The sequence below is a fragment of the Leptonychotes weddellii genome, chromosome 1 (genome assembly GCF_054177405.1).
Source record: "Leptonychotes weddellii isolate Sample4059 chromosome 1, ASM5417740v2, whole genome shotgun sequence".
In the NCBI taxonomy this organism is placed as follows: Eukaryota; Metazoa; Chordata; class Mammalia; order Carnivora; family Phocidae; genus Leptonychotes; species Leptonychotes weddellii.
Window position 1 is genome coordinate 88,009,834 of NC_138369.1, and position 72,089 is coordinate 88,081,922.

The 72,089-nt window shown below is 35.8% G+C and overlaps 1 protein-coding gene across 1 annotated transcript; it reads right to left on the reverse strand.

Moving 5' to 3' along the window:
- Window positions 1-32,210: 32,210 nt before the first annotated feature.
- PLSCR5 (phospholipid scramblase family member 5) lies at window positions 32,211-58,517 on the reverse strand. Its single transcript, XM_006728268.3, has 9 exons — window positions 58,428-58,517; window positions 52,917-52,983; window positions 47,596-47,759; window positions 42,918-42,960; window positions 41,642-41,862; window positions 39,280-39,441; window positions 37,110-37,271; window positions 34,801-34,884; window positions 32,211-34,714 (listed from the first exon to the last, which is right to left on the reverse strand). Exons 2-8 carry the CDS (start codon window positions 52,927-52,929, stop codon window positions 34,846-34,848), a joined length of 804 nt encoding a protein of 267 aa, XP_006728331.1. The 5' UTR covers window positions 52,930-52,983; window positions 58,428-58,517; the 3' UTR covers window positions 32,211-34,714; window positions 34,801-34,845.
- Window positions 58,518-72,089: the final 13,572 nt, after the last annotated feature.

Below are 72,089 nucleotides of genomic sequence, written 5' to 3' on the forward strand. Positions count from 1 at the left end.
TTTAATGATATAAAATAGTTTTGATAGGGGCACCTGGGTAGCTCAGTTGGTTAAGCATCTGACCCTTGATTTCTGCTCAGGTCATGATCTCGGCTCAGATCATGATATCAGGGTCCTGGGATCCAACCCCACGTTGGGTTCTCTACTCAGCAGTCTGCTTATCCCTCTGCCCCTCCCTCAGTTCATGCCGTCTCTCTCTCAAATAAATAAAATCTTTAAAAAAATAAAGAAAAAAATAGTTTTGATAAATGTAGCCTCTCTATATAATCATTAAAATAATGATTTCCATTTATTTTGGAAAATGAGGAAACCAAAGTGCTAAAAGTTTAATTTGGCAAGTAATATATAGAATTAGTGGCATAGCAAACCAATTCTACAGACTGCTTTAAAAAAATCAAATTATAAATAATATAGACATTGTATTTATTTTATTTATTTATCTGACAGAGAGAGAGAGAGAGATCACTAGTAGGCAGACAGGCAGCCAGGCAGCGGGAGAGGGAGAAGCAGGCTCCCTGCTGAGCACAGAGCCCGATGCGGGGCTCGATCCCAGGACGCTGGGATCACGACCTGAGCCGAAGGCAGACGCTTAACCGACTGAGCCACCCAGGCGCCCCAATATAGACATTTTATAAAATATAAAAAACATGTAAAAATTACTAATAACAACCATCTATTAATGACCGCTATCATACAATGTATTTGTTTCCAGTCTTCTTTGTATGTGCAAGTATTTTGTACTTATAATAAAATTAGACTGAGTTGATACAATTTAGTATCCTTCTTTCGTTTAATATATAGTAATCCTTTCCTTCAAAAATTTATGGAAGGGTTGCATAATATTTCATGTAACAATTGTGCCATAATTTATTATTTATATACATAATACTGTGAACAATCTCCTACATCAAACATGTGAGCCTCTAGAATGCTTTGAGTGGGTTACAATCCTAACTATTAAATTATTAGGTATCAGTGCTATTTGTCCTTGGTAATAAATGTGTGTACAAAATGGGAATGGTCTGCATAGAGAAAAAATATTCAGGCATTTAGTTTTACATTATTTAATTGTAGATACAGTGTAGGAGGAAATATGCACCACCCAACTTTCTGTATTTCAGCAGTTAGTTGGGCGGTAACGCTAGTTTCAGGTAAAACACTACATGGCATAGCCAGGGCTGATAGTTGGCGGTTGATTGCATGCAAGTTGTACTGATAGGTTGGGCATTTGTATTAGATTTTTATTGCTGCTGTAACAAATAGCCACAAATTTATCAGCTTAAAATAACTTTGTCATCTCACGGTTGTGCAGGTCAGCAGTGGGTTGGCTTGTCTGAGTTCTCTGATCTGGGTCTCACAAGGTTGAATCAAAGTCTTTGCCAACTGGGTTCATAACTGGAAGCTCTGGAAATAATCCACTTTCTTTTTTTTTTTTTTTAAAGATTTTATTTATTTATTTGAGAGAGAGAGAGCATGAGAGGGGGGAGGGTCGGGAGGGTCAGAGGGAGAAGCAGACTCCCTGCCGAGCAGGGAGCCCGATGCGGGACTCAATCCCGGGACTCCAGGATCATGACCTGAGCCGAAGGCAGTCGCTTAACCAACTGAGCCACCCAGGCGCCCTCCACTTTCAAATCCATTCAGATTGTTGGAAGAATCCATTGTGGTTGTAGACAGATTTTAGTTTTCTTGTTGGCTGTCAGCTGGGGGCCTGCCCACAAGGATCCCATACCTCAGAGCTAGTGACTGTCGGTTGAATTCTCCATATGCTTGGAATCTGTCTGACCTCCATCTCTGCTGCACCTTCTTACTGCCTCTTCTGTCTTCCTCTTGTGCTTTTTAGGCCTCATGTGATTACATTGAACCCACCCAGATAATCGAGGACTATCCCCATTTTAAGGTCAGCTGATCAGTAGCCTTAATAAATTTCACAGCAATACCAGACTACTGTTTGATCAAATAACCGGAAGATGAAAGAGAAAAGTGAATTTGGATGTCGCGTTAGGAGAGAACCACAGGTTTACCTTGTTCAAGATGGAAAGATGGAAAAATCTTTATAATTCTATCCACCCCAGGACCTATTCTGATTGCCTGGGTCCCACGCCATTCCAGTTATACCTTCGATTTTAATTCCTGAATATAATGCTGATAGCAGTGAGCTATGTCAGAACCTTGGCTGTCAGCCTTATTCCTCTACTCACTATTACTGGTTAAGGGAGCACCAGTTATTCCCCTGCATGACTGTGTATTGGGGTCCAAACCCTGCAGTTACAGTTGTTTTATCATGTGGACCAGTCCTGATTTCCCCTTGGCACTCTACCAGGGGTTCTGCAAAGCAGACTCCCTTTCCAAGGGGACAGCCTCTCAGGGATAAATCAAGTTAAACTTTACCATCTGTTGTGCCTATAAAAATAGTTTAAGCTTTGAGGTTTGGAAAAGCTGCTTGTTTATTTGGTACTTATCCTTGGGCTCATAGATAATAAAAAAACATAGGTCTCTTTAGCTCCAAATGAGACAGCAATAGATCTCAGTATGATGTGCTATGAAAAGACCTATTTTTGATTAGAGTGAAAATTCAGAATCCATTCTTCAGAGAAGTTTGAGTCTTCAGCAATTGTAGAATTGGCTCAGTGGATCTGGGATACAGAGAGCTCTCTGAAAATAAGAGGATTCTCCTTTTTCTTCTCCTTCTCCTAATTCTAATTTAATTCTAATTTTTGTTTGTTTGTTTGTTTGTTTTTAGAGAGGGAGAGAAAGAGAGAGAAGGGCAGGGAGAAGGCACAGAGAGAATCTTAAGCAGACTCCTCGCTGAGCGCAGAGCCCAACTCTGGCTCCATCTCACAACCCTGAGATCATGACCTGAGCTGAAATCAAGAGTTGGATGCTTAACCCACTTAGACCCCCAGGCACTCCTCTCCATTTATAATTAGAGCTGAACCATTCTTTACAAGTAATACTTCAAGAACTCTCTCACAAATTGTCTCGAATTACCCTTCGCAGAAGAGATGGATCATCTTATTCAAAAAAGAGTACTCATGAGATGTGAAACGGAACACATAGGTTCAGGAAACAGGCTTCAGTTATTTCTGCCCTCTACCCTTCTTCCATTTTTGCAAAAAACAACTACCCAGATTACTTTCCTCTGGACAAGAGTAGCCTGGTTTTTTCTGTGAGTCCAAAACCAGTTACAAATGTTACTTCTCTTTTTAATGGCCAAGGTACACCCATGTTCCTTTCCTAATAGGATATTCGAATTCACCTTTTTCTCATTTGCATTCTCTCTTTCTTTCTCTTCATCTTCTCTGCCTCTACTTCCCTATTTTCCTTCTTATTTTTTGTTTGTTAAAATTTCTGAGATTTTTCTCAATTGATCTTTTATATCCTAAGTTAAAATTTTGTTATTGTGTTTTCAACTGCTAACATTCCCCACCCCCCCCAAATGTCCTTCCTTATAGTTTTCTATTCTTGTTTTGTAGATTGTTTTTTATGTCTGAGAGGATATTAATTATGGGGTTTGGAGTGAGGGGTTTTTTGGCTATTTTCTTCAGCAATGTATCTGTTTTTTCCAAGTTTTGCTTTTCCTTTTGTTTGTTTTTATCTCTCTTGTTGAGGCCTTCCTCAAGTATCTGGTGATATTTAGATAACCCACTTATAAAGATGCCAGAGGGAGTAAATTAATAAATTTCAGCAGCAGGCCTTGTTGACTGCTTTGCTTCACTGTATGGTAAATGAGTAGAAAGCTGCAATTTTTTTTTTTTCTTTCAGGTGCCCCCCCCAATCTAATTTCTTTTTCTTTGACCCTTCAATTACTTTGACCCTTTGACAATTTTGTGACCACCTGCATATTGTGAAACTATTATAGCTTTCTTGCATCCTGGATGAGAAAGAGTAATTAGAAGGTTCAATTTATGTACCATACAAGGGAGAGAGAGTCTGAGAGAGGAAGAAAGAAGGGAAATGAAAGAGAAAAGTGAATTTGGATATCGCGTTAGGAGAGGACCACAGGTTTACCTTGTTCATTAAAAGAAGAAGTAACCATTGCAGCCAGTGAGTTTGGACTCACCGACAGACTAGGCTACCTAATTCGGAGGGTACTAACCTCTTTCTGTAGGCAACAGTTAAGTGTGGCTAAAAAGTAACTTCTCTGTAGGTTCTGATCATTGAAATCATGGCCAAACAAAGCCACCAAGGAACACACCCTCAGTCACACAGCGCTTCATCCTGAACGGGCAGCCACCACTGAATGAAATTCTCCCAGTTTCTAAGACAGGTAAGTATCTCCAGTACGAGCCTTTATCAGCCATTTACCAGGTCCAGGGTTATCTAAACATGGAAACAGCCATAGACCCTCTCTCCAACATCTGGCTGGCACAGTAGGATTTTGAGAGAGCTGTCACTCCACAAATACCTTCACTCTGTCCTGCATATTCCCAACAAACTTTACTCTGAGCATAAGCAAAACATATGCTTCTCTTCTCCCTTTAAAAGAACTGCCTCAGACACCAATGCTTAACACAGCTAACTGGAGAGTGAAAGAGATAATGATCCAAATTTGTAGATTTGTGGAAGGGCAACAATTAAACTACTATTTCTATTAAGACTCCTGTTTCTGCTGCTGCTATTTTTATTATGACTACTTCCACTACTGCTAACTGGTTTTAATAGGAATCCAGAGGTTCCTTTTTTTTTTTTTTAAAGATTTTATTTATTTGACAGAGAGAGACATAGCGAGAGAGGGAACACAAGCAGGGGGAGGGGGAGAGAGAGAAACAGCCTTCCCGCTGAGCAGGGAGCACGATGTGGGGCTCGATCCCAGGGCCCTGGGATCATGACCTGAGCTGAAGGCAGACGCTTAAAGACTGAGCCACCCAGGCACCCCTTTTTTTTTTTTTACGATTTTATTTATTTATTTGACAGAGAGAGAGTATAAGCAGGGAGAGCAGCAGAGGGAGAGGGAGAAGCAGGCTCCCCCCTGAGCAGGGAGCCCAATGTGGGGCTCAAACAGGACCCTGGGATCATGACCTGAGCTGAAAGCAGACACTTAACTGACTGAACCATCCAGGTGCCCAGGAGTCCACAGGCTCTATCTTAATTACATACAATGAAATTAGAAATGTCATCATTTTATCATATTACTGAGAATAAAAAATTACAGACCAAAGAGCTTCTCATGACAGTCTTGGTCCCTATTCAAATTAAAATCATTTATCTCAAAATAGATTATGTTGGGGTTATCTGCATTTGGCTTTTTGGCTTTATGGCAATTGTTAGTAACAAATTGGAGAAAAGTTACCAAAAGTGATGTGACTCACTTTACTGAGGACAGTGAAGATAACAAAGATAAGAAAAGTAGGTGAGCTTCCGTTCTTTTCTTTCCTTCTATTATTTACTTGTCAGAATAGGACCCTAGTCATATTATCAGATTTTTTTTGTTGTCGTTTGGAAATATCATCAAATTAGTGAGTATATATTGATGTGGAAAGACATTAGGGTTTGAAGCCAATGGCCAAGAAAGAATTCTTGAGATTCTTTGGTGCAAAAAGGTGGCTTTATTAAAGCACAGGGATAGGACCGATGGACAGAAAGAGCAGCACTGGGGTCATGAGGAGTGGCCCATTTTATACTTTCAAGTTGGGAGGGGGCTGGGGGATAGAGTAAGCCTCCCATGTATTTTGGAAACAAGGTTTCCAGGATCCTGAGGGGGTTAGCTATTGTGAGGAAAAGGTCATTTATTACTGTTTAGTAAAAACTCAGTCATGAAGCTCTTCAGATGTATATTGGTGGGTCATATGCTTGGATGATGATTGCCAACATGTATTTTGGGGGTAGAGATAAAGAAAGTTTCCGAATGAATTGTTCTATGTTAAAGTAGACTTACAGGATCCTAGGGGTCAGGCTAAGATTGCCTTTTGCCCTTAACAAAGTATTAACATCGAGGCAGCTGAGCTCCTAGAGGAATGTCACTCTGCCTGTTTCAAGGACTTGTCAATAGGCTGTAGGTAGTAAGGGAATTTAATCATTTTTCTTCTACCTTTGTTTCTCACATCACATATCATTTAGTTCTTTCATATGACAGTGTACCAAAAACATATCTGCTAGAGTAGAAACAACATTGAGTAGTTAAAATAGATTTTTTAAAGAAGTGATATATTGAGGTATAATTGAAATACAAAAAGCTGTACATATTTAATGTTTATTTAGCTGGATGAGTTTGGGCATAAGTGTACATCCATGAAACCATCACCACAATCAATGCCATAAACAAGTCTATCTCCTTCAAAAGTTTCCTCCTGCTTTTATTTATCATTATTGTTTATAATAACACATAATGTAAGTTCTACTCCTTTAGCAATTTTTTAGTATACAATATAGTATTGTTAACTATAGGTACTATATCGTACAGTAGATCTTTATTCATCTTGCATAACTGAAACTTGTACCCTTTGACTAATAACTCCCCATTTTCCCCTTTTCAGCCTCTGGCAACCATCATTCTACTTTCTGCTTCTATGAGTTGTACCACTTTAGATTTCTCATATAAGTGGTATTACATAGTATTTATCCATCTGTGTCTGGCCTTTTTCACTTACCATAATGCCCTGTAGGTTCATCCACAGTCACTAATAACAGGAATTCCTTCTCTTTAAGGCTGAATAATTTTCCATTGCATGCCTAAGCCACATTTTCTTTATCAATTTCATCCATCAGTGGACATTTAGGTTGCTTCCATGTCTTATCTATTGTGGTAAATGCTGCATTGAACATGGGAGTACGGATACATCTTTGAGATCCTGATTTCAACTCCTTCAGGTATATTTCAGAAATGGGATTGCTGGGTCACATGATTTTTTTTTTTTTTTTCCTGAGGATACTATATACTGTTTTCCAGAGTGGCTGCGCCAATTTACATTCCCACCAACAATGTAAAAGGGTTCTATTGTCTCCACATCCTGGCCAACATTTGCTGTTTTTTGTTTTGTTTTGTTTTTCCTTTTTGATAGTAGCCATCTTGACTGGTATGAGGTGATATCTCATTGTGGTTTTGATTTGCATCTCCCTGATGATGAGTGACTTTGAATATCTTTTCATGTATATGTTGGCCATTTGTATGTCTTCTTTGGAGAAATGTCTATTTAGTTTCTCTACTCATTTTTAAATTGGATTTTTTTTCCTTCTGATTGTATGTGTTCTTTATATATTTTGGATATCAACCTCTTATCAGATATATGTTTTGCAAATATTTTCTTCTATTCTATAGGCTGCCTTTTCATTTTGTTGATAGTTTCCTTTGCTGTACAGAAGCATTGTCCCACTTATATATTTTTGCTTTTGTTTCCTCTGATTTTGATGCCATATCTAAGAAATCATTCCTAAGACTAACCTCAGGAAGATTTTCCACTATGTTTTCCTCTAGGAGGTTTGTGGTTTCAGGTCTTATGTTTAACTCGTTAATCAATTTTGACTTGATTTTTGTGTATGGTATAAGAAAAAGGTCCAACTTCATTGTTTTGCATATAGTTGTTTAGTTTTCCCAACTTTACTTACTAAAAATAATTTAAGGCTGAATAATTTTCCATTGCATGCATAAGTCACATTTTCTTTATCAATGTCATCCATCAATGGACATTTAGGTTGCTTCCTATCTTATCCCTTGGTGCCAGCGTCCACGGCTAGGCCTAAAATATCTTAAGATATTTTTAAGTCACACTTAAAACTCACATTTAATATTGTCCAATCTCATTTTATGTTTATCATGTGTTATATTAGTTTATATGTTCTAAAATTCTAAAACCAGAGTTTAAATATTTTTCTATTGAAATAAAAATTTTTTTGAAAAAATAAAGCTTGTTCCTAGCCCCTGACATTCTTAAAGCCAAGTAAGGAAAATTATTTTTACTGAAAGTCTCTTAAATATCAGAAATTTGTGCTACCTTATAAAATCAAAAGTAATCTACATAATATTTTTTCCTACAGATTTCAAAAATATTTAGATAGGTCATCCTAAGTTTAACATTTCTAATAGGCATAATATCTGATAGCTTCTCATAGATGTTCTTTGGTGACTGCTGAGCCATTTACCTTATTCATAGTATTTCTTAGATAATAAGAGATTTAATGGTGAGGCTTTCTCTCTGGAACACTGGAAGAATTGAGACTGTTCAAGGATATTTGAGTACTGATATTGGTCAACTCCACCACCCCAGATATGGCCTTGCTAGTATTGAATTTGGTCCAAAAATTAGGAGAGCTTGATGTAGAGGGTCTCTTAAATATAAAAACCTAACATATTAAAATGAGTTCTTTCTCAATGGCAATGTAAGCCTAAGTGTAAAAAGTAGTGGTAGAGCATGAATTTGCTATCCTTCTTAACTCTGCCATGATTCTATGTGAATGGAGAACCTTAAGCAAGTAAATGCTGGGAACCAGGACTGGGGAAGAGACATTAAAAATCATGTGTCTCTATTACCTAGAAACGTCTTTTTCAATTCTAAACATTTTTTCTAACTTTTTGTTAGAGTATTCTAATCCCCCACCCCCCGTTTTTATGTTATGTTCAGTATGAAATTAGTTTTTAAAATATTTGTCCAAAGATTCATTCTCTTTGTTATAATTTGGTGAATATTTCATGTGTGCTTCAAAACAATATTTATTCTTTATTTGTTGCACATAGGCAGCAGTTCTCAAAATGTGATCAAAACTATTTCCTCGGGCGCCTGGGTGGCTCAGATGGTTAAGCGTCTGCCTTCGGCTCAGGTCATGATCCCAAGGTCCTGGGATCGAGTCCCACATCGGGCTCCCGGCTCGGCGGGGAGCCTGCTTCTCCCTCTGACCCTCTCCCCTCTCATGCTGTTTCTCTCTCGCTCGCTTGCTAAAAAATAAATAAATAAATAAATAAATAAATAAAACTATTTCCTCTATCACAAAGATGTTATTTGCCTCTTCCACTCTCATATGATTATACAGTGGAAATTTCTAGAGGTTTATGATATGTGGTGATAACATCAACACTCTTTACAGCTAATGGAATGTGAACTTGTATTTTTTTTTTTTAACAGTTTCTGTTTTAAGTTCTAATTCTGGTAAATGTCACTAGATAAAACCCATGTAATCAAGAGCTCTTTGAGATCTTCAATGAATCTGGCTTCTATTGTTACATTTTTCAGAGGCCTTAAATAGCTGCTCTATGTCCAATCCAGGTTTTATAGCGATATTAAATGGGAAAGACAGGATGTATTGTACTTAATCCATATTACCTGGATCTGGAATCTTTGTAGTTTTTTTTAAATTCTATTCTTTTTATGATATACTGCATATTGTATATGTTCATATATATGAACATTATGAATCATGCATCATGTAATGTATTTAATCAGGATTAATTACAGGTACAGATATGTTAAATATTTAACATTTGTGAGCAATTATACTTTGATAATCTTTTTTTTAAAACATTTTGCCATATTTACTTCAGACCCTTCAAAAAACAATTATAAACTATTTCAAACATAGGAAAAGTACAGAGAATAATATAACAGATACCTACATATTGAGGTGCCTAAGAGCCTCCATTCCGGATCCAGGCTACCTGGCTCTGTCATGTGACATTAAGGAGGTTACTCAACCTCTCTGTTTCTCTGTGATTTGTCTTTCTATATCTGACTTATTTCACTTACCATAATCCCTTTGAGGTCTGTCCATGTTGCTGTACATGTCAGGGTTTCATTCTTTTTATGGCTGAATAATATTGCCTTGTACATATATATATATATAGCACAATTTCTTTATCCATTGATTGATTGATTGATTGATTGATTGATGTTTCGTAGAATTTACCAGAGAAGCCATCCTATCCTGGGCTTTTGTTTTTTGGGAGGTTTTGCGTACTGATTCAATCTCCTTACTAGTAATTGGTCCATTTAGATTTTCTATTTCATCATGATTCAATATTGGTAGGTTGTATCTTTCTAGGTATTTATCCATTTCTTCTAGGTTGTTTAACTTGTTGGCATATAATTGTTCACAGTAGTCTCTTATGACCCTTTGTATTTCTGTGCTATCAGTTGTAATGTCTCATCTTTCATTTCCAATTTTATTTAAGTCCTCTCTCTTTTTTTCTTGGTGAGTTTAGCTAAAGACTTGTCAATTTTGTTTATATTTTCAAAGAACCAGCTCTTAGTTTCATTGATCTTTTCTATTGTTTTTGTAGTTCCTGTTTCATTTATTTCCACACTGATCTTTGTTATTTCTTTCCTTATACTAACAACATTGGGATGAATTTATTCTTCTTTTTCCAGTTCCTTGAGATGTAAACTTAGGTTGTTTGAGTTCTTTCTTATTTCTGAGTGTAGGCATTTGTTGCTATGACATTTCCTCTTTGAACTGTTTTGCTGCATCCAATAAGTTTTGGTATGTTTTTTCTTTCACGATGTATAAGATCTGTTGTATTTCTATTTTCATTTGTTTCAAGGTTTTTTTTTTAATTTCTCTTTTGATTTCTTCTTTAATCCATTGGTTGTTCAGTAGCATATTGTTTAATGTTTACATATTTGTGAATTTTCCAATTTTCCTCTTGTAATTGATTTCTATTTCATGCCACTGTGGTCTGAAAAGATGCTTGGTATGATTTCTGCTTTCTTAAATTCATTAATGGTTGTTTTGTGGTCTAATGTATACTCTGTCCTGGAGAATATTCCACTTGCCCTTGAGAAGAATGTTTATTCTGCTGCTTTTGGATGGAATATTCTGTAAAGGTCTATTAATCTTGTTTAATGTAAAATTTCAGTCCAACATTTCCTCATTGATTTTCTGTCTTGATGGTCTATCCATTGATGAAAGTGGGGTATTGAAGTCCCCCACTATTATTATGTTGTTGTTTTTCCCTTTATGTCTATTAACATTGCTTTCTATATTTAGTTGCTTCTTTGTTGGATGCATAAATATTTCCAAATTTTTTATTTTGTTGGATTGACTCCTTTGTCATTTTATAATAACTTTTTTTTGTCTCTTATTGCAGTCTTTGTCTTAGAGTCTATTTTGTCTGATGTGGGCATTGGCAAAAACTGGGGTGCCAGACATGTATACAAACTCCTTTCTGCGATGCTGGTGACTTGGAGTGAGGCAGAGGGAGAGCCTAAAGAGGTGCCTGCTGCCTGTCTCTGGAAAGTATTGCAGTTTGCCTCTTGATGTGTGTTAAAATAGAAGCCTACTCCTCAGGTCCCAGCTATTATGTTAAACTAATAGTCCTCTTTCATGGAAAGACTGGGCAAGTTTCAGTCTGTTTTTTCTTCATTGTACCCTGGGAGTTAGCCACGGTGAGTCACATGAGCCCTTTAACAACTGTCTCTGAGTTCAGTATAGCCTTGTGTGTCTCATGGCTACAAGCCCTACTGGCTTTTATTTTTATTTTTTTAAAGATTATTTCAGAGAGAAAGAGAAGCAGAGGGAGAGGGAGAGGGAGTCTTAAGCAGACTCTGTGCTGAGCACAGAGCCAGACGCTGGGCTTGACCTCACAACCCTGAGATCATGACCTCAGCTAAAACCAAGAGTTGGATGCTTAACTCACTACACCACCTGGAGCCCCTCCTACTGGCTGTTAAAGCTGGATGTTTTGGGAGTCCATCTCTCAGGTAGAAGTATTAAAAGTTTTGGTGCTAGATGTAGGGTCCAAACTCTTCACTCCTCAGGGAGAAGCTGGGAGTTGTGAGTTCTCTCTTGGTTTTTTGTCCCTGCACTAGGAATGGGATTTACGGTAAGATTGTGTCTCAGCCTCTCTTACCTGTTTCAGTGTGTGTGTGTGTGTGTGTGTGTTTCTCATTCACCTCATGTGTAGGAGTCACTCAGTGATCTTCTGGATTTCTTATATAGTTGTAGATTTGGCGTTTGTAGGCAGAAGTGAATTTAGGAGCCTCCTATGTGGTCATCTTGAACCATAACCCCTCAATCTTAATCTTTATAATCATTCTTCTCCAGATGTCCTCCAAATTGCCAGTGTTCTTAAAGTTTGGAAACTGTTAGTATAATGTTTATAGAACCCAGGATAGAGGATTATGACCCACATAATGCCATAGCTACCACTTTTGTTATGGACATTATATTTCTATCAATTCATCTTAATAAAACTTTGGTTTTTTGATAGTTACTCGAGCTTATATTTAAATAAGATCCTTATTATTCTATTATATGAAATGTTAATACAACCTCCACTTTGAATTCTTGAAGATAATTTTTAGTCAATCTGACACGTTACATGTATCTGTTCAAAATTTTCACTTATCCCACAATAAGAAAATATTTATTGAAATTAATTATATACAAGGCACAGTGTTTTTTGTGTCATTGAAGATAGATACAAAAAATGGTTCAAAGGCAGAGCCTGCCATGAAGGAGCTTATAGTCTAGTAAATAATATGAATCATAAATGGAAGACAAATACCTAATATGTATAGTACAATGTGCTAATTTGCATAATAATATTACCATTATATCTTGACATGAAGAGAATGGAGAAAGTAAATCAGACTGAACAAAAATTAGACAGCTATTTTGAGACAGAAATGATTTTGGTATTCAAAAATGAAGAGCAACTGGACAGACAGAGAAATACAAAAATGCGCCATGGTGAGGGAAAAGTATAAATAAATGTAGGGAAATAGAAGTGCCTCAAGCATAGCTAAATTTGAATAAAGGACATCAGCCTAAGATTATGTAAAATCTAGATATTTTCATTCTTTCTGCTTTAAAATTAAATTTGAAAAATTTCATAATGGTATTTTAACTTCTTAACAGTGAGATTTCACTGCCTTCCTCCCTTGTGAAGCTAATAGATGTGTAAGTTTGTTTTTGTTTTTGTAATTGTCCACAATCATATGAAGTGCAGGAATCAAAGTCTGCCACCAGTGTGGTGACTCTTGATGCCTTCCCTGCCTTCACTACTGTCCCATTTGCTGTTTGAGAAATTGAAATAAAATATTCCATTCTGCAAAAGGATCAACATTTTGGCATCCCCTGGAAGCTACAACTAGGCATAAACCAGTGAGTGATGCATGCATGCAGATGGTTTCTGCATTCATAAATGCACATAGTAAACCTATTTTATTAGAATAAGGGGATAGAACTATAACATATATATTAAGAATAAAAATATGTTTTACTTCCCACAATAGAGTCATAAGACTTTGTAGTATTACTTTGAGAGTCAATCACCATATCCCTTTTTTATAATTATTTAATGCACAATTTTTATCCATTATACTTTATTCCTGGTATTCATTGTTGTAAAAATGTATGTTAATTATAATAAAAGGCAATATAATAATGTTTTTACACATTTGACTTACGTAATAGTTGCATAGTTAGTTCATTCATAATGGTTATTAAAAGTAGGTAAAGAGAGAAATTATTATTTTTCTGTAGGCTAAAAAAATTTATAATATATTTGTTAGAATTTTTCATTTTTTCAGAAATAGAAATACTAAAATCTAAGAAAAGAACTAGCAGTTTGTTAATTACTTATATGGATAATTCATATTATATTTATAATTTTCTTCTTTTCTAATACTATGAAATAATACAGAAAAAGAATTAAGCCTTTCTTTCTTTTGTAAATACACAAATGTGGCTCCTAAGTCTTGTGCCAAAGTGCACAGTGAATGGTACATTTATTAAGTATATGTAAACCAAAAATTCAACAAGTTATTATATGGTTTTGCTTACCTTTTCTCCTTTTGGCTAATGATATATTTATTGCTGTTATTTACCTTTATCTGAGAGTTAAGAGTTAATATTTAAAATTTGCTAATTATGCTCCTAATTAAAACTTATAGCAAATATTTTCTGGAAAAGGAGCTAAAACTCTTAGTTCAAATAGAAAAATTCAGATTTTCTTTAGATTATGATACTAAATCACAGGGGTCCCAGGAATATAGTAATGTTACTTTCCAATAATTCTAAACATTCATTTGTTTTCACAGCCTGCTATTCTTTAGTGGATATATTATTTTTTCCAATTTCTCAATATACACTGGTGTTTTGTTTTAGAATTCTCTTTTGTTTTCTAGCATATATTTGTTTCTTCTTTGTTCAGCAATTTTTATATATCTTAGTCTTCTGTTTTGTTATATATCTGGTAGTCTGAGTTTATTCATATTTAAGAAAGGAAGATGGCTGTTTTCATTTTCCCCTTCTCTTGTATGCCTGTTTCTCTGCTAGCTCTCTCCCACCTGTAGGACTAGGATTAGAAGCTCAGAACTAGGGCGCCTGGGTGGCTCAGTTGGTTAAGCGACTACCTTCGGCTCAGGTCATGATCCTGGAGTCCCTGGATCAAGTCCCGCATCGGGCTCCCTGCTCGGCAGCGAGCTTGCTTCTTCCTCTGACCCTCCCCCCTCTCATGTGCTTGCTCTCTCTCATACTCTCTCTCTCAAATAAATAAATAAAATCTTTAAAAAAAAAAAAAAGAAGCTCAGAACTAAATAATGCCGTCACCCTTAGAGTGAGCAGATGGGGAATCTACTCTGAGTGCTAAAATGAGGAAAGGTTTACTTTGTGGCACTAGAAGCCATCTCAGAAATATTAGAAATCATATGTTTATGTTATGCATTAATTAAAATTATTCAAGTGCTATTTTTGGACACCTGAAAATATGATACTGGGCTGCATGCTCAGTAAGCATAGGGGAAAGGGATGGGTTAGAAGTGAAGTGAGCGTGGGGCACCTGACTAGTGTAATATTTCAGTAGACTTTCAATTAACTCTGTTTTTAAGGGGTTTCTACTTCCACCTTGCATGACACTGCTCTTTGAGCCAGGTACCTCCATGGGATATGGTCTTTTCTCCATTATAGACTGTTCATGCCTTTTGTTTATTCTATTTTCAACCAATATCTTCATTTGCTGTAATTTTATGAGACACTTAGGAGAAAGAGGAAATAAGTTCTTATTTTTAATTATTTTGAACTGGAAGAGACATTTTGAGACACTTTAAAAAAAAAATCATTGTATCCATAATATGGAAAATGGATTGTAGGAAGGAAAGGCTGATGCCAGGGACATAAGTGGGTTCAGAAAAAACATAGTGACAATAGAAATGGAGATGAAGAGAAGTAAGAGGTAAAAAGAAGATAGAATTTGTAGCATTGCATTTCAGCTTGTCACTGGCTATTGTGAATACACTGGAAAAATAATTTCTTCCTTTTGCATGACCAGTAGACATAATTTTCAAATAAAAATGGTATGTAGATCTCCAGGCTACATGTCTCTCCAGAATTATTTTCTAACTGTATACAAAATTAGATTCTAAGTAATTAAAACTTGATCTACTGACTTTAATTGATACATTATATTTTCTGTAATCTAATATGGAGCCAAGATGTTTGGATTTACATGTAAAGGGTATGGAGCAATTCATTGAAAAGCAGGAAGTCATCTTCTAATTTTTCACTGTTCCTCATCTTCTTTCTATAATTTTATAAAATAATATCTGGGGCTCAACCTTTTAACTCATATTAATCAAACATTTATGGTTTTGATTCTGGAAGAACTACCTCACTCTTTTCAGAATAAGAAGTTTATCCCCCTGTTTTTGGTGTATTATTTTTGGTGTATTATTCTATGGGCTTTGCTTACATTGTTACTTTCCATAATGCTTCTGCAGGATAATAAGACCTCCCTAACAGACCTGACATTGTCACCCTCTTCCAGATCCTCATGGTTGCTGATATTTGCTCTCTGTATTATTTCCAAGTTACCTCTGTTGCATTAAAAAATTCTTCATTTATTTTCTCTGTTTCCTTTATTTTCATTATGCCCAAATGCACTAATTTAGGACCCTTAACAAAATTCATTTAATACTACCTACTTTAAGAGCTGATAATATTTGAAGAACTAGATTCAAAGAAAATAACTAAACATGTGGGGGGTTTTTTGTTTTGTTTTTTTTGGGGTTTTTTTTGTAACTCACTATAGCATCGAGCATGCTCAATCACTACTCACCTCATAGGAATCTTTTTTTCTCTTAATTTTTATAGCATCACACTCTTTTTTCCTGCTGCTCTCTAGGCAGTTCCACTCTGTCCATTGTGGACTCTTCTTTCTCTTTGCAGTTTTGAAGTATGGTGTCCCAAGGCTTTCTTCCACTTTTTTTTTTTTTGACTTTTCAATGTTTGTTTTATTCATTTTTTTTAATTTTTTTATTCTTATGTTAATCCCCATACATTACATCATTAGTTTTAGATGTAGTGTGCTTTCTTCCACTTTTAACACTCTTCTCTTTATGCAATAGAGTTTCCATGGGTTAAGTCATGCACTCTTGGCTTCAGTCCCCAAATTTATTTATTTACTTTTTTAAGAGTTAAACATTGGAGGTTTAATCTTAGACTGTGCATATTATATAATGTTTCTATTTTATTTTATTTTTTTTATTCTATTTTGTTTTAATTCCAGTATGGTTAACATACAGTGTTACATTAATTTTATGTGTACAATATAGTGATTCAACACTTTCATACATCATCCAGTGCTCATCACAAGTGCCCTCCTTAATCCCCATCACTTATTTCACCTATCCTCCCACCCACCTCCACTCTGGTAACTATCAGTTTGTTCTCTATCATTAAGAGTTGGCTTGTTGGTTTGTCTCTCTCTTTTTTCCCCCTTTGCTTGTTTGTTTTTTTCTTAAATTCCACATATGAGTGAAATCATATGGTATTTGTCTTTCTCTGACTAGCTGATTTCACTTACCATTATACTCTAGCTTCATCCATGTCTTTGCAAATGGCAAGATTTGATTCCTTTTTATGGCTGAATAATATTCCATTAGATACACATACCACATCCTTTTTATCCATTCATTTATCAGTGGACACTTGGGCTGCTTTCATAATTTGGCTCTTGCATTTTTTCCCCAAGTTTTTAAATTCTAGTTAGCATACCGTACAATATTAGTTTCAGGTGTAGAAATTAATGATTTCATCACTTACATACAATATCCAGTGCTCATCACAAGTGCCCTTCTTAATACCCATCACCTATTTAACCCATCCCTCCTCCCACCTCTCCTCCAGCAACCATCAGTTTGTTCTCAATAGTTATGAGTCTATTTCTTTGTTTGCCTCTTCCCCCCCATTCATTTGTTTTGTTTCTTAAATTCCATACAGGAGTGAAGTCATATAGTATTTGTCTTTCTCTGACTGATTTTGCTTAGCATAACACTCTCTAGCTCATCCATGTTGTTGCAAATGGCAAGATTTCATTCTTTTTGATGGCTGAGTAATATTCCATTGTATATATATACCATATCTTCTTTATCCATTCATCAGTCAATAGACCCTTTGGCTGTTTCCATAATTTGGCTATTGTAGATAATGCTGCTATAAACACTGGGGTGCATGTATCCCTTTGAATCAATATTTTTGTATCCTTTGGGTAAATACCTAGTAGTACAATTGCTGGATTGCAGGGTAGTTCTATTTTTAACTTTTTGAGGAACCTCCATACTATTTTCCAGAGTTGCTGCACCAGTTTGCAATGGGCAGAAAACATGAATAGACATTTTTCCAAAAGAACAGTTGGCTATTGTAAATAATGCTGCTACAAACATAGGGGTGCATGTATTCCTTTAAATTAATGTTTTTGTATTTTTTGGGTGGATACCCTGTAGTGCAATTGCTGGATCATAGGGTAGTTCTATTTTTAAATTTTTGAGGAAACTTCATACTGTTTTCCATAGTAGTTGCACCAGTTTGCATTCCCACCAACTGTGCAAGAGAGTTCCTTTTCTCTCCACATCCTCACCAACACTTGTTGTTTCTTGTGTTTATGATTTTAGCCATTTTGACAGGTGTGAGGTAGTATCTCATTGTAGTTTTGATTTGCATTTCCCTGATGATGAGTGATGTTGAACATCTTTCATGTCTGTTGGCCATCTGTGTGTCTTCTTCTTCTTTTTTTATTATGTTATGTTAGATCTCAACTCTCCACTCTCAGCAATGTACAGATAATCTAAGCAGAAGATTAACAAAGAAACAAGAGCTTTGAATGACACATTGGACCAGATGAACTTAGTAGATATATACAGAACATTCCACCCTAAAACAACAGAATACTCATTCTTCTCGAGTGCACATGGAACTTTCTCCAGAATAGACCACATACTGGGTCACAAATCAGGTCTCAACCAATACCAAAAGATTGAGATTATTCCCTGCATATTTTCAGAACACAATGCTTTGAAACTGGAACTCAATCACAAGAAAAAATTTGGAAGGAATCTGTGGGTCTTCTTTGGAGAAATGTGTTTTAATGTCTTCTGCCATTTTTTAACTGGATTATTTGTTTTTGGGGTGTTGAGTTGTATAAGCTCTTTATGTATTTTGGATACTAACCCTTTATTAGATATGTCATTTGCAAAAATCTTCTCCCATTCTGTAGGTTCTCTTTTAGTTTTGTTGATTATTTCCATCACTATGCAGAAGCTTTTTATTTTGATGTAGTCCCAATAGTTTATTTTTGCTTTTATTTCCCTTGCTTCAGGAGACATATCTGGAATAATGTTGCTATAGCTGATGTCAGAGAGATTACTGCCTGTTCTCTCTCCTAGGAGTTTTATGGTTTCAGGTCTCGCATTTAGGTCTTTAATCCATTTTGAGTTTATTTTTTTGCATGGTGTAAGAAAGTGGTCCAGTTTCATTCTTTTGCATATAGCTGACCAGTTTTCCCAACACCATTTGTTGAAGAGACTATCTTTTCCCATTTAATATTCCTTCCTGCTTTGTCAAAAATTAATTGCCCATATACTTGGATTTATTTCTGGGTTTTCTATTCTGTTCCATTGATCTATGTGTCTATTTTTGTGCCAGTACCATACTGTCTTCATGACTACAGCTTTGTAATAGAACTTGAAGTCTGGAATTATGATACCTCTGGCTTTGCTTTTCTTTTTCAATATTGCTTTGGCTATTTGGGGTCTTTTGTAGTTCCCCGTAAATTTTAGGATTTTTTGTTCTAGCTCTGTGAAAATTGCTGTTGGTATTTTGATAGGTATTTCATTAAACATGTAGATTGCCTTGGGTAGTATAGACATTTTAACAATATTTGTTCTTCTAATCCATGAGCATGGAATGTGTTTCCATTTCTTTGTGTTGTCTTCAGTTTCTTTCATCAGTGTTTTATAGTTTTTAGAGTACAAGTCATACATCTCTTTGGTTAAGTTTATTCCTGGGTATCTTATGGTTTTTGGTACAATTGTAAATGGGGTTGATTCCTTAATTCTCTTTCTACTACTTCACTATTGGTGTATAGAAATACAACAGATTTCTGTATGTTGATTTTGTATATTATGACTCTATTAGTATATTCATTCATCAGTTCTAGAGTTTTTTTGGTGGAGCCTTTTGAGTTTTCTATATATAGTATCATGTCATCTACAAATAGTGCCAGTATTACTTCTTCCTTACCAATTTGGATACCTTTTATTTCTTTTTCTTTTCTAATTGCCATGGCTAGGACTTCCAGTATGATGTTGAATAAAAGTGGTGAGAGTGAATATCCTTTTCTTGTTCCTGATCTTAGGGGAAAGCTCTCAATTTTTTCCCATTGAGTATGATGTTCACTGTGGGTTTTTCATAATGGCCTTTATTATGTTGAGGTACACTCCCTTTAAATCTACTTTGATGAGGGCTTTTATCATGAATGAATAATTTGACAAATGCTTTTTCTGCATCTATTGAAATGATTTTATAGTTTTTATTTTTTTTCCATTGATGTGATATATCATTTTGATTGATTTGCATATAGCTAACCACTCTTGCATCCCAGGAGTAAATCCCACCCAGTCATGATGAATGATTTCTTAAATGTATTGTTGAGTTCTGTTTGTTAGTATTTTGTTGAAAATTTATGCATATATGTTCCTCAGAGATATTGGCCTGTAGTTCTCTTTTTTTGTGTGTGATGTCTTTATTTGTTTTGGTATCAGGGTGATACTGACCTCATAGAACAAATTTGGAAGTTTTCCTTCTTCTATTTTTGGAATAGTTTGAGAAGAATAGGTATTAACTCTTCTTTAATGTTTGGTAGAATTTGCCTGTGAAGTCATCTGGTCCTAGACTTGTGTTTGTTGGGAGTTCTTTGATTACTGTTACAATCTCCTTGATGGTCATCGGTCTGTTCAGATTTTCTATTTCTTCCTGCTTCAGTTTTAGAAGGTTTCTATGTCATTTATTTCTGCTCTAATCCTGATTATTTCCTTTCTTCTGCTGGTTTGGGGTTTTGTTTGTTGTTCTTTCTCTAGCTCCTTTAGGTGTATGATTAGGATATTTATTTGACATTTTTCTTGCTTCTTGAGATAGGCCTGTATTGCTATTAACTTCCCTCTTTGAACCACTTCTGCTGCATCCCAAAGGTTTTAAACTGTTGCATTTTCATTTTTGTTTGTTTCCATGTACTTTTGATTTTTTCTTTGATTTATTGGTTGACCCATCCATTGTTGAGTAGCATGTTGTTATCTTCCATTTTTTGTGGTCTTTCCAGATTTTTTTCTTGTGGTTGATTTCTAGTTTCATAGCGTTGTGGTCAGAAAATATACATGACTTGACTGCTTTTTTTGAATTTGTTGAGGCTTATTTTGTGACCTAATATGTGATCTATTCTGTAAAATGTTCCATGTACACTTGAAATTAATGTGTATTCTGCTGTTTTAGGATAGAATGTTCTGAATATATGTTAAGTACATCTGGCCCAGTGTGTCATTCAAAGCCACCGTTTTCTTGATTTTCTGTTTGGATGATCTGTCCATCAATGTAAAGACCCCTACTATTATGGTATTACTATCACTTAGTTCCTTTATATTTGTTATTAACTGTTTTACGTATTTTGGTGCTCCCATGTGGGGTGCATATATATTTACAACAGTATATCTTCTTGTTTGATTGTTCCCTTTATTATTATGTAGTGTCCTTCTTTGTCTTGTTTCACAGACTTTGTTTCAAAGTCTATTTTGTCCAATATAAGTATTGCTACTCTGGCTTTCTTTTAACATACATTTGCATGATAAATGTTTCTCCATCTTTTCACTTTCAAGCTGAATGTATTTTTAGGTCTGAAATGGGTCTCTTATAGACAGCATATACATGGGTCTTTTCTCTTTAAAGATTTTGTTTATTTGACAGAGAGAGAGAGAGAGCATGAACAGGGGAAGGGGCAGAAGGAAGAGGGAGAAGCAGATTTCCCACTGAGTGCAGAGCCTGACATGGGGCTCAATCTCAGGACCCCGAGATCATGACCTGAGCCAAAGTCAAGACACTTAACCAACTGAGCCACCCAGGTGCCCCAAGTCTTATTTTTTTTTATACACTCTGTCACCCTATGTCTTTTGATTGAGCATTTAGTCCATTTACATTCAAGGTAATTATTGATAGATATTTATTTATTGCCATTTTGTTACTTGTTTTGTAGTTGTTTTTGTAGTTTTTCTCTGATCCTCTCTTTTCTTTCTCTCTTTCATGGTTTCCTGGTTTTCTTTAGTGATATACTTGGATCCTTACTCTTTATTTTTTGCATATTTATTACTGTTTTTTGATTTGTGGTTACTATTGAGTTTATATATAACATCTTATGCATATAGCAGTCTATATTAAGCTGATGGTCACTTAATTTTGAACTCATTCTTTACTCTTCACCCCTCCGTGTTTCAGATATTTGGTTATTCTATTTTACATCCTTTTATTTTGTGCTTCTTTTGACTGATTTTTATAGATATACTTAATTTTGTTTTGCTTTCATGCTTCCTATTTTTCTTACTTCTACTTATGGTTTCTGTTTTTCACTCACAGAGTCCCCCTTAACATTTCTTGTAGATCTGGTTTAGTGGTCATGAATTCTTTTAACATCTGTTTGCCTGGGGACTCTTACTCCCCTTCTATTCTGAATAATAGCCTTGCTGGATAGAGTATTCTTGGCTGCAGATTTTTCCCTTTCACCACTTTGAATATATTGTGGCACTCCCTTCTGGCCTACAAATTTCTGCTGAAAAATTAGTTGATAGCCTTTTGGGGTTTCCTTTATGTATCTGTCTTCCTTTCTCTTGTAACCTTTAAATTTTTTTTATTTTTAAATTTTTATTTATTTATTTATTTTTAAAGATTTTATTTATTTATTTAACAGAGAGAGACACAGCGAGAGAGGGAACACAAGCAGGGGGAGTGGGAGAGGGAGAAGCAGGCTTCCCGCAGAGCAGGGAGCCTGATGCGAGGCTTGATCCCAGAACCCTGGGATCATGACCTGAGCCGAAGGCAGATGCTTAATGACTGAGCCACCCAGGCGCCCCCCCCCTTTTTTTTAAAGATTTTATTTATAAATTTTTTAAATCACTATTTGTTGTTATTTTATTTATTTATTTATTTATTTATTTTTGCTATTATAATTACTATGTGTCTTGGTGTGGACCTCCTTGGGTTGAATTTGTTGGGGGATCTCTGTGCCTCATAAATCTGGATCTCTGTTTCCCTCTCCAGATTCAAGAAGCTTTCAGCTATTATTTCTTAAAATATATTTTCTGCCCCTATTTCTCTCTTTTCTCCTTCTGGGATCCCTATAATGTGAATGTTATTGTGCTTGATGGAGTCACTGAGTTCTCCATGTCTATTCTCCTTACATGGTATTTGTTTCTCACCTGTTCAACTTAATTTCTTTCTATTACTTTATCCTTCAGGTCACTGATATGTTCCTCTGATTCCTGTAGCCTACTCTTTATTCCATCCATTGTATTTTTAATTTCATTTATCAAGTTCTGCATCTCTGATATGTTATTTTTTATCTCTTTGTCAAGGATCTCACTGATGCGCTCCAACCTTTTCTGAAGTCCAGTGAGTATCTTTATGATCATTACTTTAAACCTCTATCAGGTATATTACTCATTTCTGTTTCACTTAGATCTCCTGCTGTGATTTTTTCTTGTTCTTTCATTTGGGACATATATCTCTGTCTTCTCATTTTTTTCTACCTCTCTGTGTCTATTTGTGTGTTAAGGAAGTCAATTACATCTTCTGCTCTTGAACATAATGGCATTATAAAGAAGATGTTCTGTAGTGCTCTGCAGTGCAGTGTCCCCTGTTCATCAGAACCTGGCACTTTAGGGAAGTCTCCTATGTGTGTTGTTTTCATTTGCTATTATGTCTGAGTCACTTTTCCTTTTAGTCTAGACACTTGCATGGACTTTCTGCCTGTTGTGGGCTGTGTTTGCTCTCTGTGATGTTAGTGAGACCCAGGCCGGCTGGCTCTGAGGGGACATGACTGAAGGAGAACTCATGAGTGGGATAGTGGTATTAGCCAAATTTGCACTGAGCCACTAGTCCTTGGCAGGATCCCCTGAATCATGGTGGGTACAGGGTGTGTGTACAGAGTTAACAAAATGTATGCTGAGCCCAGGGCCAGTAGAAGAACTCCTGGGTGGGGTGCACTGCTAATGGGTCAGTTAGCAAGTATCTGTGCAGTGATGCCTCTCAGAAGGTGGCCCTGTGTTTATGCTTGGGGTAGGGGGAGGAAAATGGCACCTGCCAACTCCTTTGTTCCTGGAGAATTCCCCGGTGTGCTCTGAAGTCAGTGTAAACAGATCTCCCTTCTGTTGTGCAAGCTGTCACTTCTATGTTGCCTCTCCTTGGGCTGTTGTCTCTTTAAGGGTGGGGACCCAGCTATCATTTGTCCTCCAGGTTCACCCAGCGCTGAGTCAGCTGACTTTTAAAGCTCCAAGCTCCAAGTCCAGCTGGTTATATGAACTCACAGAATTCAGCCCCTGTGGTTTTCAAGGCCAGGCATTATGGAGACTCATTTTTCTCAATGTGGGCTCCCTGGTGCTTTCCTCTCTTTGTGACTGCAGTTCTCTCCCTCCTTTAGGCAGCTCCCACCCACTGTTTCTGCCCATCCTAACCTCTCTGAGGCAGCTTCTTCTTTACATTTAGTTGTGGAGTTTGTTCTATCAGTCTTCAGATCACTCTCCAGTTTGTTTACTCAGGTGTGAGTGACATCTATTTATAAACATGGGACAAGGTGAAATTGGAGTCCTACTCTGCCATCTTCACAAGTATCTTCAGGTCCCTTACTTAAACCTTTGAACTAGAGCTTTCTCCTGGCAGATACCTATCCATATTTTTCACTTCGATGTTCCATAATCACCTCAAAACTAATCCAATAAGAGATGAACTTCCTTTCTTCTCTTCTGTTTGCATTCTTATGTGGATAGAGTATAAACTAGTAACAAAAAAGTTTATAATGTATACTAATGATAAATTAGATACAAAGTTATTTCAGAGTGTAAGTTTTGTCCTATTTAGTATTTTGACCCAAGGATATTTCTTTCTTTCTTATATCAAATGCTCACATCATTGATGTCATCTCAAATCAGATTATTATTGAATTATGTAAAGGAGAATATTGACAAGCTGGAATTTAAATATGTTGGGTAGTGTCATAGATCCCAGAAAATCTGATATATGTTTATAGGTTGGGGACATTATGACAAATAAATCGATAAAAAAAATTGAAATAGGTATGTGTAAAAGATGGACTCATTTTGAACACAATTGAAAAGATTAAGAGTAGTCATAAAGAAAAAAGAGTCTATTGTTCTTAATTTTAATCCTTAATATTTTTGTTGTATAAATTCAAAAAAATTTCACTAATTTTCTCTTTGAGGCAAATCTGAAAATTTTCTTTCAAAGAGAGTTGCACTTTAACCATTGTGTGTGTGTGTGGGGGGGAGGTAAGTGTATGTATGTATGTATGTATGTAATGGGTTTTGTTCAAACATTTCAGAAATATATAAGGTAATAATTAATTCCCTCATTATGCTGGTCCCAACTCTGAAATAATCATTATTAAAAATTAGTTTTCATATAGACGTAAGTCTATAAGATAGACCTCCATTCTGGCTGTAATGTTTTTTAAACATATAGCTAAAAACATTTTGTATGACCTTTATGATTGCATACCTGTGCTTCTGCTATAGCAAATAAACTTTAAACTTTTGTACTTCTCTCTCTTTTGTCTTTTCATGTACACCCCACATGTAATTATTTTTGATTTTACAAAAAAGTGATCATAATCCTGCTTACTTTTGCAAAGTAACTTGCTTTTCCTTCACCTACTATAATATAGATATTTTCTATCCTATCTGCCCATGTATCTATGTATTCTATCATCCATCATATTTATAATTTAATTTTAAAAAAAGAGAATTCCATTCTGTGTGCGCACTATAATCTATTAATTTATCACTGTTGAGTATTTTACATATTTATTAGTAGTCTTTTTAAGGTAAAATCTGGTGTGATAAAAAGACCTGTGGACATGAAGTAAAGAAAATCATTTAATTTTTTTCTTTCATTTTCTATAATTTTAATATAGGGGAGTTGTACCTGGTCATCTCCTAAGTTATGCACAACTAAAGTCCTCTGTTTTCTGAGGCCCAGCTCAGGTCACTCATATGTGTGGAATTGTTTTGAAATACTCTAAAGAATTCTACCAATATATAGCTAATATTACTACTGTTATTGTGATTTTGCAATCACTCAGTGAATTGGAAACTTAAGTTTAAGACAATAGACCACGGATCTGCCCAGGCATCCCAGAGAAACTCGGCTGTACGCAAAAGGACTCAGATCAGTGGTAGGTTTATATAGTAAGTAAAGCCCAGCCAGATTACTGAAGGTTTTGAATGCCACATTTGGGATTTGGACATAAAAATAAAGTTTATAATATTTTGTTAGCTTTGAGTAGGAAGCTGTTTGCAACACTGGTTGCATATTTGTACTACAGGGAAGACTTTTAATAAAGAATACATCACCCAGAAGACATGCCTAGGGATTTTGGTCTAACTGGTCTGGAATGAGGCCTGGGCATTGGTACTTAAAAAATTCTCTCCACATTGGTATTTTTAAAAATGTGATTTGTACATTCAGACTGGACTGAAAATCGCCATAATAGGATAAAGTTGGTTTCTTCATATTTTACACTGCATTATCCCCACTTCTGTCCCCCCTCCTCGCACCATTCTGGATAGAATATTCATTATGGCTTTTGTGTTCCTATCACTTTATTATCTGAAAAGCCTATTTAAAAATGGTGGGATATCCTTGATCAGACTTACTCACCCTTGTCTGATGGTCTGAAATCACCAAAACTTGAAGAGATTTAGTTCCATGTATGTGCCACGGCTTTACCTACACATTTCCTGTGAAGATGATCAAGATGCAACATACAAGTGATCAAAGTGAAGAGATTTCCTGCATGATTCTAAACCATTTTAGATTTTATGTAATGATTGTTTAGCTTTTAAATGAGGAATAGCAAATCAGATTTGGGAATCTACTTTCAAATATATGCTTAATCTTCATGGTTGCCTTTATTTAACTATTTGATAAGAGAATGTTACTCAGTTTCCTTGGAAATATAGGAATATATGCATTCACTGAATCGATTGAAAATGTATTCAGTCTGTTCATCAGAAACAGTAACTAGTAAACTTCTGTGTTGCGCATAATGCATATATAAAACAGTCTACAGTGCCTGGGTGGCTCAGTTGGTTAAGCGTCTGCCTTTGGCTCAGGTTATGATCTCAGGGTCCTGGGATCAAGCCCCTTGTTGGGCTCCCTGCTCAGCCAGGAATCAGCTTCTCGCTCTGCCCCTCCCTCTGCTTGTGCTCTCTCTCTCTGTCTCTTTCAAATAAATAAATAAAATCTTTTTAAAAATAAGTGAAAAAAACCCTATTCCTTGTTTAAAGAGGAAAATAACATCAAATTTCACCCTCCTATACACAAAATCTGTGCATTTTTTTTTACAGATTATAAAAAGAAGAAAGTGAATACTCAATAGAAATTTGTCTTTCCATGTTTCTGTTGGTATAGCTAAGCAGAATTGATAATGTGAAGTGTTGCCACCATCTGCAGCATGAAAGACTTATTAAAAGCATGTGCTGCATATGTATGTATCTGGGTTTTGAACAACTGCTTATTTAAAAACTAAGAACTGTTTAATTTCTCTATTAGTCTATGTATTTTCTACTGCTAGCTTTAAACATACTTAAAAATGTAATAATATATTTTAAAACATTCCAAGTATGTATGAACATGCTATAGGTACCAAAATGAATACTGACATTATATTTATTTGATTATGCTGAAATTAATTTTGAACAGGCAATTAAATGATAGACTAAAATAGCCTTTATGATTCATCGATACCAGGAAATATTTTCTAAATCTTTTATGTTTAGCAAAGTTTTATAGAAATTACTCCAATAAAATTTAAACTTTTTTCAGATAGTTTTTTTTTCAAGTTTACCCATTCCTTTCTTAATTGTTATATAGATTAGTAATACAGGTATCCACAAAGAGGACACCAGAGATAAACTGTCAGTGGATGAAAGATTTTAAGTTATTGCGTAGATGTTGCTTTCCCAAACAGAGATAGCACATAGTGTTGATGAAAATATTATTACTCATTGAGGTCTTAGGGTGATGAGAACATTTCTCTCCTAGGTTTCTAAATTCTCTTTCTATGTGTTTAAAAAAATTGTCCTTTCGCCATTTCTTGCTCATTCATATTCTCATTGTAGAAGGTAGGCAAAAGTTAACAGCCCTGTGAAACTTATAAGCTACTTAACATTACTGAGCATTGATTTCCCCACCTGTGCTTTTGTGCTTATAATAATAATTTTGTGGGCGCCTGGGTGGCTCAGTCGTTAAGCGTCTGCCTTCAGCTCAGGTCATGATCCTGGGGTCCCGGGATCGAGTCCCACATCGGGCTCCCTGCTCGGCGGGGAACCTGCTTCTCCCTCTCCCACTCCCCCTGCTTGTGTTCCTGCTCTCGCTGTCTCTCTCTGTCAAATAAATAAAATCTTTAAAAATAATAATAATAATTTTGTTGTGTTGTTGCATTGCAGTTAACTGAGAACTGCATGTGAGAAGTCTAGCATTATATCTACAACATGCTCATTAATGTTAGCTTTTATATATTCATGAAACAAATCATTTCATCATGTTTAGTTTTGTTCAAGCAAAATACCAAATTTTCATATTTTAAATCTCTTATATTTCTATTGTAATTGATCATTAAAAACTTGATATTTATAATTAAGTGGAAAATGCCCAGAAAATGCATTTTCAATTATTTTGATAATGGTATTTGGCAGATAGTCATAAAATACTGGCTCAGTCAACAAAACCTAGTATGATTATCTCCCTTTTCTTTGACAAGATTTTTACTTTATTTCTTCTCTTTAAAATAAATTGTAGGTTCCTTAAATTACATAACTTAAATTACTTAAATCTGTGATGCCTCAGTTGAACACTTAGACAGATGGATAAACTACAATACATGTCACTAAGTACAATAATCACTTGTTTTTATGACAAACAAAGTCATAGCATAAGAAATAAACAAAATCCATTTGCATTCAGAGAATTTTTATTAAAAAGGCCTATTCTTTTAAGATAATCCACAGATTCCAAAATTGCTGAACTTGAGAACTCAAAATATTATAAACAATAAGTTCTTCCCCCCATTTTAACAATTAAACTATGACAAAATGTTAAAATAAGTCAGTTGTGAAGTATTAATATTTTATATCATTTGCTATGTTTTATCCTCATTTTGATAAGAAACAACAAATCTAAATGTAGACAAACCTCAATAAATTAGAACTGCTATATATGCTGCTGGGCTATACTCTGATTCTTCAGATCATCTATCAGAACCTCTCTTTTGTAGGGAAATGTGGGTGACTTATCTAACGAGTTTTAATTTCTTTCTTCCAGGATGTTACGGATGGAGAAGGAAATTCAAGTTTTTGTTTTGTTTTGTTTTGTTTTTTTCCAGTACCTGTTGGTTCACTCAGACTGTTTCTGAGTTCAATCTAGTTTCTAAATAATTTTCAAAGCCATCAGAGGCTGCTTTGGTCAAGTATAGACAAAACACAATGAGGAGAAGCTATTCTTTGAATCATGATGTAGCACTCCTATTGGAGGACAGCTGCAGCACTGCTGAGTGGGAAGGGGTGGCCTCATTGCTCAGGAAGGGCCTAGTTTCATTAGGTGCATCCTCAACTCATGGGGCCTCTTCCTTCTTCTTTTTTTTTTTTTTTAAGATTTTATTTATTTATTTTAGAACTAGAGAGAGATTGGGGGGTGGGGACCGAGGGAGAAGGATAAGCAGACTCTATGCTGAGAGTGGAGCCCAATGTGGGACTCAATCCCATGACCTTGAGATCATGAACTGAGTCAAAATCAAGAGTCAGAGGCTTAACCAACTGAGACACCCAGGGTGCCCCAGGGTCTCTTCATTCTTGATAATAATTACAGTGTTTCTAACTCCTTTGTCCTTGTGCTGTGCTCTAGGTGTAGCATTTTTTTTTTCTTAAGTAAAGTCTACACTCAACATGGGGCTCAAACTCACAACCCCAAGATCAAGAGTCTTGTGCTCCTCTGGCTGAGCCACCCAGGAGCCGTGCTCTTGGCTTGGGATGTTCTCTGAGGTGTTCACTTCTTGGCTTTCACCCCACCTGGCCAGAGGGACACACACTCATCTCATGCGTTGTTATCTACTCTCTAAGGGCTCTAATCTCTCCCCCTAAATGTATTGAATGTTTCCTCTTTTTGTGCCTTGATGTACGTTCTTTTATCATGCCACCTGTAACACTGTATTGCAGCCGTTATGGTGAATGGTATAGCCATCCCTTTAGCTTCCCACAACAGAGACTGGGGCTGGATAGAAACTGGGGCTTCTCCTTGAGTTCTTAATATTCCATATCTCATATCCAATCAAGTGCCAGGTTTTGTTAATTCCTCTTCCATACCTTGCCTTGCAAGACTATATATGATCTAGTCCCTGGCCACGTATACCTCGGTTGCACAGGCTACCGGTGTTTCTCAAAGTTGCCCTGCAGGCTCGTGACTCTGAGCCCTTGAACTCACTTTTCCATCTGCCTGGAACTCTGTTTTTCCACATATTCTAATGAATTGCTGCCCTTTCCCCTTTTCTCTGCTCCAATGCAACAGCAGTTCCATTTTTCTCTATTTCTTTATTCTGAATTACTTTTCTTCATGAAAAAACTGATTGTTCATCATAGCAATGAGTAACAATCAAAACCAGTATTAAACTTGTTTAATCAGTGATTGATTACAAAAGTGCGCACATGTGTGAAAAAAATTCAGTAACATTCCCTGCAATCTACTTTTGAAAAATCAGGTAATCAACCACAGCTTTAGTCCAGTGAACATTTCTGAGAGTCAGCCAGTCAGAAACAGTCTTACTCTGGGAAACACATTTCTATAGCTAAAGTTAACACTCCAGCTTCTATACTTCACACTTTTCCAAAACCCTATGTAAGCTTTCTCCTTTTCTTGTAAACTATGTCTTATAAGCTCAGCTCTCCCTTGCCTGAGCAAGCAATAAATTCAACTTACTGTTTTATATATTGAGTGATGAACTCTATCAGTATTTATGATCACCTATGATTATGTGATATTTGTTATCTGTTGGTTTATTGCCCATCTGTATTAGAACATGAGCTCCAAGAGGGCAGGTACCTTGTTGCCTTCTTCACTGCTGGAATTTCATGCTGACATAGATGCCTAGTGCATAATAACAACATCATAAATATTGAATGCATCTTTAGAGTACGAATAATTGCTACTTAGCATAATATCTTGCCTGCTTAATATGGTGCTTAGTATATAGAAGGAATTCTGTAAAATATTAGTTAAATAAGTGAATGAATATGTTCACTGACCAAGCATGTTTTAAAATATTTTTTAGGGATGTCCTTGAAGTTAACCAGTGATTATTCAGATCTCTGTGGGTCCATATATATGTCATATATACTCACCTCTCTTCAGAAATACACTAGCTGAAAAGATGCCCACCTGCCTATTTGACATCTCCTTTTGGAAAACTTATGAATTACAAAATCAGTATGTTTAAAACTGATTCCATGCTCTTTATCCCCAGACAAGCCTCTTCTAATTTTCTCTCTGTCAGTAAATGGTGTAGGTTAGAAATTCCTTCTTCCTCAAATCTTCAATTTCAACCCAGCATCAAGTAATGGTGATTTTACCCCCTAAATTTATCTTGAATCTGTTCACTTCTCCCCCTTTATGTGAGTGCCACAAGTTTGGGCTACCAATAACTGTCACCTAAACTACTTAGTAACCTGCTAATTGGTCCATGAGCATCCTTTCCTGCACTCTCCCCAATCTAATCTTTAATCAGTTAACTCTTTTTTTTTATTTTATTTATTTTTATTTTTTAAAGATTTTATTTATTTATTTGACAGAGAGAGAGACAGTGAGAGAGGGAACACAAGCAGGGGGAGTGGGAGAGGGAGAAGCAGGCTTCCCGCCGAGCAGGGAGCCCGATGCGGGGCTCGATCCCAGGACCCTGGGATCATGACCTGAGCCGAAGGCAGACGCTTAACGACTGAGCCACCCAGGCACCCAGTTAACTCTTTTCTTATGAATTTTCATCAGATGCTTTGCTGATGAGACTGAGTCTAGAATCTTTAACATGGCCTTCAGGCCCTATTCATCCTCATCTTGTACCATATTCCACCCCACCGTCTAAACTTTAGTCACTGGCCTTCTTCAAGTCACATGAGATTGTCATGTCCTCCTCCATCACAGAACTTTTGCAAATGTTAGCACCTAAGCCAAACACATTCTTCCTTCTGATCCACTTATTCTTCATGTATTAAATCTACCATCATTCCCTCACAACCTGACCAAGTCATACCTCTGCCATACCTAGCACCTTGTCCATCTCCTGTAAACACTTGTGTTTGAAGTCTAACCTTTGTGTGTGCCATTACTGGATTAATGACAATCTCTTTTAACTATAAGCTCCACCAAAGGCAGGGGTACTATATTTTTGGCATATGGAGGGAGTCAGTAAATATTTATTAACTTAATGAAAGAGTGAAAGAGAGAAAGAAAGAGAGAAAGAAAGAGAAAGAAAGAGAGAAAGAGAGAAAGAGAGAAAGAAAGAAAGAAAGAAAGAAAGAGGGCGCCTGGGTGGCTCAGTCGGTTGAGCGACTGCCTTTGGCTCAGGTCATGATCCCAGGGTCCTGGGATCGAGTCCCACATCAGGCTCCCTGCTCTGCGGGGAGCTTGCTTCTCCCTCTCCCACTCCCCCTGCTTGTGTTCCCTCTCTCGCTGTGTCTCTCTCTCTCAAATAAATAAAATCTTTAAAAAAAAAAAAAAGAAAGAAAGAAAGAAAGAGAAAGAAAAGGCATTTGAAGCTGGTCAAGTCTTTCCCAGTACATTTCAGAATAAACAGTGGGGAGCCTGTGTTCTGAGAGGGTAGTGGGGTCAAGGAGAGGTAGTAAACCAGAAAACTGTGACGTACAGAGGGCCCTCCTCATTCTAGAGCTGCATACTTTTTACTGAAAATGTTACTGAAGAGTGAGTCTTGCTAGTTGCTCACGGACTCATGTTTGGTGGGAAAGGAAGGAAAAAGTAGAGCACAAAAGACATGTAAAGATCAATTTCACCTTTAATGAGGAAGAGGAGATAGGATGGATCTTAATTTGTTGTAGTGTGCAATTCAGGAGCAAAGTAATACAGGAGGTTTTTGTTTAATATAGTCAACTTTGAAATAAGCACTGTATTCTAAGAAGAATTTTTATCTTTAGAGAGGCTCCATTAGAAGCAGGCGTTTTAAACCATTTAAATATTCTTTTTTAAATCCAAATGTTTGTCATGTTAAAATGTAGTATTTATAAGTAGTGTTTTTCTCCCATTTTGCCCCACCATGAGAGTGTCAAATGCTGCTGTTATGACATAAATTACAAAAATCAGCTTAGAAATCAAAAATACAAGAAGATATGAAAGCAGATTCATCTTTAAGGAGAAAATCTGAGGAGGGGGAAAGATAGGGTGCCAGGCAGTCTTCCACATACTGCCTGATCTTCCTTTGTTTTTACTGCATTTTGTTCCCCCACCAGGAATTCATATGAAGCATGGTGGCTGACATGTAATAAGCCCTCTGAAAATGCTAGCTATTTTTCTCCATTTTATTAGTTAATAAGCATCAGCTTTAAAAATGTCCCTTCCTTAGCTGGTTATGGATAAGTCACACACACATTAGTTAAAATAGATCAAGGGGAAAGAGAGGAAACACTGCAGTCCCCTCAACCGTCACCACAGCTCTCCAAAGTAACACATGGGAAACCTGAGAAAGTTGAGAAAGACTATAGGACCAATGTACAGAGGCGTGGCTAACACAAGCAGACTCAAGACAATGTCTATCACACACAGGATGGCCGTTTGCTTCTGTGACCCTATTGTTCTAACACTCAGGTCATACCAGTGACGCTGAGAGAATGGATGGGACCGCCAGGAGAAAGATTGGGTTTGAAGCACGGTTATTTTTTGGTGTTAATGCTTAAACTACTCTGCTCCACCCAGTCAATCTTCTAGGGTTTGCTGCGGGATGCCAACGGAGGGGACTCTCAGAAAAGGTGACTGTTTTCCTTTCCATCTTATACAACCTAGAGGCCTGATCCCAGAACCCAGGACTAAATTGCTATTTGTGAGCTATCTTGGGAGCTTAACTGACACATACAGTGTTATTTCTAGATGAGAGATTCCTAGTTCCAATTAATTTAGTAATAGATACTTGGAACACATTTCTGTTTCTAAGTGGGGGATTGCCTGGAGTTTCTCTGAACACCTTTATAAGTGGACAGAAATTTGGGTAGTCTTTATATAATTCTAAATTAGAGTCCAAATGGCTCCAGGGTGCTCTGCTTAAAACAAGTCTGTTTCCTCATTTTGGAAAGGGAAGAACTATCATCATTCCTAAAAAAGAAATTCTAAAAATTTTTTCTTGTGTGGGCTTTGGAAATGAGTGGATAACTAGATGTAGTTATCTAGAGGACTCTGAAAACTTTAAAGTAGAAGGCATTAATTAATTGAGTTGACTGTATGCCCTGACTTCTGCATTTGCCTCATGTGTTGTTTGTTTTTGTTTGCTTATTTTTAAGTCCTAGAATCGTGAATTTTTCAGAGCCCTACATCCCTTTCTTGACTGAACTCACTGTAAATAGGTAAAGTTCCTGCTCTATATCACTGCTTTTACTAACTGAGAAGTCTATTTATATGCTTATTTAAATCTCTCGTGTGCATATGTGTTTATGGCATGCTTTGGTTTGTAAATATTAGCTTCCTTATGGAAATATTAGTTCCTTACCACTAGAACAAATTGATTTCATCTATCTTCCACCTCATCTCTAAGCATATTATTTATCCAACTTTCAGCTTTTCTGATATAAAGTAAAAATGTCTCACTACAATAAGATTAATAAACAAAGTCAAAAGACTGCTTATGAAAAAATATTTTAGAAATCCAGTCCTTTTGATTAGTAACCAGCCTTAGTACCAGAAAAAACTTCAAAGTGCTCTCTAAACATTGGATTTTCATCAGTGATGCTGCAAGCCTTAGTTCTCATCTTTCATGCTTACCCATGCAATAACTTCAAAAGGATTAAAAAGAAAGAATGACAATCTCTCAAAGCAACCCTGTGCTCAGGCCAGTAATCTTGTCTTTAGCTATCATGCATTTACAACCAAATAATTGCTTCATTACATTATGCTTTAATAAATATAATAATTAACATTTGTTACCAAAAAAGCAAATATGCGAACCATTTAAAAATGAAATCCAGGGCCCATGGGATTTCTAGAAGAAAATGAAAAAGAGTTAGACAGCGTCAAATATAGATATCTTCAAAGGGAAAGAGATCATTTAAAGTTTTATTTACTTACTGAAATATATTCTTGCATATTTTATTGTTTTTGTCATCTTGCTTGTCATAATCCAGCCAGTGAATGTTCAAAGAACATAAAATCCTACAAATAAATAAAGTGAATATGAGTGCATTTACAAAAAGGCAACAATTAAGATCAGGAGTCTCACATGTAAGCTCTGATTATATCATGCAATTATGTTTCCCAGTGGTGTTCCAGCAACATGCGATTTATCAGTAGGAGGAAAATCAAAAAATTTTAAGCTTGGCGACACTTACTAGTTTTCAGAATACAAGTTACTTGGAAATCTTATCCGAATCAGCAGGGTATCATCAGTCAAAATCCTGGGTGATCAAGACAGTGCAGACTTGGTTTGCAGGGTATTGTGTTGGTGCAGGAAGTTGCAATAGACACTGACTTTTGAACAAGTATTACATACATCATCATGGACTATGTGGTGAGTGACTAGGTATTCATCTCAGGAAGTAGTTAAAACTATACCAGAGGGAACTTGAGAAAGGGTAGTTAGAGCTGTGGGTTGTGGAGTGGAGGCATCAAACCAGAGGAGACCAAACATTAGGTAGTACTTGTGAATTTTGCTGTTTGGATCAGTGAGTATTCTCATACCAGCAGCTTTCTGAAGGTCTCTCTCTCAGCACAAGGTAACAAAATGGAGACAGCATTTAAAAATTAAAAACATAATTCTTCCTATCAAATTATATGTAGAAGTAAGTGATTTATCTTGGCAATACATGTGAGAAATTGTCTTAAAATCTATATTGCCCCCCCCCCCAAAAAAAGGAAAAAAAGAAATGGATGGGAGCATTAGATATTCTCAGTGAGTATACTTCTCCCTGAGACAATGGAGTTAAAAAGTTATCTTTTCGATGACTGGGGTGTTATCTGGATCAGAGCTTCTCCAATTTATAGTGCATAGCAAATTGTCGACAGTACATTTTTACTGTCAGCCTGTTATGTAATATAAGTGGGTATGGCAGATTAAAGATTATCTGTTTTTTAATATAAACATTAAGTACAGAGCTTAATCAGAAAGGCCAAATTGAGGTTTTGGGAAAAGAGCTGTGTGTGTGTGTGTGTGTGTCTCTGTGTGTCTGTGTGTGTGCATGCTTGGAGGGATTGGTGTTGAAGTGCTGAATGATTAAAGATGGGAAAGGTGAGCAGGAAGTGGCAAAGTAAAAGCCCTGTCAAGTGGATAGAGGATAATATGGAGAATAAGGAATGGAAGAAATATTAGGTCATAGGCAAGATTGACTGGAATTGGTTAGATTTATAAATGCAAATGGGAATTGAAGGTAAGTGACTACTTGGTAAGTATAAAAACCTAGCAATCCAAATACACGAATTCTACCTCCTACCAATGATAGGGAACCAATAAGTTAAAATTCCTGGAAAAATATATATTCTATATCAAACCCTAAATATCTTTCAGTAATGCCATTAGGGAATTATTTTTAGTTAATCTACTTCCCAAGTGTCTTTAGAAAAAAATGAGTAGATAGAGCCATTTTTCCCCCACAGCAGCACACATTAATATAACCATAAGATTTAAGATCCTAAATGAAGAACAACAAAATATAAGAGGAAGAATACAGGTTTATTTTAAAATTCCATGACTTTTTGTCAGAGCATTGAAAATGGTAAGCAATGAGGGAGATATTAGAGGAAAAATCAGGAACAGGAGATGGCCAAGCATTTGGCACAGGTGTTACTTGAATTCTGCTCTCCTATCACCAATATCCACACCAAGAAGAAAATATTTTAATGGGTTATAAGTTGTAAAAAAGAAAAAAAGGACAAAGACATAGTATCTTTGTAATAATGGAAACTGATACATATTAACTCATCCCTGTGAATCCATGTATTCACGTTCATATTGGAAGGGCAAGACAACTGTACTTTTCACATTCCGAATGTCACTTAATTCATTGTTAAACAATGAAACAGTCCTGAACTTTACCCAGGATAAATAATGTGATATTTACATATTTTCCAGTGAAAGCGAAAATGAGCCAAAAATCTAAATTGAAATTGAAAGAGAAGGGTAACTAAGGCTTTGAAGAAATAATGAGTAGGATTTGACAGGGCAGCAATTCCTGAGGAAGAGGGTATGAAGGCCAGTGGAGAAGGGCTGCCTATTAGAAATGCAGATTCCTAAATTCTGACTTCTGAAGAGTTGGTCCCAAACTAGCCTTCTATGCATAAACCTCCTTGAGGTAAACATGATGCTGTGCAAAATGAGATTGGCTCCATAGTAATTAACAAGAAAAGGGAAATAAATCACTCATACTCTTTAAGACCATACTTACAAAGAGAAAACAAGCACCAATCATCGCTGCTTTGACCGTCACATCTAGATCTGCGGGAACATGAATTCCGAAGTTGTCAGCATTGGTAAAGACATCATTTACAAATCCTGACCAGTACTTCGAAATCTTCCCAATTGTAAGCTTTTCATTAATGGTCTTCACCTTTGAAAAGAAAATAAGAGATGTTAAATCTAAACGTGAAACAAATGGTGTTAAGTATCTTAGTATGTTTGCTTCGAGAGAGATGAATTATTTTATTCATCATCTGTGACAATTCCATGTCATTCATTCCTTTATATAAGCATAAGTTTGTAGATTTAACTTTACAGTTCACTCTTCAGGAATTTTGCTTTTCTGACAGTTGTCTAATTTATCCTAATTCCTTTTTTTTTTTTTTTTTGCTTTTTGTAAACAGATTGAGAATATAATACCAATAAATAATTAAGGTCAGGCTACCACAAGATGGCAGCAGGTACATAGTCTCAATTACATGGTCTAACATTGAAGGTAATTCTATTACCTGAGGTCCAGATTTCAAACCTGAATTCTTCAATTAAAAAAAAAAAAAGGAAAGAAAAAGAAAATATTTTTGATAAAGATTTTAGATAAGATTTTCTAGAAGAAATTTTCCAGATATAATTTGTAAACTTTTAAATTTTTATTGCTAAGATTTTATAATTACTAACATAAATATTATCAGCCATTGCTTAATCTCATTTTTATATTATACTATATATTTACTAGGTAATTCCTTTATAACTAACCCGAAGTCCTATTTTTCACTAAAAAAAATTCTCAGGGCAAATATATCACACAGGAAATGCAAACTAATTTGACATCAAAAATCTATAGTCCAAATCTATAGTCCTCAGCTAGAAGGAGTCTACAATTAAACTTTATCAACTATTTTGCTTGCCCTGTTTCTCATTCAAAGGCTGAAAGTGATTCAATATAAACTTTCACTTTCTGTATGGCAGGAGAAGATAGAAAATAGAGAAAGTTACTTAGGACATCCATTACTACAAACACTAAAACTTTTTCTTCTTTTTTTTTTAAAGATTTTATTTATTCATGAGAGAGAGAGGGTGAGAGCGAGGGAGAGCATGAGCATGGGGAGGGGCAGAGGGAGAGAGAGAAGCAGATTCCCCACTGAGCAGCGAGCCTGACATGGGCTCAGGCTCAATGTGGGGCTTGATCCCAGGACCCTGAGATCAGGGCCTGAGCAGAAGGCAGATGCTCAACTGACTGAGTCACCCATGTGTCCCAGTACTAAAATTTTCAAGTCTTAATCATAAGGCATATTTTTATCCTTTAGTTTTTTTGTTTTTTGTTTTTTGTTTTTTAATTTAAGAGAGAGAGAGCGGGGGGAGGGGCAGAGGGAAAGGGAGAGGGACAAGCAGACTCCCCACTGAATGAGGAGACTATCCTTTAGTCTTAGGAAAGCCATGCCAAGTCCTTTTAGAGAGGACTGGAGTTAGAACAGCTCACATCGCAAAATTTACATCATATTCTGGGTGAACAGTGTTCCCTGAAGTCCCTCAAACTGAATGTCCTAGGTGGGATATACATGAATGTGTAAAAAATGAAGGAAAGAATAACAAGTATACACTTTAAATTCGATCTGCTTTGCCTAAAATGTATTTCTAGGAAAGGCAGTTAAGATAGTTCATATTCTTACAACTGAATTTGCAACTTTCTATTGTTTTTTAACATTGAATTTACACAAATATGTTTAGTTAAGTGTAGATTATTTTACAAAATGAAGTTAGCAGGTGTTCTGGTCATAGGTTTTAAATTAGTGATATTTTAATGGAATGTGCTTTTTAGATGAGATCTGAACTGGGATATGTAACCATCAGAGCTACAGGAAAGAAGATATAATTTAGGGTGATTCTAAACTGTATGTATTTGCTTTGTACCATGGGTGCTGTAATTCCACATAAATCAAAAAAGTTTTAGCATGTTTTTTAAAAAAAATCTTGAGCTTAGTATCACTGAAATTGTGAGTTATTATTGGCACGTACAATATGGGCTTATTACATTATTTCACAAGTATATTATCTTCTAAATTTATTTCAGAGATATTTCAGGATTTGAATATCTTAAAATTGAATTATGTTGCAAAAAATCAGGACCTAAGTGAAAACTTCCTTTATTCTGTCATCCATACCTCAAAATCCACATCACCAAAACAGCCACATGTTGCACAAGGACCATCAACTTTCAAAATATCTTCTTTGTTTGCATTTTGGATTGTGAATTTAGGCAGAAAGGGGTCCCACTTCTGTGCAACATAACCAACTATAGTACCAGGAGGGGCTTGGATTTCTAACTGTAAGAAGAGACAATAATAAAATAAGATTTTTTCCAAGGTTATTGTATTTTTATTTTACAACAATGTCAATTTACTTCTAAACAGTAACTTTTATGAAATTATTTTTGTATTCTACAAGATATTCTAAATATCGGCTACAAGGAAACACAGCAGTGGATTTTTTTTTCCCATTATTTTATAGAAACAAAGAAATTCACTGTGTAGATATGCTTGGCATTATAAACTAAAGGTCGATGTCTTTAATCATACTTCCCTGAAGACAACCTATCCCAGAATTGTCTTCTGACCATGGGACGCTGGCTTCTTTGCCATTTTTGTTCCGAGTATGGCAGTTGGTCAAGCACTGAAGCTGTTTCCCATGAGGTATTTCCAATCTACTCCCTCTCCTGTGTTGCCACAACACACATCTATTTTTATCCCTCACTTACCAATTATTAGCTATTCATGATTGTTTTCCCTTCAGGCTGTCAACTTCTAGCTTCTCTGTGTTCAGTTAAAAACAAATGCTTCTTGTAAAGGTACCATTTTACATACCAATTTGATTTCTGTTTAACTTCTTCCAAAGCATTATAGACTAGCAATTGCATTTTCAGGCTTTACTTTAGTATTTTCCCCATTACCTTCATTTCCTTAATTTCTGTATTTTTCATCATATTGTATTTCAAGGTATTTATGTAGTCAAATCAAATGCGTTGTGAAATAAACTAGAGGTGGGTAAAAATGAAAATTGTTTGCTTTTAAATCAAACCGACTCCTTATAATCTGTTTACCTTTTGTCTTTTTTTAATTTATTAAGTTCATAGTCTTATGTGTATGTCTGTAGTGTTCTTGGATCAACAGAGGTGGTTTCAATGAGAGTGCTTGGAATTATGTAGATCTGACTGGTCAAATCACTAAGTTGTACAGCTGAAAGTAATGTAACTTTGTGTGTCAACTATACTTAAATTAAAAAAAAAAACACTAAAAAGAAAGAATTATATAGATTTGTCCTGGGATCACTTTTAAAATAACTGGTTTGATTTTGACCACATTTTGAAAAATTATTAATGGGTATCAAGATACATCTTACCTTTCATTTATGTGACATTGGGCTACTATGAAATAAAACATCAATTATCAGAAACTTTCAAATAGATATATTATACTGACTATACCATCTTAGAGCATATTAGATCTTAAATATCCTCAGTAGGAGGATGAAGATTCTTGGACTCCATGTATGAGGACCTGCTCCATTTTATCACTTAGCCAGGCAACTGCCTATAGTTGGAGAATTAGCTTCAATATATATTGCTAGAAACTTCCTCAGTTAACCCCCATCCATATTAATATTTCTCATCATGCCAAGTAGAGTACTTAAACATAGGTCCTCAATAGAGAAACCATTTTTTTTTCTTTTTTTGAGAAACTGGGGTTTGAATAAGAACAGGAGATCAAGCCCCATTCATGATATTTTGTGGATGTGTAAATTACCTCCAATCCCTAAAGCCCCAGTTTTCTCAATTGCTAAATGTGGAGAGTAAAACCTATTCTCTCTAGCTCATACAGATGTTATGATATCAAAGATGTTAAAGTAAGTAAATAATCCGTATCGACTTAACGGCATTATGTCAATGAAAGTTATTATTGTAGATCTATTAGATAATGATGAAAATCTATTATATATTAAAATAATTAAATGACTCCCTTCAGAACAATAACGTAGTCTTTGTCACAGTTTGAAGTTTGTCATAAATGGATGAATGGGATGTGAGATTCTGTACTAAAAATAATACCTAACCAAGAGAACACCTTGAAAGAGTTTAGTATTACTCAGCACTTTCTGAACTTTGCTACAGTTAGAGAATGCAAAGGGTAGATTTGCTTAATGGTGGATCTCATAGATATTACAATTATGTGCCTAATACAGGGATTCAAGAGGATGTGTCCTATTCACATGACACATTAGCTGTCTTCACCCATTCACGGAAGCCACTATAGTTTTTTGTTGGAGAGAAAAAAAAAAATAAAAACAACAAGCTAGTGAATCACCAAGTCCTTAAGCTATTCTGATCCTAAAGGAGCAAGAAGCATACTACTAATTCAAACAATCGAAACGTGAATTGCCTTATGGCTCCAGATGAATGCCATTTATTAAATAATTGCTAATCTTTTCAAACATAGAAAAATAAAAGTACACACACAGCCAATGACTAACCTCTTGAAGGTAGCAAGGGAACCAGCAGCTGTTACACCTCAGAGGCCTGTTTACTGTAATCACCTCCCGACCTGAGTTATCTGTGATCTTCAGAGTGCAAGATCGCAGCGTGGAACAGAAGGTACGATTGAAGCAGATGCTTTCTTCCACTGCAAAGTAAACTCTTTGCCCCAAGCTGTTTTTAATCTCATATTTGTTGGAGGTCTCAGTGCCAAGGATCACTAAGGGAGGAAAAAAAAATTCATCAAAACAGTACTATTGCCTAGTATCAAATCTTTAAATAAGTAAAAGGGGTAGTATTATTAAAAGAAAACAGAATCACTGACTAATTATTAAGTATATGGTATCTTCTTCACCCAAATCTACTTCCATGCTCTAAAATTTGAGGACTTAGCTATGGAAATCAAAGTACCGAGAACAAAGCTGTGCAATGACTAAATTTTGATTTCAGATATATGACCTACTTGGAACATGTAGTTCCACTTTTCAACTGAAGAAACAAATCTGTAAAGAATCGAATCCTCAAATAATCCTTCTATCATTGCTGTGGAATTTATTGGAACAACTCACAGCATAGTAATGATTTTGTTTAAGATCTATTTAACAGTATATATACAGCTGCATGCTATCCTGCTGTTTATTACAATTTTGACATATTTTAGATATAATATAGAATATTAAGGACAAAAAATACTCAAGTAATTTGAGTTCAGTTAATCATTGTTGTAAATTTGTGTATTGTTAAATAACAAACCATTTGATGAGTCACCAATTCAATGATAAAACAACAAATTTTTTTTGATGGGTTTCTGTTATTTATTTATTTATTTATTTATTTATTTATTTTTGGTTTTGTTTCAAGTTTTTATTTAAATTCCAGTTAGTTAACATGCAGTGTAATATTAGTTTCAGGAATAGAATGGGTTTTGTTATTTAGTTTCAACCTTGATTTCCATTTCTGAAATTAGTAAGGAAATAAATTATTAACAAGCACTGAAATGATCAAACATCTTTTATTATTTTAAGATAAAAATAATGTTAGATTCCTGATAACAATATTACCAAAGATTTGGAAAGTTTTATGCTTTTAGGTTTATCTATATCAGACTAACAATTTACTTTGAGTGTTTATTTTAAAAAGGAGACCTACTGATCTTTTTGATTTAATTTTATCCTCAACATTTAACTTTATTATGAGATATTTAAATATAACAGAATTTCTGAAGCCTAAAATATTTTTAACAGTTTTAATAAATATAGAATATAATACACTTACTTCCAAGAAGCTCCACCTGCTGGTGTATAATTATCAGGTCTAACTGTTAAAGAATGACATAAAGGAAATAAAAAGCATTACATCACACTTTGAAAACCTTTGGAGATATTACTATTAACCTGTTTAACACATTAAATTTGGTAATTTTCATGTTCTCTACCAGGAAATGGTTGAAAACAGCTCACATTTTATAATGAAAAAGATGATATCTTTTGTATTCAAGTAAAAATAAAAAAAAAAAAAAATACAAGAACCCTGAGAATTCCAAGCCAGAATTGCCCAGAATAAGATTAGGAACTGTGGTTAACTCTGTGTTCTTTCTGTGACAAAGGGATAAAAGAGTAACTCTTGGAAACAATACCTGAAGATTTTTAAAGAGTCTCTGAATAATAATGCCTAAAAATTTTTTAAACTCATTTTTTTAAGCAATGATCTGAATGCCTGGCCTCCCCTCTCCACCCTGCCTAACTTCTCTTTCACTCTCAACTCATTCCTCACAGAAATAAAGTGTCTTTGTTAAAGCGGAGAGAGGTCATTCTGTAAATTGTTCTCACTCATACTTTCCTCTGGACTAGAAAAACAACAACAACAACAACAACAACCAGAAATCCTACTGGTGCCAACAAAATACCCATTTAAGCAGAATAAGTTTTGCCACTAACAGCTAACATAATAAATTTTGCTTTATGTAATTAAAAATGAAGTTAGTTTACAGAGATAAAGTACTCATAGATAGTTGAGAAATGACCATATTAAAAAGTATACAATGCAAATGTTTAAAGGAAATATTAAAATATGTTCTTTGAATGAATTTTATTTTTCACTAAGGTGAATTCATGAAACCCTGAAGACCATTGTCTTCTCCAACACTTCATTTTCTCTTTTGCCTCTAAATTTCTTCACTTCATTCTCCCTTCACTTTAATAAACTCACTGGTGACTATTAAACTGAAATAGTCATTAGTAATATTTGGTATTGATTGGGCCTTACAAACCCGGAAAATTTGAAGTTACATTATTTCCTGCATTCTCCTTGTATATCCTGAGGTGCAGGTAAAACTAATGCCAACTAATGCCACGTCCTCTATTTAAATCTTATTATTGGTAAAAGAGTTCATGTAGCCTCTTTTTTTAAGGTTCACAAAAAATATTTTCCATACATTTATGATTTGAGAGATTCTAAAACCTATTTTAGCAATTTTTTGGTATAGCAATTATTTGGCAATTTTTAAACACTAGAAACAGTCTTTTGTAGTGTACTATTGTTAGTTCTGTTCTCTTTTGAGGAAAATGGAGGGTTGGGAGAAGAGAAAGGTCACAAAGGATATCCATGATTATTTAGCGGTGGGTCCATTAGCGGTGGGTCCATTAGAGGTCCAACTTAGAGAGGGAGAAGAACTGTGGGGGCAAGACTAAAGTTTGAGTCTAGGAACTTTAATGTTAGTGCCATGGATCAAATCTTCGTCTTGAAACTTAAGAGACTATCAACTGAGATCCACTCCACATTGCAAAGGGAAGTCGTACCCCTCTGCTCTCTAATAATTAGAAGTTGTTTATTTAGTGGCCACCACGAGGTAGTCACTGTGGTAGATATTTTGACATAGCGTTTGATTTAATCCTCACAAAAACTCAGAGAGGTAGACATCATTACATTTTACCCGTGAAGAAACAATCCCAGAGGGAGTGAGTAGTTGGCCTGGGATCGCAGAGTTTGTAAATGGCTGGGCTGGGATTTAAAGGCAGATCTTTCTGCTTGCCACCAGTTCTGACATGCTTTCTACTCCGTTGTTGTATTGGCATCACTAAACTAATCTTGGGAACTGGGATAAACAATTCTTAATCGATACTGTGGAACTTCTGAGTACCTTTTCTTCCTAATTTCTCTAACCTTTTATACACCCCAAACTCTGTGATAGTATTTGATTTGATCTGTCTCTGTGGGAAACCCCCTTGGATTTGAGGGTCTTGTTTTGATCTTGCAGTTTCCTTTAAGTAGTCCTGGGCCACTTATAAACTATGGTCCAAATAAGCCCTTTCCACCCTTTGCTATTAAATGATAGGCTAGGAATTGTTGGAAACTTTAGACAGATTGAATCATATATTCAGGTATCAGGGCAAGTGAAGCACTGAAGTATGAAAGCCGTAGAGTGGAAATCTAATGACAGCCTTGGATATATAGCTTAAGAATAAATTCTCATAGGGGCGCCTGGGTGGCTCAGTTGGTTAAGCGACTGCCTTCGGCTCAGGTCATGATCCTGGAGTCCCTGGATCGAGTCCCGCATCGGGCTCCCTGCTCAGCGGGGAGTCTGCTTCTCCCTCTGACCCTCCCCCCTCTCATGTGCTCTCTCTCTCAGTCTCTCTCTCTCAAATAAATAAATAAAATCTTTAAAAAAAAAAAGAATAAATTCTCATATATAATTTATTAGGTTTACAGGTATCACTGATTCCATTTAATATATGTACTTCAAAATAAATTAGATCTATACATGTGTCTTTGTAGACTTTAACTCACTACTCCTACCTCTAGATGACTAAATTATAATAATTGTCCTTTGACACTAATAAGATAAAATGATATTGACTATTATGAACATGTTAATCCAAAGAGAGATCTCTAGTTTATTCTTAGGTTTAGCTCTACATGAATGACTTAAATACACACACACATATATATCCATATATATATATATATATATATCTCATACACATATACATATATGCACATGTACACAAATATATATGTGCATTTGTATCTATGTATTTATATGTTTATATACATACCTGAAAATTTATTTTCAAATTGTTAATAGAAATAAGATTTTCATTAGTCATTGGATGGACTTGATTAAAGGAGAATAGATGAGTTTTTACATTTTTACTTTGATTTTTTTAATTTAGAAGGATTTTGTATATTTTGTATATTTTCCTGTTTATTGAAAAATGTACTATTTTCAAATGCTCATGATGTTATTTAATTCTTATGGTTTTTAGATAAAATTTAACACATAAAATTCATTATATATCTATATATCTATATATCTTACAGACTTGTGGTATAAAACATTTAAAATGCTCATTTATCCTGTTGTAAGTACACTGCTTTAAAGCAAGCAAGTGTTCTTTTAGTGTAAGGTGAATAAATTACCTTTCCCTTTGAAGTATACTATTCACCAATTTGTGGCATATTTTTATTTTCTGAAAAAGATTACCAAAGGTATTATGTCTGGAAAATTGACTTCGTTTTAGAACTGAAGCCAATGAGTTCATATCTCTATTTATGGAATGTAAAAAATATATATATATATTCATATCAAGCATCTGGCTCCGGGTGTGTCATCATTCATGGATGGAAGAAGAATATGTGATGACCATATGTGATCATCAAACCTCAGCCCTCTGGCACTGGTATATCACTTTTATACTTGGCAAAACCTTGTCTGACAACATTCCCAAACAGCTTGCAGCAGTTAATCAACTCTAGTCAGCTATTACAGCTGATCCTTTCTGCAGATGGAAGATGGTAGGTTAGCTTTTCCAGCTCCTTTACATATCTCCCTGAGCTCTCCCGTCTCTGAAGTACATTTGTCTGCCAGTGGGTTTCTGGAGAAGGCATCTGCAATTATAAACATTTTCCCAGGAACATATGCTGCATGCAGCTTAAACCCTATCAGGCATAACAGAAATCTCTTGTACCTTAAGGGAATTAACACAGAGATTTGATTTTGATAAAGGAGATAGACTTTATAGTTTGAAAGAATGCCAAACAAGCTGAAAATAGCAGCAGATGTGCTGACATCTCAATATTAGTGTATTTCCAATCTTTTGCAGGATAAAATACAAAAGCAATAATAATATATATAAATATAATCGTTTTTTATGTGCCACATAATTCAGATGATGGGATTTCTTGATTGATTTATTATAAGGCTTGAATCACTGCTCACCCTCCAATGACTGTATCTAATAATAATATGATCTTTTAGGCAAATCAGCCTGGAGATGCAACAGTATCAAAGACAATGATGTTAACTTGGTAACTTGCTTTCCCTTGGATTTATAGACACCTTCTGAGATTCAGTTGAAGACACTGAATTCTCAGATCATTACGGAAGTCTCTCCTGAGTATTTAGATCCTTAACAACCTTTCTCTCTTCTATGCACCTGCACACATTACAACTATGTGTTTATCTGGCTTTAGTACATAGCCTTGCACTTTCTGTCAACATTTTTGCATGCCATTTAGGTTGCAGAATGTTTGGGTGAGAGGGACTAGGTTTTATGCTTTTTATGTCTTGATAATAGCAAGTACTCAATAAATATCCTTTAATTAAATAGCTGTAGGTGACTAGACATGTCAGACAATTCCTTGAGGATACATTTGCTTATACCTTGAGCAATGAGCAGAAGGAGGATAAATGTGCTAAAGAGCTCCATCAAAAATGTTTAGTGTCATCACTCTGCCAAATAAATAAGGAAAATAGACGTGGGAATAAAAGAGAATAAATTTCTTTCCAAATAATAGAGGTAAATTTTTTTTTCATAATTTCATGATTTATACTGCTTTTCTCACTTCAATAAGTGATTTGTTGAAGTTCTTCAACTGTGGTTGAAAAGCAAGAAACCAAGTCTGTATTCATTTTAAGGGGTGAAAGTGTGTAGAAATAAAGAGATAAAAACACCTGGCTTAAATATTCTAGACCAGGAGGGAGACTGCCTGGAGGCGGGAGAGTTGGCTGCCACACTTGGTTCCCTGGGTTGGCAAGTGAGACGTGAAAGCTGTGGTCAGGGTCTGGAGCTCCAGGAAGAAAGCCAGGCAAACCTCTACTTCTTTGGTTCTGTGCATCTGCAAGAGAATGAAAACCTCAGCCTATATTTAAATTTAGGCCATTTCATTGAGTTTTTCTCATAGTATTTGTTACTTCTGAATTCAGAGGGTCAACGGTCTCCTGTTGCCATCACTTACCCCCTAAGCCAGAGAAAAAGGAATGCAGAAGACAGGTAATAGTAGTTCTGAGAAAATGTTGGATAATTTGGGCAAAATAAATGATTCCAAAAATATATTTTTGAAAGCAAGTTAAACTGTTCAAAGAGCTGAAGAATTATAAACTCCAAAAGAAAAAGAAATGGTAAAAAGAACTAGGATATTCTTTACTCACAAAAGGATAAACTTAGACATCAGTTTTGAATCATAATTATCAGTTTCAAGGCATATTCTCCCTTCCTCAAATATTATGAGGGTACCTTGTAATTTCTGAAAATATTTTGTCTCTTTTACCAATCCTACTGCTATGGCTAAGTTTAATTCAGAGGTCCTACTGTTTAGGCTCTACCAGACCACCTGGAAGTCTTGTTAAAACACACATTCCTGGGCCCCACTCCAGAGTTTCTGCTTAAGGAGTTGGGTCAGGAGTGAGGCTTGAGAATTTGCATTTCTATTAAGTTCCCAGATGAGCTAATGCTGCTGTTCTGACCATATACTTTGAGAACTAATGGTTTAATTCTACATACTATGAGAATATTCAAGCTAATTTATGAGCTTAAGGGCAGTATAATATCTAATGAAGCTATGATTTCTCAGTATTTTTTATAAAAGCATCCAAACATTTTTGACAGTGTGAATCCTTTTGTAGCTTACTTAATATTACAAAAGATAAAATAATTACAGAATTCTATAATGTTTGGCTTTGATTTTTTTTTTTTTTAGAGAATCATCTGTTTTCTATATTATTGCCAGGTAAAACTGTTACTATTCCAATTATCTGTTAGATTAAAGTGTAGATATTTGCTATTTATCCTGCATTAGTCAAGGAACCCATGTAGTAGCATGCGTAAGACGTAATAATGTGTGGAAAAATCTCATTTTTTAAAAAAAATTATAAATTACTGCCTTTCTACTATCATTTTTCCTTTTTCTTTTCACATGATTGCCATTTAGGTTTCTCCCTCATTAGATACCATTTTTTTCAAAGCCCATCAGAGTTTTTATTCCTCTTCTTTATTAATCCATAAATTATTGGACTTCTCACATTTGCATTCATTTAGTTTGACAACACTATGCTGTCCTAGATTGAGCGTAGGTATGGATCAAGATTCGTGATAGGAATTTTCAAATATTAGAGGGGCCATTATGAAAACAAGTAATTCCCACTATTCTAAAGACATATGAATGGGAAGGACAAGGAAAATGGTCTACTATAAGGAGACGTTTATAACAGTGGCACAACACAAATTTGAATAAGTACTCTTATTGTACATATACTAAAGTTGGAGTGACATCTATATAATTCACAGTAGATTAGAATGGTCTCTCAGTCTCTCCCGAATTCATGTAAGTTGTGTGTATGTAGGGGTGTATTTTTCAGAATTTTTAAATCTCTAAAAAATAAATTTGAAGAAAGGACTGAGTTTCCTTTGGAGATAGTAAATTCCCCCCTAGTAAGAGAATTCAAGCATAGCCTGAATGTTAAGAACAAGTTGGTCCCAAATTTTTAGAGCCTAGCCTGAATGAGTTCTTGGAAAGGGATTAAACAAACAAACAAACAAATAAAACAAAACAAACTGGTGAAGGAACATGGGCATCCAAGGAATGGTCCTTTGAACATTGACATAAACTATTTGCAGTAATAATCGGCTCTTTAAGTTTGTGTATACATGTAGTGTTAATGAGAAACAATTGCCAGGTGATTCATTTGTTTATTTAAACTTCAAGTTGTAGGAATGGATGAAGATAGGTATTTAAGTTTGTATTGGTCTGTGACATTTAGAATTTGGACATGCTTTAGTGTTTGGACCATATGGAAACAAACTTGTCATTTGGCCTCATTAAAACAGAGGTCCATATAGAGGCACTTGGGTGGCTCAGTTGGTTAAGCTGCCGACTCTTCACTTCAGCTTGGGTCATGATCCCAGAGTCATGAATCATATGAAATTATATTAAAAATATAATGTTGGGGCTCTGTGCTCAGCAGGGAGTCTGCTTCAGGATTCTCTCTCTCTCCTTCTGTCACCCCCTCGCCCTCTCTCTCTCAAATAAATAATTGAATCTTTAAATAAATAAATAAATAAATAAATAAATAAATAAAATAAGATAGAATTCCATACCAAGAATATTATAGCAGTTTGCTTCCCACAGGACCCATCCTGAACTTCTCAGATCTGGGCAGACAAAAAACATAGGGGCTCAAGTACTCCTCTTGCTCTGGAGAAGGTGGCCTAAATGAAACCTCCATTAGCAAACTGGAGAGGAAGACTGTGTAACATCATGTCGGATTTGGGAGAGGAGCTGATGACCACTACAGCAAGGTCAACTGGGAATAGTAACATGGAACAAACAATCTTTTCTTTAGCTTAGTGCCAAAAGCACTGTTGTCATCGACTTTCAGAGAAAAATAGAGGCAAAATTATGATCTGAGGAAAACCAGTTCATAATGATAAAATTTAGGATAGAAGTTCATCCTGGGTGTGAAGGTATATGACTGTTGACCAAAAAAGGGAACTTTATGAGGTGCCAGAAATGTTCTATTTTGTAATTTTGTTGGTGGTTACACAAGTGCATCCTTGTTTTAAAAAATCATGAACTTAAGTTTGGTGTTCTTTACGCACTTTACTGTATGCATGTTATCCTTCAATTAAAAAAAAACACATATAGGGGTCAATTTCTAATAATAGGTGGCAGAAGATAATTAGATTCTCTTTCGTCAATTTTATTGTTAGAAAGATTAGCAAATTACTCCAATTCTATCTTGTAAGCTATGTCTGCCGTGACAAAATGTAGATTATTGAGTGTCTTGGAAGTGACACTACATTCTGGACCCAGGTCTTTGGGTCCTGAGACCTCAAAGCAGGTCCATAAGCAGTGATGCCCTGCGGGCCCACGGCAAATCATGTCAAAAGTCTGAGTAGAGTCTCAGCGGGAAACTCTTGGAATCACCATTGTGACATCACTTGCTTCCTTTTCTGAGATTTCAGTTCATATTGGAGCAGCTTTTAAAGATAGCTTCTGTTCAGTTTAGATCATCCTGGAAACTCCCGTCTTTCTCAAACTTAAAATTTGGGACCAACTTGTTCTTAAATTGTGTTTATTTATACTAAATCAGGGGACTCCAGACCACACAAGTATTTCTTCAGTTCTAATGACATCCAGTATTCAGACTGTCCTTTGGTTTAGTGGTGCTGATTAAACTGTCCACAAAATGTGTGAAATATCCAATTACCCTGTATTCCCTGGGAAAATAATAATTGCCAACACAGTTCATGGGCCAGAGGACTTTCACAATTTATAAATATGTCCTGCAACGTATTCGAAGAAAACTGTCTGCAAACATGTTTTAGGTAAATAATGATGATAATCTGACTTGCCCTCTCAAGCCAGATTTCTGATTCAAAAGGAAGTTTCATTTTTCATTTCCTTTAAATAGAGTCTCTAACAGATGTTTTGCCCACTTCATGTGCTAAATAATTTGAGTAGGTTTCAGGAGTATTAGTTTTCCACCTGAAGTTTTGCCTCTAAGTTTTGTGGTTGAGTCTTTATCATTATTGAACATCACTGCTTTTTTGGTAGATTAATCATATTTTGATCTTACTATTGTTTTCCAGTCACAAGTTTCTACAAAGACTCAGACCACCAGATAAAGAAGGAACTCCTTTGAATTTCTATCTGGCTTTGAATTTCTATCTACTCTTTTAAAAATGTATAACTAGCTTATAAATATTTCACATACTCTGCAACTCTTTACCTTACAGGCTACGGTTGTTGCTGTAACTCTTATAAAGTGATGAAGTGTTTTGTATTAAGTGTTGGTGTCAGTCTTAAATGAAAGAAAAGACTTGTCAAGATTTCTTTTGTTCGCTTTCAAATATAAAAAATGAGGCACACATATATTAAAATTCATGATTTTGTTGTTTCATGTCTATAATTTACAATTTGCTTGAGCTTTCTCCATGATATTCAGGGACTGGTGTACATTAAATGTTGAATTGTTCCATATTAAATAGCATCCCAAAGTGTGTTTTGATAAAGAAAGCAAATAAGCATACATGCTTCTTTGAATGCTTCATTAATTTAATTTAGGATATTTTAAATTGGTGGACTCTACTATCCTATTTGTAATTAGGTTAAAAGGTTTCTGCCAATTATACTAATCATAATTCTTCATGCTAAAACTTTTTATTATAGGCTAGAGTTTAATGGTTTGTTGTGATAATGGAATGAAACACACTATAATCTCATTTTTAATATAATTTCATAAGTGTTTTTAGTGAGATTGAAATTTATTACTTTCAAAAACAACCATATATCTCGTCTTTTGAGAAGTTATTTAAAGTAAGACAGTACTGATGATATTTATGCAGTTTTAGGAACTTGAGGGAAAAATTCCCAGCTCCCCCCGCAACAAAGTCCCTAATTAATCTGCTTACTTAAATTAGTTATTTTCTGTTTGCTTTTATACATATAATTTACTATCAAAGGATTTTGGAAGATTTTTGTTTCATAATTCAGTAATATTTACTTCTAGTCCATTAAATTTATTAGAATTTACCAATAACACATATTCAATTCTTTAAAATAAATTGCTGTACCACACATTTTAAACAACAAATGGGAAATTTTAAAAACACTGAACTGTACTTTAACACTTTTTAACTTATGTGTGAAAAGGTTTCTTCAAATCCCTTTAAACTTGGAATATCAACCTGTCCTTGTGTTTGGCATTAAATATTACCCTTTTAAATTCTGCTGTGCAGCCTTTCTTATTAATTCACTATATTTATATTCATGATAACTAAAGCATTGTTTATATCTTAACTTTTACATTGAATCAGATAGTGTTTTTTTTTAATTTAATGGAACATGCTCCTTGAAGTTAAAAAATTCCAGTGTTCAAAAGTGATAAATGACAGGTTTTAAAGTATCAATCTTACTGATTGTAAAATCCCCACAACTGAGTATTTTTAGTCATAAATAAAGAAAAATTTGTTAGCTAGCTATATTTACTCTTACCTTTAGAGGCCATGAAGATGTCTGAGTCACTTCTTCAAAGGCAGCCAGGTTAAAAGAAAAAGCTTTTCTTGTTGCAGCAAGGAGAAAAAACACAGCATGCATAAAACTTCAGAAGGTGTCTGTCTACTTCATGTCAGCTTGCAAATAACAGAGGAAGGGAGTGCCTTACTGTTTCCAGAGTGATGTATTTTATCACTTTGGACAACAGGGGGAGACGAAGCTATCACCAAAGGTAAATGCTGCTCAAACCATCCTATCTGAAGGAACAATTTAAAAATAATAAAAACAGGAAAAGAAAATACGCAATACTCATTTTAAGAGTCTGTTTGCACGTAGTTACTGTTTTTTTTTAATTTCTTGGAATATATACCCTTGCATTCACTATTACATCAGAAATTCTCTATTTTTCTAGTTTCTAGAAATCTTCTGTGCCAGAGTCTATGATACATTATTCTATCCTGTGTAAGTTTCTGACAGTTCTAAATACAGTATTTTAAATTTTGAAGATGTTTGAACTTCAATATTATTTTTCTCTCAGGATTTCTTCATGTTCTTTCCCCCAAAAGCAAAGAAGCAAGAGGAGAATTATTCCTTATTATTTATGTAATAAATAAATCTGTATTTTCATTTTTTAATTGAATTTGATGAATCTGAGGAGTTTGAAAATATAAACCTTCAATAACCTCACAAAGTTAATGGAAACATACAGGAGATACTTATCTACATTGTATACTGAGGGGGAAGAGAAAACATGGTCCCCTTGACTGGACAGCTCATCTTTCTAAATGCAGGTGACCAGGTGACCTTGGAAATTTTGCTCCCCAAGTCAATTGCCCTGGATGGCATGATTTGTAAAGGTTGAACTTGCAAGATATACTGAATTTTAAGCAACACTGTCTACTTCTAAAAATAGTTAAGTGGCCTGATAAGCCATAGGGCATGATGAAAAATTATAAAGTCAGCCTCACAGGTTGTTGATAGCCAAAAGTTTATGTTCTTATTTGGCAAAGAGGTATTTTTTATTGTTGTTGTTGTTTTGAGGTATTTGGGGTTGAAGAACTGCCATTACCTGACTTGTCATTTGCAGGAAAGGTGAATAAATATGATTAGTATTTTTTTTAAGATTTATTTATTTATTTGAGAGAGAGAGAGAGGGCGCTCTCAAGCAGACTCTCTGCTGAGCAGCCAACAAGGGGCTAGGTCTCAAGACCCGGAGATCATGACCTGAGCCAAAATCAAGAGTTGGAGGCTTAACTGACTGAGCCACTCAGGTGCCCCAATATGATTAGTATTTTAATTAAATTATATGTTTCCTAGATTTCTTACCATTTGTCATGGGCATTTGAAGAAACTTTATTCCAAAGAAACTAAATTGTTATTAACACTATCAAACCTGGTATTTTATTTTTTTTATTTTTTTTTAAGATTTTATATTTATTTGAGAGAGAGAGAGAGACACGTAGTGAGAGAGGGAACACAAGCAGGGGAATGGGAGAGGGAGAAGCAGGCTTCCTGCTGAGCAGGGAGCCCGATGCAGGGCTTGATCCCAGAACCCTGGGATCATGACCTGAGCTGAAAGCAGACTAACCGACTGAGCCATCCAGGCGCCCCTCAAACCTGGTATTTTATTTTATTTTTTTATTTTTATTATTATTTTTTATTTTTTTTATTTTTTAAGATTTTATTTATTTATTTGAGAGAGAGAATGAGAGAGAGAGAACACATGAGAGGGGATAGGGTCAGAGGACGAAGCAGACTCCCTGCCGAGCAGGGAGCCCGATGTGGCACTCGATCCCGGGACTCCAGGATCATGACCTGAGCCGAAGGCAGTCGCTTAACCAACTGAGCCACCCAGGCGCCCAAACCTGGTATTTTAAATTATGGTCATAATGGATGAATTAATTTTGATTTTCCACAGAGCACCAGTTTTGAAATGAAAATCTGAATGCATTACACATGTATTTTGGCCCGTAGAGGCCAACCATCCATGTATGTGGATATGGCCATATGACTAACTCATGGAATCTTTCACTATTTAACCTGCAAGGGAGAACTTCCGGGCCACCTAACTTGGTATAGTGTAGGAACTGCCCATTTCTTTCTTCACGCTTTCTCTCTCTGTCCTCCCAAAGACAGCACCGATATTGCTTTTTCTTTTCAATGACCCAGCAGACACCAACCTGAGGTTTCCTCTTCCCACCATTCCTTTCTGTTTCCCAGCCTTTCTCAAAGAGAGGCTCACGAACTGTCCTGATGGACCTCTGGCACATTCATGGACAGTCCTACTGCCGAGAGCTCCTGCAGCCAGGTGGTGTTGCTGCAAGAGCTGGCTTCGCCTCCTCGCCTGTTGCTGTTGCTGCTGTCATTTCAACTCCAGCTGCGTGGCGCCCTCAATCCCCCTCCCCCTCTCCTGGCACCTGCCGCCTCGGCGGAAGCACCGGGACCTCCATTCAGCACGCAGAACCCTCACACCCACCTCTCTGCTCCGTGTGCTATGAAGCCCTGGACTGTTTCAAGCAGCATCAAGACCAGTTTCCCACTGCCATCGGGCTACAGCTTTCTGGTCTGCTGGCTTGATGCCACGAAATATAGCCCATACAAGGTGGGTGTGCCCAACAGACATAACCCGGGGCTTGAAGACAACACAGTGGGATCCGTACAAAAAAGGAGACTTAAAAATGAATATCAGAAGACATAAGTCAATGGGCCTGCCCCCTCGCAGGACACAGCCCTCTCCTGAGCCTCTGCTCTGCCGCTCTGCTGCTTGGGCATGCTCATTTTCTCAGGATGTTCTGCCTTGCCTGTCCTTGTCCCTTCTAAAAGAAGGGCCTCTATATCCACCCCCAACTTCAACTCCTGCCAAAAGGAAATGGAAAAAAACTGCATCATAATTTCATTACAATTGCCCCCTACCCATGGCCTTTCTGCAGGACATATCACAGCTCTTCCCGAAGATCTGTTTATTCAATACTACATCCTTGTGTATAAGTTTCCCCATTATTTATTTAATAGTTAGATACTTGACTCAAATTCTCATGTTTGAAAAGGCTCACCACAATAGTGTCTCTCAGTACAAAGGGAGAGACTGCAAATTATTTAAATCTATCTAGTGGCAGATAAGCTCCCTGTTATGACAAAAACAGCATTAGGCTTCAGACAGAATCTGCTGGGAGAAGGATGGGGAATGGAGTGAGATATAAGCCCACAGGTCTGGGGCAGGACCAAGGACCAAGTACTGAGAATAATTAGCTGTAGGAATATTTCATGGTTATTTTGGTTTTACTATAAAATTATGTGTTCCTAAAAATTAAATATATACATATATAAACATATACATATGTACATATATAATCAAATATATATATATACACACACACACATATATGGAATGAGAGGGAATTATTTGTTTTTATTAATTTATATAAATATTATTGAAGTATAATTCCAAAACACATTTTATTCACTTGAAATTATGTTTTCTAAAATTCATTGCAATGCATAAAATTACATTTGCTTTTAGCCACTCCCTATTATTACTTTTTATGGGTATAATGGATGTGCATTTTATTACATTTTATATTATTATACTTTTGGCCATTGTCTTTTTAATGGGAATTTAGATTGTTTCTATCATATAAGGCAATGATTTTTATGCACATGTATAGCAGTCTTTTGAAGGTGTATGTTAAGAAATGAAAATGCTGGGTTATAGAGTATGAAGATTCTCATTTTTACTAAGTACCATTGCAGAATTTACCAAGTACTAAGCATATACTAAGAAATTACTAAGTATCAGTGAAGATCATTGGAGAATTGACCTCCTGAGTGCTTGTACCAATTTACAGTCCCAACAGTAATGGGTAAGTATTTCCATTTCTACCTCCCCCTTGCAACACTGGTGTGGTCAGTAGGTGGGGAATTAACTAGGGACTCCCAAATATGGATTTATAAGAAGGCAGCATCCAGAAGTCTTAACTACATTATAACTAAGTAATGTAAACACTTTTGTATGTATTTATGTTTTCAGCTGTTCCTATCATACTGTATCATGTAAGAATAATTAATAGCAAATTTTATGAATAACTGGTTATAAAAATAACATTATTAATGTAAACTTGGGGAATGTTCCTTTCCTAGGAATGTGTGCCTCCTACTTCAGTTGCCATTTATCCACATTTTGCAAAACCTCTACCAAAGTGCATTTCTTTACTAACTTATTCAAATCTGTCTTTTTGATACAATGCTCTATTCCTTCATTCAGTAAACATATATTAACTTTTTACTATGTACATAACATTATAGAGTATACTCAGATGTAATGAAAGGGCCCCCACTCTGGGGGAATGTGTACGCCAGTGGAGTGTCACATTATAGGATTGCAATATTCTTTTTATTTTTTAAAACTAAGAGTAAGTTACAACCTCCTGAAAACAAAATGATGTAACTCATCCTCTCTCTGAAAAGTGAAACTAATTGGAATCAGTAATGCATCATTCAAAAGAGCAGTTCCTTGTTTCATACACACATGTCTAATTTTCCTTTCCTCTGTTCCTTTAAAAAAGGAAAATAATAACTATTAAGATATTTCAACTTATATAATGAAAGGATAGTAAACTGCCTCTTAGCTATTAATAAAAGATGGATTTCTTACCACCTCTCACTCTGCATACTTAAAAAGGTATTGATCCAAAGGATTAGGAAAAAAGGAAAAGAATCCTGGTTATTGAGAAGAATCTGTGAAACTAAGATAAAGCTGGTTCTGGAGCAAATCTAGAGGGGTCCCCATTCACCAAGATGACATGGAAAAGACTCCTAATTTGGAGTCTTGTGCACAGACTCCACAGGACAAATGGCATCACATAATCAGTAGATTGTAAAGCCCAAGGCAGAAGCAAAAGTTTAGTTTGTGTATAAAAGTTCTTCTTAAATTTTCAGCCTTACACATTTTTTTTAGGTGGGACCAAGTTAAGCGGAATGGAGTTCTTTGAAGTATTCTGTGTTTATTGTGCTTTGTCTTCAGGCATTTGCCTGATCTGTTATGCATAATGCAAACGTTTAATAGTTCATAACGGTATTTTCCTTTAAAGAGTCTAAAAGTAGGGGGAATTCTGACAGGTTCTTGCTCATTCCAGGGTATATTACTAGAAAAAGATATGGGAATTACAAGCAGAAAATTTGTACAAACATATGGCATATCAACAACTATTTATTTTGATGTCCTTCAGGAGGTATGTTTATGCATGTATCTGAGAGAGAGAGAGGAAGAGACAGAGACAGAGAGAGAGAGGAAGAGACAGAGACAGAGAGAGAGATAGTGAGAGAGAGTGTGAGAGATAGAGATAGAGAGCGAGAAAGAGAGAGAGACAATTAGAGAGCGAAATTGAAGCTACTAAGTAGATTGAGGAGAACTAAAATGTTAAAAATCTTCAGAGACCTCAGTGCTCCCGGCCAAGAGCTGCTTGACCGTTTTGAAAATCTCCTGATTTCTACCATTATTTTACATATACTTACCTTGTGCCTTGCTCCTTGTGGTCACTTTGTCCTCCCAACATCTGCCTGCCTCCCAGACATCACCCAAATCCTGCACCAAACCGTTCGGTGGCTGCCGCTGACAGCTGAGCAGCGCTCTGCCTCCGACTGCCTCCGACTGCCTCCGCTGACGGAGGCCGCATCCCGCAGAGCCCGCGCAGCTGCAGTTCAGTGCGAGCTAGAGCTCACCGACTGTTTTCGGCGGCACATCTTCTTCGCATTCCCTGCAATGAACATAAGCTTCTGCAAGCCTGGATCCCCCCAAGAGCACTGCTCCCAAGAAACCGTGATAATTATTATAACAACTATACATGAAACATACAGGCAAAGTACGTTAGAGTTAATTTATGCTCCATAGCGCATGTTTAGTGTTTCCTTCTGCAGCTGTGTATAGGCTAGCTCATCCAGAAAATGTTACTACATTTAAATGCAGGCTTTGCTACGTGGTGGCTGAAAGAGTGGGATGTGTCCTGTAGAACATGAAGAATGTTGCTTCGCTGAATGCGAGTGGAGAAGGAAGGCCTGTTTTTGTTACTTGTGTACATTCTTTTTGTTGGTGGTGCCTAATGCAGGTCCTGACCAGTTGTAGGCATTCGTGCAATGTTAACTGCAAGAATGATGGGATAGAGGTCACCAACAGCATTGTTTCTTGTTTGGACCGTTTTCTTTCATTATTTTGTCTACCAGCAAATGTATGTGAACTGTGAAGAATGGATGAGAATTAAGATTGTGCTCCTGACTTCAAATTATAGTTGTGATTTGAATAAGATTTATACAAGTAAGCTATTGTGTTTGGGGCATATCTAGAAATAACTCTGTGTTTGCCTGAAGTGAAGTGTATTTATGCTTTGCGTAGTATTGTTTTTTCTTTTGAAATCTCCTTCGTTATGTTTTTCTCGAGTCACCAAGTAGATTCTAGTGCAGTAGAAATATATTTTGTCAATAGAAATATATTCCGAGGCACATGTGTAATTCAAACTTTTCTAGAAGCTACATTAAAATTCACAAAGAAACAGGGGAAGTTAATTTAAATAATATATTTTATTTAACCGGCTATTTCAAATATATAATTTCAACATGTGGCACTCTCCAATTTCCAACGACTCAGTATCCACACGTGGCTAGTGACTGCTGTATTGGACATGAGACTCCTAGTGTATTTTTCCAGTGAAAGACTTGGCTGGTGACAGATCAATCGTATGTGTTTGTTTAAATATGCATGTGCTTTAATATAATTTTGAACTTCAATTTTTAATTTATGTATTTTTAAATAAAAGTAGCACGTTATATATTTTTAAATAAAAGTAGCACTTGAAAACGGATTCAAGTTATACTGAAAATTATAAAGTAAAAGGTTATCTTCTTTCCCACACCAGTTTGTTCCCCCCAAATAATTAGTGTGAACTCTTGCATATGTATTTTCAGGTCAAAAAATACACTTAGAATATGAGAATACTTTTATATTTAGAATATGGCAATATATTTAGAATTTCTACCCACATGAAATCTTATACAAAGAGACCTGTACCGTGCTCAGCTTCAATAGTAAACAGAGAAAAATTAAATGTGGTATCATTATGTACTTCTTAGAAAGGCAAAAATTAAAAGGACTGACCATGCCAAGTGTTGCCAGACATGGAGCAATGTTAACTCTTAGTATGAGTGTGTGTTTTGCTACAATATGTTGAAAACAGTTTGGCATTATTTAGCATGTTTGAAGAGACACATATTCAATGCCCTTGCAATTCCATTTCTAGGTATATACCCCAAAGAAACACTTACTCATCTACAGCATGAGAAATATGTAAAAATACCATAGAAGCATCCATTGTTATAACCCCACATTGGAAAAAACCGTTGGTCAGCAAACTGGCCCCCTACCACAGAGGGCAAGGAGAGACCAAAGAAAGAGGCACCCACTCCTGATTGGTAGGTGGTAGTTTGAATAAGCAATAGAATTTACTTACAAGACTTGTCCTGGACTACTGCAAGACGAGTAGATCTCTGCACCTTCCTGCCAGTTTCTTAAGTGTATATAGAGGTCTTTACTGGGTTTAGTCACATACACCGTCCAAATGGTCTCAATACCTTACTCTCTCAAGGCTGTGTTCTTGGGGCAGCGTCTAGTGGGGAAGGCAAACAGGATGCACATTCCAAGGATGGGGGAGGGATGAGGAGCTTCCTCAGGGACTAGCTAGAGGGTCACCCAGAGATTACATCCTCTTGATGACCTCCTTTAACACAACAAAAAGGTTCAGTCACCAAAAAAATTGGTAAATTGTTGCATACTTATATAATGAAATACTACAAATAAAGTGAATAAACTACAGCTATATGGATGCAAAATGTGTATTTCTTTCAATCGTGATATTGAATGAAAGAAGCAAGCCACAGAAAAATGCTTATATAGGATGATTCCATTTCTATAAAGTTTGAAATAGGCTAAACCAAAGGCATACATAGATACTACAACTGTATTTTTTAAAAAAATACAGCGAATATCAGATTTGTAGTCACCTTCAGGGAGGAAAGAAAAATATGTGAATAGGCAGAGACCTACAAGAGGATCCTTAGGTCCTGACAACATGCTAATTTTTAACTGGTGTGATGTTTAGACGGGCGCTGCCGATCTAGAGAGGAAGCTGGTGGTATTTGATTATATGCTAAAGTACCTACTTCATTGAAATTCTTCCACAGGTCCACAAAGGGACACTCATGACAGTGAAGAGTTGAAGGTAACTGAGGTATCCATAACTGGAGCAATGGGTAAGCAAAATATGATAGATAACCTGCTGTGGAATAGCATACAGCTCTTAGAAATAATTTATTAGATGTATACACATTAACCTGTATAGGTAGTGGCAAAAGTGTTTATTAAAAAAAAAAAATAGAACAGAACAAAGTTTACTCAGTTGTTGGGATCTACTGATAATTGCTTTTCTCTTCTCAATGATTTTAGACCTTGGCTCTCTGTCACATTTTCTAATACTACTTCTATCTCATATCTTGAAAAATAAAATATACACATAAATGATCCCAACAATGCCATGCCCTTTTATCTTCCTCCAGTGATCTTGGTTCCTATTCTACCTCAATCTACCTTAAAAAAAGATATATCTTCTATGGGTATATCTTAGATATTTTTGTTACTAGTAAATGCAGTCCTTCCATAATATCAAATTCATGTATCCTATCCTCTATTTCTGGCTCATTCTCTCTGGTACTTCCGCTGAAACAAACTTTTGATGCACCAATGCCTTCAATCCTACCCATCATTGGCTCCCTTTGATGTCCTCATTCTCTTTTTCACTCAGCCTAAATTCCATGGAAAATTGTTATAATTACATCCCTGAATATACACATTTCTTATTTCATAGTACTCACTTAACCAAAAAAGAAAAAAAAAAAATCCTGATTAAGTACAACCCTTCTACTCTAGGCCTGTACCTAAATACACACAAAGCACACAAAACAATGCTTTTTAGTTTCACTTTTATATTTATGATCTCAAAATCAAGTGGCTCTCAATGTTGCTGGATTATCATTTCATTGACCCTCTTGGATGACTATTTCATATCTTCTCTTGAACAAGCATCAATACCTTCTATCCTATCCTATTCTCAGCTTATGATTATGCATCCAACTTCACTGAGAAAATGGGAGCAATCAGAAGATGATTTTCAAAAATTCCCACTACCATAGGTAACCACCTGCCAACAACACACATGCACATAGTCTGTCTTCCTCCATGTAGCCAGACATGATTTATCCACACTGCTCCTTGTAAGCATGCACTGCATCTCAGCCTCTCTTGCAAACTCAAGGACACTTAACTAGTAATTTCCTCCTTTCTCTCTCTTATATCAAGTTTTCATTCTTCACATTAGTGTACAAACTGCCATGATGACTTCCATATTAAATTTTTCTCTTCTTGACCCACTCCTCTACCAGCCATAGCTCATTTCTTTGCTCCCCTTCATAGCAAAACTCCTCAAAAAAATTTCTGTATTTGTAGCCTCTGATGTCTTACCTTCTATGTTCTCCCAATCCACTCCACTCAGGCTTTTGCCTTAACCATTCCACAAATAACTACCTTTGTTAAGGTTAAAGATAATTTCTATATTCTTAAACCCAGTCATTCATTTTTGGTTTTCCTTTTCTCCTTCTGCTTGACCTACTGGCAATGCTTGACACAGTTGATCATACCCTTCTCCTTTACACACTTTCTTCAAGGGGCTTTTAGCATTATATTTTTCTTTCTTTCTTTCATTCTTTTTCTTTCTTTCTTTCTTTCTTTCTTTCTTTCTTTCTTTCTTTCTTTCTTCCTTCCTTCCTTCCTTTTCTTTCTTTCTTTCGTTCTTTCTTTCTTTCTTTCTTCCTTCCTTCCTTTTCTTTCTTTCTTTCTTTCTTTCTTTCTTTCTTTCTTTCTTTCTTTCTTCCTTCCTTCCTTCCTTCCTTTTTCTTTCTTTCTTTCTTTCTTTCTTTCTTTCTTTCTTTCTTTCTTTCTTTCTTTCTTTCTTTCTTCTTTCTTTCTTTCTTTCATTTTCTAATCATTCCTCAGGTCTGTTTTGCTGGTGATACTTCCTGTTTCAAATGTCTATTTTGGAGCACTCCAAATCTGAATCCTTAATAATTTTTTCCCCATACATTCACTTCCTTGGTGATCATGTCTAATCTCATGGCTTTAAATCTTTTATAGATGTTGATTACTCCAAAATTTCTAGCTCACGCTATTCTTCTGAACTGCCTACTTGTAAAACAACCTCTCAAACTCAGGTTCAAACTGAACTCTTAATCTGCTTTACCCATCTAGTCCATGATAATCTTACCTCTCTAGTTAGGCCAAATCTTGTGGGTCATTCTTGAGTCCTCTCTTTATCTCATACCTTCTGTTTTATACAGGAAATCCTTTGACTCTTTCTTCAAAATATATCAAGAATCCAACCAGTTCTTACCAACACTGCTTCCATCTTAGTCCAACCAGGATATCTTATGACTGGATTATTGCAGTAGTCTCATAAATGGACCCTGTTTCTACCCTTGCCCCCTAGAATTAATTCTCAATACAACAGCAAGAATAACCCTTTGAAAACATAAGATCAGATCACTCTTCTCCTCAAACCTTGGGATGAGCTAGACAGACCCTGCACCATTTGATCTCTATTGTCACATCTGATCCTCTTCCCCTTATTCACTCTATTTTAGTCACAGAGGCTTCCTTGCTATTCCTAGACCATACCTGGGATTCTTTTACTTTGGTTTTGCTCAAAACATTCCCTCTACTAGAATATTCTTCTGCAAGATATTTGCAGGTTAATACCCTCATCTCATTTACATTTTTGCCCAAATATCACTTTTTAAACAAAGTCTCTACTAATCACTGTATTTAATATTCCTACACAACCACTACCCCCTGGAAGTCCAGCAGTTTCTTTTCCTTTCTTGGCTTGAAAATTATAGATTCTATTTCTATTCTTTAAAGCCTAACTTTACATATTAAGCATGTATATATAATAAAGTATAAAGTTATTTTCTGTAATTGTGTATCTTAATAACATTTGGTCTTAGTTCTGTATATAAAATTTTCAGTGCTTAACCCTTTACCATAGCTTTACCATATCATGATGGGCGGCTACATGTGTCCTCATGTTGTGTTTTCAAAAAGGGCTCATGGGTTTGTGTTTTATGAATTCATGCATATTTGAAAATTTCTTTCTGTTGTCTTTACACTTGCTTGACAGATTGGCTGGGTATAACATTCACGAGTTATGTTTCATTTCCCCTTAAAACTTTGTAGACTCTGCTTCTATTGTTTTTTTAATATTTATGTGGTTGTCTGAAGACAATAGGCATTTCCTGCTTCATAAATGCCTTGCTTTCCTTGTCTAGGTGATGGAAGAATTCTTTCTTTAGCCTCACAGTTCAAGAAGTTGACTATCACATGTTGGATGGTTGTTTTGTAACACTGCTTTGGGAAGCACTAATCTTTTGATCCTTACATTCATATATTCTTTTATGTAAGGAAAATTTCTTTTAAAAATATTTATTTTTCTGCTCCATTTGTTGTGGTCTCCACTTCAGATACAAGAATTCTCCTAGGTTTCTTCATTATCACCTGCTCTGCATCTATTACCTTCTTTCTAATTGTTTTAAGCACTTTGTTTTCTCTGCATTCACATTATTATCTCAAGAATCTGTTATCTTTCCTATTATTCATTTTGCTATGTAACTTCTTTTAATCTAGTTACCTGAGTTTCCTGTTAGTTTCAAATTATTTCTTAGTTCTGTAATGCTGTTTTTGCTCCCTCAATTCGGTCCTTAGCTCCGCGTTTTCATTTCATTAAGCTATTTTACCATTGTAAACTTAGTATATTGATATCTTGGATCTGTGTTTTCTTTAATTTTTTCTTTGGCAAAAGCAGTTAGAGATTTATCTTTATTTTCTTAGGTAACTTTTTCTTTTAAAGATGATTTTTTAAATTTCATTTCACTTACACCATCATTTCTTCCCCTCTTTCCACCAGTGTCTTCTTTCCTTTCTCCCTTTCTTTCATCCCTCTTTCTCTCTCTCCCCTGCTGTATTCCTTTTTTCCCCCCTTTTAATAGCCTTTGCAGTGCTAACATGCTTCTTTCTTTCATCCATCTCTGTCAAGGCCTTCTGATTCCTTTGATGCAGTGTGGATAAATCCTCCATGATTTTCCTTTCCAATCTGATATGAAATTCACAGAGATTCAGTTCAAGGTCTCAGTATTTTGTAATCTATTACGTTTATGTAGCATATGACCATGAAAGTCAAGAGGAGAATTCAACCTAGACTCTGTGATATCTTATTCAGAGGATTTGGTTTCTGGCTTCCTTTTTCCATTTTTATGAAATATTTTGTATCAAGTCTCATTGTTCTCAGTTGCTGTGTATCCTGTTTCTGTTCTGTGGTGGATAACCTTCCATCCCAAGTAAAGGGACCCTACAGCCCTCCATCGCTTCTGAGATTATTAGGCAGGTTAGTTCTCTTGTCACTTCCTCCAGGAGTCATTGCCATATGCTCCCCAAGCACTGGGACAGAAACACAGTTGGAAACTTGCTTTTGCCCGCAAGATTTCCAGAATGACTAGTGTACTGCCTGTGGGCATTAGAGTTTGAGGGATTGGGGCACTGCATGGTAAAGGTGATTAAGAGACTGCAATTAAGGTGTCTAGACCCATGGCCTTTGGTGCACCCATTTCACTAGGCTTCATTCCCCTCTCCCAGACAATCTCTCTCGCTTTTTAATTCTTTGTCTTTGACTGCTTTGCCTCCCGGCTGGACACAACTCTGGGAAATAGAATTCATTTTATTTTTCCTTTAAACATCCTTCCTGCTGGGGAAATCTAAATGAAGAGTCTTAGATGTTTTTCATGTTTCTTATGAGACTCTGATGTGGTAGGGAGGGGCTATGTATCTAGATCTTTTGTTTACATTTTTCCTAACCCACCTAAGCAGCTCTTCAATTTGTCCTTCAAATTGGGAGAAAATATTTTAAAATCATGGGATTCAAGGCACATAAAGAGATCTTAAAATCATGGTTTCCTAACCAGTAACTTAGGTAGTTTTCAATTTCTGTGTTATTTTTGATAGTAAGTACTGATAGTTACTTGGCAAGAAGAAAAGCAAGTTGAAAATAAAATGTTATGACTGAGTACATGCAACTAGTTACAAAGATATTCTCTGACTCTAAATTTCTTACTGCCCTTATAACTGTATTTCTTTTGTACTTTTTTTTCCTGCTAAAGCCCACAACACAATGGAGAGATGTCAAAAATATTTATTTTAGTCTTTTGGGTCATTCAGAATTTAAGTCAACTAGTAATTTTTTATGCAAATTTTTAAAAGTTCTTTATAAACAATTTAACATATTTTGGTCAGTTAATCAGGAGCAGGAATTTTGTTTTACAGTTTCATGCTGTTATAAATTGAGATATTCTGTCCAATTTTTTTTATGAAGGAGCAAAGGGATGTTTCATTAAATTTCAAAGGCATGTCTTGTGTCTGACCATCAGTGTGCTATTATTACACTTAATGTCTTGTTCCTCATGAGGGAAATCTTTTTCTTTTTTAATCCCCTGTCACTTTCCAAATCATCATTTTTGAGAATCTACCAATCAAAGGAAATTGTGATTCTTTGAGCCTCTCAGCTGTACTCTTTGTAACCATGGAAACCAAGCCAAACTGTTACCATGGTAACCTTCCTGAAGCCATGATTTCTCTCATTATCAGTTTTTCCTAAGATTAATAAATTCATTGGAAGTTTAACATGAATAATGCTGTATTTGTGTATAATTCAGGGCTTATTTTTAACTCTCATTTTAAATTATATATAACTGAATGTGTGGTTCATGATGGAGGAACAAGCACATTCAAGTGGCAATATTTTAAGCAATTGATTGAGTGTCTGAAGAGAATTAATTTGACCTTGATGCTGGGAATATTTTCTCTTTAGTGGCATATACTTAGTAGCTTAAGGTGCATTTTCCCTCCCATACAACTTGGCTCTGCAGTATTGTATGCCTTGACATTATAAATGGTATTTTTGGTCTTCAATTTGTATAATCAACCTATGGATAAAACACAGAGGACATAGTTAAGGATAAATAACAGAAGGCAAATTATAGATATCTTGGGAATGTAAAAGCAATTGTATCTTTATGTATATAATGTGTGGTGAAAGAAAGTGTGATTTGATTAAAGAGCTAATTTGACATTGTTAGTCAATTGCTACTGTTTAAATTGGTAATTCAGGAAACTAGCATAAACATATTTCAGAATAATTTTATAAATATTTCCAGATATTTATAATATTTAAATATTTGAATATTTTAAAATATCCAAATCCATCCAAAGGGGGAAAATTAAATTGTTAAAAAGAAAAGGGGACCAGGATTGAAGGTTAGGATGTAAGACTCATCATTTTAAACTTTTATATGGTTTGATGTTTATGTTTTATATACTAACCATTATAAATAAACATCAAATCAAGATTTTCGTTGTTCTGTAGTTTAGAGTGGTGTTTTTCACAGTAAAAAGGAATGTCTAAGAATTTTTATTTCTCTCTAAATTGAATACAAGCATAAGCATATGTGCTAGATTTTTTAGGAGAGTCCTATTCCTCATAAATACTTCATTCCAGATTGTCTCTTTGTTTCCTTTTCTTCTATGAGGGAGAGAGTATGGACTCATATAATCAGTGGAACTAAGGCCCTAGATTTGGAGCATCAACATGTAGAAGGGCTAGCATGTGCACTGCCTCTATGTGATTGAGCGTGGGACCCCTGGGAGTCTGGGTACCAATAGGAGACAGATGGAACCTTCAAAACAGAACAAGATCGAGAATCTTATTTACGAAGACATTTTTAAATTTGTGGCTGTGGGGACCAACGACGAATACCCCTCAGTTCACTAGTCAGCCCCCAACGACAAGTGTGTGACTTACAGTAGGGACCTAGAAGAAGACAGTCACATGGGGTTGGTTGCCAGGAAAGGGATGAGACAGGGAGAGAGCTATTCTGACCTTACCCTCACTCGGCCTTCTCATCTCCTGGCTCTTCCCTGGCTAAACTCCAACAAGAAGCCAGAAGACACGAAAGCTCTGTTTTGTAGAACAAGTAAGTCAGTTTCTCTGGGCAGAAAACAGGATAGGAATAAGTGGAGATGGGCAGAGAATGGATTTTTAGGGGCAAAAAGAAGATATCTCTCGTGTAACTCCCATCTTCAGACCTTTTGTGATTTTGTTAGAACTGGGATTTTATTCTCATTTGTCAGAAAAATTGTTGTAATCAATATACAAATCTGCCATGTCTACAATGTGAATGGTCTCAGACATGGCAACGTTGTGTACTGCACCACCAGCAAGGTGATGAGTTCTTCATGAGAGACGATGGACTCTGAAAAACAGGCTGGGGGTTCTAGAGGGGAGGGGGTGGGAGGAGGGGTTGGCCTGGTGATGGGTATTGAGGAGGGCACATTCTGCATGGAGCACTGGGTGTTATGCACAAACAATGAATCATGGAACACTACATCTAAAACTAATGATGTAATGTATGGGGATTAACATAACAATAAAAAAAAGAAAAAAAAAAGGTGATGAGTTCTTGCATTATGTTTGAGTAAAAATTTAGAATGAGGAACCTGACCAGACTCCATGCATGGTGTCTTTTATTTACAGTGTCACAATAATCAATAAAAGGGAGCTACTATGAATGCACATTTCATAGCATCACCAGGGGTCACATAGATGGAATCCAGAAAGTGGAGCTGTTTCATCAACATGGTGTAGGTTCCCAACCTCACCACTGGAAGATTCTTTCAAAGACCATTTTCTACAGAAAATTTATACCCCCTCGTTGGGGAAACACAACAAAATGATTCTTACTGTAGAAACAATGACCATACAGATTTCTTCTTTAAAAAAAAAAAAAAGTTGGGGGCGGGATGCCTGGGTGGCTCAGTTGGTTAAGCATCTATCTTTGGCTCAGGTCATGATCCCGGGGTCTTGGGATCGAGACCCATGTCATGTCGTTGGGCTTCCTGCTCAGTGTGGAGTCTGCTTCTCCCTCTTCCTCTCCCTCTGCAGCTCCCTCTGCTATTCCCCTGCTCTCTCGCTCTCTCTCTGTGTCAAATAAATAAATAAAATCTTTAAAAAAATTGGGGGGTCATCACTAGGGTCCTGTTTCACTTGAAAAAGGGAATATTTGAAGGAAGAAAAAGGGAAGAAAGGAAATTCACATGCCTTTAACATCTTTTGCATTAGATTTTGTGTGACGGAATTAAATCTATATATTTAACTTAATTTAGTTAATCACAGCAAATTGATAAGGCAAGTAATTTTTTTCCCTTTATTTTAAAACTGCTGTGTGTGTTTTCTACAAAATTGGGTTCCAATCTTATTCTGATTGCTGTTCAGTTGAGGGCGATTAGGAGGCATAACCTACCTGAAGCTAGGAGAGGAGAGGAATGTGAGAAGGTAATAGACTACCTAGATCAGTGCATTTCAAAATCTGTCTTGGGAAATCCTCATGTTCCAAGAACAGGCCTCTGAGATTTCTGATGTGTGAGGGGCAGGGCAGGATTTGGGGGCACGAGTGAGGCCGGCAGGGAAGACTTCAGATTCCTTTTTTTCCTCAAACAGAGACTTTTGGTGTGATCTGCTTTCAAAATTTTCTTTAAAGAAAAAACTGGCCTAGAAATTCTAAAAATTGTCTTATCAGCTTTTTAATATTCACTCAAAATAACCTCTAATATGTTAGCGGCATAAACATTTCAGACTACATTACAGTTAGGTAGAAATGAAGCAATAATCAGCTTGCTAGTCACATAAAAAGCAGTATTGCTTATTTTGCTGCACAAAGGTTCATTAACTCATTTTAAGCCAGACACTTCATTAAACAAACATGTGATCAGATACAAGCAGTTCTTTCAGAAAGTGAAAGCGAGAAACCCGGAGTAGAATGTGACCTCCCTGGGTAAAGATTCTTGTCATGTTCTTTCTTAAAACCTGGCATTTGTCTATTCTTTTGGGGCTCTCTTTTTGATTGCAGTCTTACATTTATCAAGAGAACAGCTTTGAGGAATTTGTTGAATTAATAAGCAACGATAATCTGTCCATTTATTGTATGAGTTCTGCATTTTGATGGCAATGCTGAGTCTAGAAGGGGTCTGTAATTTTGCTCAGGCATGTGAAGGTGTGCATTCTGCTTACTCCGTCACACAGACAGCCTTAAGTGACCCTGCCACCAAGACATCTTGAAAGAGTGAGGGAAAAAGAATTTGAAATAGATTTTTTCTCATATGATCATCTTTATTACATGTGTTTTTTAACTGAAATATAATTGACATATAACACATACAAGCTTCAAATGTACAAAGTGTTGATTTAGTACATTTATGGATTGCAGTATGATTACCACCAAAGCTTTAAGGTATCATCCCTATTATGTCCCATAATTATTTCTTCTTTGTGGTGGGGACCATTAAGATCTAATCTCTTAGCAACTTTGAAGATGGTGCTACTGTGTATTGTTCACTGTGATGCACCACTGTGCATTCGCTGTCCAGGCTTACTTATCTACCAGCTCCATGTTTGTACCTTTAAACAGCATCTGCTCAATTCTCTCACCCCCTAGCCTTTGGTAACCACCATCCTACTTTGTTTTTATGAGTTCAACTTTTTTAGATTCCACATATAAGTGAAATCATACAGTATTCGTCTTCCTCTGACTTATTTCCCTTAGTGTAATGGCCTCAAGGTCCATCCAGTTTGTCCCAAATGGCAGGATTTTCAGTTTTAATTTTTGTTTATAAGTAAAATGGGTTTACCAAAGTAGGAGACTATAGGGGCTCTCACAGAAGAGGCTCCCCCTTTTGTTAGGGTGAGAGTTTTTAGTTTTAAAAATTGTTATGTTTAGCAAAAAAAGCGGGGGCAGATAACACAAGTTTTCACCTAATTTTTTCTCTGGCTGATTTAATCCATTTATATTTGCATACATTAGCATACAAGAGAACTCACTGAATGAAACCAATTATTTAAGTTGAGGCAAACAATAATGGCAAGGAAAGAATGGGGGAAATTGTAATAGATTTTAACTGTAAGTATTTATAAAAGGTAAGGAAATTGAAGTAAGGGCTTATATGTTATCTCTATTTAATTTTTCCCCTCATATTTTATATTCTTTATAACCAGGAAGAATCTGAGAACTGTTACATTGGCCTAAGTTGCTTTTCAGAAGGCTAATTAAAGTAAAAAAAAAAAAGAAAAGAAAGCGAATACTCAGAGTTGTAAGGGGTCTCCAGGGCTTAGGTGCTTCACCTCCTTACCCTCAGGAATATTTTCACAAGTAATTTGGACAGATAAACCTAGAGGAAAGGTGATTCCACAAACCATTTCTAGTAATTCATTGTAATGTTTAATTGACCTGCCCTTACCAGCAGGAAATTCTTATATCTGTGTGAAATGCTTTGTGCAAGCACTTAAATATCACATGAAAGAAAATCTGAAGCAGAATTTATTCCATTTATGTCTGGGTCAGTTACAACCAGAACCTTTGTCTCCTTCATTTGAATAGAAGCTTCCTGAAATATGTCAATATTTGCCTTCTCCACTTCCTCCCCTACCCACTATCACCATTCTCTACTTAGACAAGGGCAACCTGGCTTCTGCTTCCTAATTCAAAGACCATCACTTCTCTGAAGTAACTGTTTCCAAGGTAACACATGGCCCTTTGGTTTCCAAACCTAAAAATGCTTTGAAATTTACTCGTTTGACCTCTCTTGGCACTTGACTGGGTCGACAACTCCCTTGTCTCAAAACACTTTCCTCCTTTGACTTAATGGACTTTATGTCCTCCTGGTTTTGCTTTTACATTTCTGGGGATTTTCTGTATTTACCTATCTTTTAATTTTAATGTTACCTATGCCCCATCCCATCCTTGATCTCTCTCTCTCTTTTTTTTTTTTTTCTCACCCTATATTTTCTCCCTGAACAGTTTTATCCACATGCTGGTTTTAGTCTCTATCAACTCCAAATCCATATTAGTTCATCTTTCTTCTGGTCTTTAGATTTATATAACAAATTTTATAAAAGTATATTGATTAGTCAAAAAGCTCTGATGTTC

Bases quoted from the DNA above. Each gene is read 5' to 3' on its own strand.
- PLSCR5 (XM_006728268.3), bottom strand. The intron at 42,961-47,595 runs GTGTTTTTATCT...ATTCTTTAACAG, and splicing joins GTCTAGAATATTTAAGCCAG to TTAGACCTGATAATTATACA. The intron at 37,272-39,279 runs GTATGGATGACA...TTCTTTTCAAAG, and splicing joins TTGGTGATGTGGATTTTGAG to GTGAAGACCATTAATGAAAA.